Source organism: Vigna unguiculata, chromosome 5 (genome assembly GCF_037176805.1).
Source record: "Vigna unguiculata cultivar grain cowpea cultivar isolate G323 ecotype 2 chromosome 5, ASM3717680v1, whole genome shotgun sequence".
Classification (NCBI taxonomy): domain Eukaryota; kingdom Viridiplantae; phylum Streptophyta; class Magnoliopsida; order Fabales; family Fabaceae; genus Vigna; species Vigna unguiculata.
In genome coordinates, this window is record NC_140796.1 from 42360676 (window position 1) to 42426146 (window position 65471).

The following is a 65471-nucleotide window of genomic DNA, read 5'->3' on the forward strand; positions in this document are numbered from 1 at the left end:
ATCAGGTAATTTGATTCTCAATGTGTGTTCTTTAGTTGGTAAGAGTTTGTAAGTATTGTTTGATTCTAGAGCGACACACTCCTTTGTGTCAAGTGCTTGTGTTGAAGAGTTGAGTTTACTAGTCATGGAGTTATAGTTTGATCTGTAGTGATGAGTCTGACCTCTGGTCAAATGTCTTCCATGAGAACCTATAAAATTGTATTTTAAGAGTAGTAGTGTTTTAAAATAATGAGGCCATATTATTTTAATAATAAAATGCTTAACTATAAATAGAAATTTCATAAAGGGATCTCATTACTTAAAAATACTTTGTCTCTCTAAAAACTCTTATCTAAGAGTCCTTTACCTCTCTCTAATATATCTTACCCCTAGTCATCTGTTTGAAGATCGAAGTTCTTCACGTTCAACCGATCAATTTCTCTATTTGAGTAACTTCATTTTCAACTCTTCTTTAGGTTGATTTTTGTTATCCTTTGCATTTGTCTCCTTTTGAGGTCGCATGTGTCCTTGTAGTCTTCTTTTTGGTTCTTAGTTGATTAATAATCATAGGGGTTTCATTTGATCCTTTGTGTCGTATTTCAATGTGTAGATATAGTACCTTATAGCATGGGAGAGGTTTTGGTGTTTTTAGAGCAAGTCAAGCAATTTCTTCAAGTTTTGGTACCTGATGGAATGTTGCAATTGCCTGATGAATCTGAACTGAGATGTATATATGTTGTATGTTATACTTGATGCTTGTTAGATTTGGTTGAATTTTAGGTTGATTGGGAAACTTAGAAATTGATAAATTGAACAAATTGATACTCCTTTCATGTGCTAAAATTATTTTGAACCAAATCACTAAGAAAGGAATACCAATTTGGGCACTTAATTAGGTTTGAGATCACCCAATTGTAGAAAATTTATCTGTTGTGGACCAATATGGCGTCGAGCGGTAGCCCCCACCGTTGTGCGCCACTTTTTGCCCATTAATTGGTGTTGAGCGACATCCAAGTGGCGTTGAGGGCCAATGACCACTATAAGTCTGGGAACATTTTGGCTTTATGGCGTTGAGCGGTGGCATGTTAGCATCGAGCTCCAGTTTTTGCAAGGCAAATGGTGTTGAACGCCATATGCCATATTTTACCTATTTTTCCTGTTTGGCTATTTTTGGATGTTTAGTGGTTGATGTGAAGCACATTTTATGGTTTTCATTATTATAAATTGAAGAGAATATGTTGTTGTGAACATGTATGATGATGTTTAAAGAGTTTCAAGGAAAATTCTTGGTGATGGTATTGTTAATGTATGTCTTGATATAGGAGATGTCAAGAAGGAGATATCTTGAACTCTAATAATCATTCAAGCTCAAATAGAGTAGAATGAGTTATGTGGTGAGAGTCACAGGAGAACTTAGTCTTTGGATTTGTTCTTTAGTCCTAGGCATGAAGGGGATTAACCTTGTGTGTGGTTGGGTGATAACCCGTAAAGGCTAAACTCTACAAAGTCTATGAACCATCACAGGTGCACACCTCTAGTGAATTTTATATCAAAGACATGTATCTGAGTATTAAGTTTAACATCAATTGTTATGCCTGTATAAACATATATTATATTTATGTTTGAGTGAAAGTGATATGACTTACTTGCTTTTGAATAACGTTATTTGTAAATTAGCTTACCTTGTTGTTTAGTTTTGTTTTTCTTATGCAATGATCACCTAATAGTGTGAGCAGAGGAGGACTCAAGTGAGGATGCTCCTTTGGTGGACAACAGTAAGGCTACTGAGTAATGTTTAGGGTCCTTGAAGTTGTATAGAAATAGTTTCTTCTCGAAAAACTTTGAGTTGTTCTTGGCTTAGTTTGTTTATATTATATTTTTATAGTTATTTCTTTTGGATAACTATATTAATATTTTATACTCTCATAATTATTTGTTTTGCTTTATCAGAATATCTAATGTTTTATTTAGTAGTTTATACTATTAAATAAGATGTTAAATCTTCCTCAAAGGTTTGCTCTGAGTGTCCTATAGTGGTAGAGGGATGTAGTTTCAAAGTTAACTTAATCTACCTACGCCCACATGAGCTAAATGTAATCCTAGGGATGGATTAGTTATCTGTCAATTATATTTTTATTGATTGCTATCATAAGCGGGTAGTGTTTCTTGAGGAGCCAAGGTTGCGTTTAGTGTCAGCGCAACAAGTTGTTAGTGAGTTAAGGGGAGGAACTTAGTTTTTTGTTATACTCACTCATATGAAGAAAAAGGAGGGAGATCAGAAGGAAATGATACTAGTAGTAAAGGAGTTTATAGATGTATACCCAAAAGAGATACTTGGGTTACCTTGTACCAGAGACCACTACTCGCCTAAGCGAGACCACTCCTCGCCTAAGCGAGACCACTCCTCGCCCAAAGGGGAGGTCCCTCGCCTGAGCTAAAACCAAGCGAAACACGATCAGGCTCTCATGAGTTCTCACTTAGGTGAGCCCCTCTCGCTTGAGCGAGATGACATCTCGTTCAAAACGAAAGCTCTCTGCCTGAGTAAGAGCTCGAGCAAGAACTTGGGCCAGCTTCTGCTATTCTCGCATAAGCGAGACTAGCTCGCTTGAGCGAGAATATCAGTTCTTGCCACTGTTTCACGCATACAAGTCAGATTCAAACCCAGGAGCATACACCATACATGCTTTACACCATCAATAACACCGTATAAGCATTTAAGCACACAAAACAATCCAACCTTAGGGAAAAATAGCATAAAAACATGAAACCCTAACTTCCCTTACCTGGAGTGGGGCTAAACGTAAGCGCAATGGTCCTAGGGGAAGAGGGGAGCACTGTAACTCCAACCAGTGCAGTAAACCGGAGAAGACGTTCAAGTGAAATAATGGGTGCTCTAATTGTGCCCTAGCAGAGCTCTTTGCTCCAGTAATGGAAGGGGGAAGGGTTCTTGTTTTTTAAGAACGGGGCAGAGTAAAGGAGATTAAGACTAGAAAAAAGGTTTTGGACACCCTATGAGTTGGCCCTTAAGCCCAATAGTTAAGATCAAACCCTTAAACATAAAAACCCTTAAACATAAGAGCAGAAAAAATGAATCTTAGAATGAATATGAGAATGAAAACAAAATACAAACATACAAATAAATAAATATATATATATATATATATATATATATATATATATAACCTATCTTTTTTATTATTAATAATAAAAATTTATTATCGAGTCACTAATTGATTTTAATTATATATAAGTGAATAATTCAAAATATAATTAGAAAGTAAAATAAAAAATCTGAAATCTTCCCTCTAAATCCATTCTTAAGTTATTGTTTTAAAATTTTCTTATAATTTTCAATAAGTATTTTTTTTTTAATTTTCCCTTTGCATTGCATTTTTAACATAATATTCTTAATTATTTTGGTTCATAAATAATAAACGTTAATAATTATCACATCTTTTTTTCTTCTTAAGAAATTTAAACTTAATTACTTTTATTATCTTTTAATATAAAGTTTATCGAAGAGATATTATAAATTATAATAATTAATAATTACAACACACTTTTTGTAACTATTATACATATCTATTATTATATTATTTTACTATGATGACTATTTTCTAATACCATAATATTTAAAATATATTATTTTCTTCATTATGTGAATAGATAGATGTGACAAGGCATATATATATATATATATATATATATATATATATAATTTAATGTTTCTCATTAATTTGAGTAGCTTCATTAATAAATGTCAAATTGTTTCAACGGAAGATAATTTTGACAGTCAGAAAATTTATTGTTTAAAAGATATTTTTAATTGCCAGTATAAATAAAAAGGAACAAAACTAATAAAATAATGTATTCACATTAATTTCCTCGTCAGATGTAATTCTGGCCAAGCTTAACTTCAAACGTTAGAAGCAAACTAATAGATAAACCAGATATACCTATTCTCAAATTTAATAAGACTAATTTCATGCCATTAAAAAACATTTCTTAGTCTCTGCAAAATAATTTTAAAGATATATAAAAATTTGAAATAAATCATATTCTTACAAATATTCATTTATGTGTTTCCAAGATTTTGAATGATGTCAAGAATATTTTAACTGTAACTAATTTCGAACTAATATAATAAATAAAAATGTTGTAATAAAATTTGAAAAAGGTATATATTATTACATAAAAAATGATTAAAATAGTGTAACTGCACCTATGTGGCGTTCTAAATTCGCAAAAGTCAGGTTGAGACCTGAAACAGTGTCCCTTTTATTTTTTTCTTTTCTGTCACTCCTTATATCTTCTCTCTCTTCCTTCTGTGCTCTGTTTTTCTTCTTCCTCTGTTCTTCGCTCTGCATTTTCTTCTCTTTCTTTCTCTCTCTCTCATTAAATTCTCTCTCTAGAATTTTCTGTCCTTTAGCTGTGGTTTTTCTTTCCCTTCTCAAAGGCCCACTACTAACCTCTTCCCAGAGTCTAGTAAAAGACGCTTACTTTTCTTCCAATTTCAAACCCAACTCCTCCATTTTTTCCGCTCATTGAGGAAGTGTTTCTTTATATTAAGGTAAACGTTGAAATAACGTATCCCTTTTGTTTTTTGTCTATCTTTTTATGCACTTTTACCATTGAAACCGAACCAGGGATTTCTGGGGTTTGCCAAAAAGGGTGTTTTTATTGTTTTACGGGGGAAAGTTTTCGTCTTTGAACGTTTTTTTCTTGTTGGGTCTGGTGTTTTTGCCGATGACACGTTTTTAATGATCCTGTTTTATTTTTGTTTGGTTGTGTTGGTTGTTGTCAGTGGTGCTCATCGTTTTTCCTCATTCGGGTGTGTTGTTGCTTTTCGAGTTTGGAGAAAAGTCCCTTTGATTTTTGTTGTATTTGCTTTTGATTTTTGATGGTTTCTGGTTACAGGGTGTTTCTCTCAGGGTCGCGCCTGGAGTTACAGAACAACACCAAATAATTATAAACAAATAAATAATAAATAATAATAACATGTTTAATTGTTCTGTCTGTTTTCTTGAGATTTACGTTTCGCAATGACGAGAAGTTGACACCTTCGTTCACCATTATTTTCTCCCGATATTTCTGAAGGTACGCGTAATTTCTCACTGCTTTCTACCTTTTTACACCATCTACCTGTTTCACGCTTTTATATATTACTCCAAAACTGCTTCTTGTTGAGTGAACTTTCGTTATTATTTTGAAAGAAAACACTAAAAAAGTTGGTGAAAATGTGTAAGCATAAGTGAAAAAAAATAGCCTTGACTAAGGAAAAGCAAGGGTGTTAAGAAAATGCTTCATTTATGCATGCCTATTAGTTGTTTCTTGTCTGTAACCAACCATTGATTGCTCTCAAGTTAACGCATGATTTCTGGCAGCGTTTACTATGACTTCTGGGGTGTTCAAATGGGTATGGAGGAGTTTGGTACTTGTGAAGTTCCAACTTCAATTTCAAAATTTGAGTCACCAATTGTTGTTTTGTGTGTTTTTTTTTTGGACGCTAAAATATGGATTTTTTAGAGCACGAAGAATCTCATGTTGTAATATTTTGACCTTTTTTAATGATAGGCATGTGAACTTCTGACATAATGGATGTTGAAATGACATTAACTTTGGAAAGATATCAGTATGTGTCACAGTAACTTCTCTGTCCCAAAAATATTTTCCTCATCATTTTTTCTTCTCAACTCCATTATTTTGGTTCACCTTTATCTCCTCCTTTTTGCTTTTCAATTATAATACCTTCTTTTGTCTGAGAAACGTTACGGATTATTTATTTCATGATATAAAAGAACAATTAAGCAGTAATTAAGTGGTGCTAATGCTGTTCAACAGCTCTTTAAGTTTTGCCGTTATGGTACAATTGTACTCAGTGCAAGTTCTCAGAGACCGTGATTTTAGTCACGGGAAATGTAAATTATCTCTCCTAACTATTACGTACAATCATCACATTGTCTTTTTTCTATATAATAATATATATGTGCAATAATACTTTGAATATGAAAGCAAAAAATTAGTTGAATCTTTTCCTCATTTGGGTAAAAGAAAATGGTCTTATGTGAACACATTCCATTTTCATGGTTTCTTTTTCTCCTAAACTTTTGCCAGCCCACAAAACACGCGTACTGTAGAGGGATATAAATGTCTTATCTACCATATGTTATTTAAGTTAGGTTATGTTATTTTACATGGACCCAGTTTTAGAGAAGCAACTATAAGTTGAAAAATTTAGTGTCTGAATTTAGCTACAAGATGTTACTTTCCTTCACCAATTCTTGGTGTTTTAGTTTTAAGGGTAAAAAATGTAATTTTTCTTTTTCCCTGTGACACCCCTTTTGTAAGCAAACATTTTTCTTTTGTCATGATGGTAAAGTTAGATTTACCATATCAGACATGTTCACTTTCATATGGGTTCTGCTGATAACACTGTTGGCCAAGTACTATCTCACTACAGGTCTAAATAAAGGTGTTAGCTATGCATAACACAGGGAATCCTAAGGATTATGAATCAGGCCAACACACATTTTTATAAAAAACAATATTTGTCAGGTTTTTTTATGCATTGGGAGTCACAATTCAACCGTGATCTACCCATGTCCAATGATTACCCTACAAAAGCTGTAATTTAGCTGAATTTTGTGAATTGATTTTACCATTTCTATGCAAAACATGGGAAGTGAATGAAATATGGGTTGATAAATAATTCATGCTAAAGAAACTGATAAAGAGGGTGTGCTTAATTGAGTGATGGGCCTATTGCTCTAACGCTCCTTGAAGAGAAGTTGGGATAAACTATAAAGTGTTTGTAGAAATGATGAGCTTGTTTTCTTGGTGGGAGATGGTGGTGTTAAATCAGAGCTTAAAGTTTTTTCCTTTTCATGGTATAATAAAGCATGGTGTTTTTGTTTTCTTTCTTTATTTTTAGTTATTATTATTAATTATTAGTCACTGGATCTTGTTACGTAAGACCTTGGTTTTGTGTTAAGAATCCTGCTGCAATTTGCCATGATGGACAAGATGCCTTGTATTACGTGGATAAACTACAATTTTGACCTTTTTAATGTAACTTTAGATCTTGTCCTTCGATTGGTTTCTATTCTCTCGAATCGGTGTGTGTTAGAAACTGCTTTTTGACACTGTTTAAATTGTGCATACAATGAAATTTTAGTAGTAGATGGAGTAGTACAAAAAGAAAAATTCCCTCTCTAGTAAAGGTCCTCGATCTATGTGTTAAAGCATTGCTCTATTTCTTTATGTTTTGTCAAAAGCTTTTGCTTGAACATGCCCATCATCATCACCATCGTGTTATAATATAAGACTTTATTTTATTGTCCTCGTGAGACCCTTTAAAGATATTGCTGCTCCTTGCTGCATACATTTAACTAATCACAGTTCTGATCTGCGTTTGTGATTTTTGGTGGCTGATTCTGCAGATGGAATCGGTGAAGCCATTGGCCGTGACCCCGAGAAAGAAGCTGGCACGGAGTTTTGCGAAGGTTCTTCATGTGAAAGCACTGATTGGGATTGCCTCTGTTGATGGGTTGAAGAATGTTATATCTGATGCAAATCTCAAGGATGAAGGGAACATGGGAAAGAGTAATAAGAGTTCACTGAATTGGTCCGAGTCTTTCGTTGAAGATGATGATGAAGAGGTTCAGGAGAGAAAGGCCAATGAAGCTCTTCTAGCAAAGCTTTTTGCTAGCATTTCAGTTGTTAAAGGTGCATACGCTGAGCTGCAATATTCTCAGTCACCTTTTGACCCTGATGGGATCGAAGCTGCTGATCAATTGCTAGTGTCTGAGTTGAAGAACTTGTCTGAGCTGAAACAATGTTTCCTGAAGAAACAGTTTGACCCTTCGCCCGAGCGAGCTATTCTCGAGGCTGAATCCAAGGAGCTGCAGGGTGTGATCAAAACATATGAGATCACGGGGAAGAAGCTAGAGTCACAGGTGCGGCTCAAGGATTCTGAGGTTATTTTTCTTAGGGAAAAGTTAGAGGAAGCCAATAAGCGTAACAAGGCAATTGAGAAGAGATTGAATCAAAGTGGCCAACTAGCAGTGCTTGATAATGTTCACATATCAGGGTTAAGTCCTAACCATTTTATCACAGTTCTTCGGCATGCGGTTAGGTCTATCCGCAACTTCGTGAGGGTGATTGTGGATGAGATGAGATCTGCAGATTGGGATGTTGATGCTGCAGTGAATGCCATTGAGCAGGACGTGGTTTATATAGCAGAAGATCACAAGTGTTTTGCAATTGAGGCATTTGTTTGCAGAGAGATGTTCGATGCTTTCCACTTCCCCAACTTTTCTCTGTCAAAAGAGTCTCTCCCTGATAGAAGCAGGAGGCAACAGTGGTTCTTTGGGAGGTTCAATGAGATGAAATCCATGAAAGCAAAGGAGTTCCTCGCAGAGAAGCCAAGATCATCATTTGCAAAGTTTTGCAGGGTGAAGTACTTGAAACTGGTTCATCCCAAGATGGAGTCATCATTTTTTGGCAACATGAATCAGAGAAACCTTGTGAATGCTGGAGGGTTTCCAGACACTGCATTCTTCACATCATTTGCTGAGATGGCCAAGAGGGTGTGGCTTCTACACTGCTTGGCCTTCTCTTTGGAGCCACAAGCTTCAATCTTTCAAGTGGGGAAAGGGTGTAGATTCTCTGATGTGTACATGGAAAGTGTGAATGATGAAATCTTCCTCTATTCAGAAGTGGAATCAGATCCACAAGTTGCTTTCACAGTAGTTCCGGGGTTTAGGATTGGTAAAACTGTTATACAGTGTCAAGTGTACCTCTCACAGCACCAAAGCAAGGCAAAAAAAATCAGTTCCACAAAGCAAAGGTGAGGTAGCACTAGGGGACCCCACAACACAGGTTATTGAACTGGAAGGCATTCTTTTTATTTTGTGAGTGAAGTTTTTGGAGGGAAATGAAGAACTTGTGGGGACTGAACTCTGGCTAGGATCACTCACTGGGACATCTTTGTCCATTTTGAAAAGAAAAGCCATTGGACCGTTGCATTGGGAACAACCCTTTCTTTAGAATCTTTTTTTTTTTTTTAATTTATGCCAGATTTATCAAAGACATCCTCCAAAATTTTCTTATCAGTCCAGTGACAGGGATTGTCTAGCTGTTATGCATCTTTACTAGACACTGCATCTTATAATATGTACATAATGATATATAGGTGGGAATTTTATAATCCTCTTTTTCCTTTCTTTATTAATCTTTCTTCTGCTCTATTCCTCTTAACTTTATTTTCTAATTCCACTTGTTGTGGCTCTACATGCCTCCAAATCTATGTGTTATTAATTATTCTTCATTCCTCCTACCAAATGCTGCATAAACATGAACAGAAACAAATAAACAAATAGCAGAATCCCAATTCTGCCCCTTGCAGCTGTGTAAATGTTATTGAAGGCAAATGGGGGACCCCCAAGATGCCAACTTTATTCAACTAAGTCGGTGTTGAAGAGGCATGTGAAGACAATATTTGCAAACCTTTCTCTATGTCTCAATAAAGGAGATTTGAGATGTGATTCTTGCTGATGGGTTTGTATGTATGTATGCATGCATCTTCGTGTCATGTTTCCCAACTGTTACAAATATCTATCTATGCCATGCTAATGCAAGTGGTTCTGTGTGTATATTGGGCTATGATTCACATGGTGTAGCAGAAGTGGAAAGTGGGTAAGGACCATATGGATCTTTAAGGGCTATTCATGTTCTTAAAATCTTACAAAGGTGTCATCTTTTACCCCTTAAATAATTGAGGGTCAAACTTTTTCTCTCATAATTTCATGATGTTTGGTACAGGTGGCAAGGGTACAAGGGTAGGTTTAGGTCAGTTACATTTTCAACGTAACTTCAAAAAAAAAGCTTATATATCTCTCTACTCTGTAAGTAAATCCTATGTTTTTCTGCTTCATTGTGTTTGTAAGTTTAGGATTCTTGTTTTTTCTCAAATTTTCAGCTCTGATTTGTTGATCTATTGAAGAAAAAGAGTTACATTCTGTTTTGGTAGTTTGAGTTACTTTTTCTACATGTTAGGGTCTTGTATTTTTTTTTCTCCTATATGAAAAGTAGAATAAAAATATTTGATTCTTTGCTTATTTTCTTATATTATCTCTTTAATGCACTTTTAAAATATATTAATAAATATTAAACCTAATGTTTTAAAATATATCAAAACTTTGTTAATATTTTAATATTAATATATTTTGAAGATTTAAAAGAATAACAACACTAAAAAATTATCAGAAAATCATTTTCCAATTTTGATCACAGCATTGAATAGAGGTTTTACTTTAGTGTGACAGGACAGCCTCTCTGTAACAACACAACTGACAAAATAAAAAGTTTGGCAGATATCAAGTTTATATATATATATATATATATATATATATATATATATATATATATATATATATATATATATATGGGTACACATGATTTGTAACTTCATAATTGGATATTGTTGTGTTTAAGGTCAATAAAAAGTGACATCATTTGGCATTTCCAAGTGAAAGAATGTGGAATCGAGACAATTATTGATGAGAGGAACAATGAGTTCCGTATTGATTATGGGCCTTGTGGCTTTCTGAAATAAGGTATGGGCTTTCCCTTAAAAGCTACAGGATTGGAGGAACCTTATGCAATCCCTTTTATATTATTTTAAAATTGAAAAGAATTATGTTTATTTTATAATTGTTGTAAAAATATAACTGAGAAAGATCGGTATTAATGTTGTTTTAAAATTTGGAAATACAACATATGGAAAGAAGAGAACAGACAGGTAAAGAAAATATGATGAGGGTGAAAATGAATGGTGGTTTTTGATAATATAAATACTAAAGGGCCCAAACAGATAGGCCTAGTGGATTTTTAATCTGGACCACTTAAACATTATTAGGGTATTCATTGTAGGAAGCTACTGTTTAGATTTTTTTTTTTCATCTTTTTATATTCCAACAATTAGTTTTTAGAATGTATACAAGAATTTCGGAAAGTAATTTGTGAAAAATAAGAGAAGTGTGAAAGGGTAAAATAAAAGAGAGGATTGAAATGCATTTATACTTGACTTTATGGTGTCATGTCATCATTACTTTCACTTCCCTTTATGGTTTGGTTATCAAGTAATGGGTTTCGAATTTGTTTGAAAAATGAGATTTCTAGGCATAATTTCATTCAACATACATCCTCATTCTCTAATACATGTGAGATAATTTGATTCAATTGGTGGAAAACAAGTTAAAAGTGTTTCAGAATTTTCAACAATGTTTTTGAAGGAGGGATTTCAATAATTCTAAGAAATTAAAATATTTTATAATTAATTTTTTTAAAATAATTTATTTAGATGAAATAATTGAAATATCTTACATTTTAATATTTTATTTAAATTAATTAATTGAATTTTTTTTCGTAAGATAAAATTTTATTTTAAAAATATTTATTTTAATATATAGAATTTTAAAATTAATTTAAAAAAATACTGATTAACTTAAAATATTTAAATAATATTTAATAATTTAACTTTAAAAATATTAGTCAAATTTACATTTTTGAAATTAATTAATATTGAATAACTAAAAAGAATATAAGTAATAATATATTTTTATATTAATATTATTGATTGCATAAAAGAAATATAATAATATTAGTTACTGATCACTTCATTTACCACCAACAAAATCATTAATTATAAAAGTTACAAGTTTAATATATAACATAACCTACAATTATAACGTAATAATGTAAATTGATATAAAATTATATCACTTCATTTGTAAAAGATTTTTTCAATCATAATTCAAAGTTAAGATGTCAAACATTTTACTATTAAAAAGGAAAATTAAATAATTTGTTCAAACAACTGTTTTCTTATTTAATGTGTGTTTTATAATTTTTCATCATCCAACTTGCAAGTCTTTCAACATCCTATTTCAATTCCCTTTAAAAACATTTGTTTGACTTACAAAAGTTCAACAAAATTGATCAATCATAGTGTTCAACTAATACAAATATGTAGAAGATTTAACCAAATACCATGAAAGTAATCAAACACAAGAAAACATACATTACTTACCATGATTTAAGTTGTAGAGACATTAATCAAAACGTAATCTTCTTTCTAATGAATTGGAAGGACTTTTACGATAACTAATTTTTTTGACATAAACTAACTATTTAACAACTTTAGCCCATCGTTCCTTACTAAGATTTAGCATTTAACACACCTTATCTAGCATTTCTTTGATTTCATTTTTATCAGCCTTTTCACCATATACATGTGTTAGTTGCATAAAAGACTCAACCACATCTTTTATTGAAGCAACCATTAACTCTTTTTCCTTAACTTTTTGAGATTGTGTAGTAGTAGAACTTGAAAATTGTGTTTTATTTTTTAAGTTAGAGTTTGGTTCCTCCAAATCTATAGTAGCATTGAAATCCTCCAAACCCACAAAAGCTACTTCATTTACCTCTCTACTCATGACCTCATCAACATCCACAGTAGTTTATGCTCCATGATCGATTACTCTATCTTTAGCACATAATTCTACTATATCATCCTAATTTGGAATTGCTTTGAATAAAAAATATCTATCCTCCTTATGCGACTTGAAAAAGAAAAAGAAGTAAATAATAACACAACTATAATTTTATTTTGAATAATGATAATATAAAAGAGTACTTACATTTCCATACATTTTCATCGCTAACTATAATCATGTGTTTGGTTCCATCCCAATCAAATCCACTTTGACAAAGGATGTCACTAACAACTTTGTACCATGACCTCCAAAGTTTGATTCAATTTTTAACATTCTCCCAAGTAGAGCTGTCAAAATGGGCCACCCGATCCGGCCCGACCCGACCCACCACGAGTTGGCCACTTAGTGAACCAACCCAACCCGACTCACTTATAAGTGAGCCGAAAAACTTTGAACCCGCTTCAACCCACCACGGGTTTGTGGGTTAAACAGGTTGACTCACTAGCTCACTTAATTAAAAAAAAATATTTTTTTTCTCAACTCATAAATTATAATTCGGATTAAAATTTAAATAAACTTCAATACAATCTAAGTACAATCCAAAATGATGTTAAACTCCAAAACAAACTAAAATTAAAAAAAAAAACAAATTACTATCTAAGATCAAAGCATTCTATCACTTATCCAACTAATATTAGAGTCTTGAATGGATAAATTCACAACATTTTCATCTCTTGAAGCATCTTCTTATGCCCATCTATTTGGAGTTGAAGCTAGGTTTCCATTTGCCAACCCACTAATGTGTTTGGTTAAAAAAGCAGTCCAACATTGCAAAGCCCAACATAATGTTTGTGACCATACGGGTTGGTGGACCAACCTGGCTCACCACGGGTTCAACTCGGGTGAGTCGAGTTCTTGGTGGGTAGAATCAAAAATTGACCAGTACTGACATTTGTAAAAAAATTTCAACCAAACCCGGCCCAAACCCGTGGTAGGCCGGGTTAGCCCACGAGTTCTGACCCACTTTGACAACTCTACTTCCAAGTGATCTAAACTTTGAAGTTATTGGATAACACTACAGTTGTAGAATATATGCAACCCTTTTCCAAGCTCGATTGCTTTTTATTGCCCTAGTTTCTTTGATCTCTTAATACTTCAGCTAACACACGTCCTATCTCTAGATTCTATGAAAAATAACTTCTTGTTTCCTCATTGCTTCTTTTTGTCATGTTTTTTTTTACCCTTCATGTTTTCTCAACATACACATACTACAAAAATAATTGTTTTTAGTGGAGGTTATATTTGACGTTTCTAAGGGTTTTAACCCCCTACTAAGGGCTTTACCCGCGGTTTATAATTCCCTTGGAAGAACTAGTGTCGGTAACACATTATCGGGGGGTTTTAATGTAACACCCCAATTTTGGGATGTCACGGAAAGTTAGAAAATTATCGCGTTTAGCGAAAAAGAATTATCATTGAAAATATTATAATAAAAAAAATTTCATTTGATTTAAATTACATAGTTCAAAACGACACTTTGTCAAAAAAATTCAAATAACAATTGCGAACAAAAAAAAATTACATAGTTTTTAGTATCTGATTTAAAACAACTAAATGTTGTTAAAATTCCACTTAATCTTCTCTTATGCACCATCCATTTTCTCATATGTGAAACCCATTGTAAGTTCTATATCTAAGTCCACCAATCTTAGGACCATCATTAGAGAAACAACAACTTTGAGGTAGGGGAGACATTCTTCCAAAACTGACTTTTTAATACCATATTTTAAACTTTTTTCCCCTCCTATGAAGTTTTGAACTTGATTTTTTTCCACTATTTAGAGTCATTGTTTAAATTCTTCTTGTTAAAATAAAGTATTGTTTGGGTAGCAACCACATTTGGTTAAGATTAAAAGGTTAATAAAGAAAGTGTTGTAATAGATTACATGATTGCTCACTAGAAAAAGAGTAACCTCTTATGATAGATACAAGATAAACACATTTTTATGACGTGCATGAACATAAACAATGTTCTTTTTAACACATACAAGGCTACAAATTGCTTAAAAGAATAAAAGTTTGTGCACAGTTTGTTGTAAGGGTTTCTTCAATATTCCTTCTTTACATGAATTTTCTTTATATGGAACTTGAGAATAAAAGATTTGTTGTAAAATCTTTATAGTCATTATGCTCTTACTTCTTCTAGCATTTGATCATGCTTATAACTCGAACACATTAAATGTTATTGACATAACATTAAATATATGTGACTTCTTTGACAACAACCATGGAACTCAACCTAGGTAAGTAGCTTCCTTCCACCTTTTGAGCAAAACAAAGAGGTTGATACAACTAGTTGACTCTTGAAATACTAATATCCTACTTTTTGTAGAAAATCTATTTGCATGAATTAACTTTTGGTATATTTTCAAGAGATCTTGATGTTGACAAAATCTTACAACATTATCTTCATACATTTCTTGAAAATATAAAATAAACACTTATAAATTTGCATGTACTATAACATGCTTAAGGCTTGAGTTTGTAAGACAAAATATACTCATTGATTGAGAAAACAATTATTGGACAAATTATACTATTTTGGGTTTATTTAAGCAAAAACTTATTAGACCAAAATCAAATGAACATTGATTGTGTATGTTAGACAAAACAAACAATACTATATCTTGTTCAGCCACACAACCTATGTATAACATATATGATACTCATAAAAATATGGTTCATAATTATTTGTTTAAATATAAAATTTAAATCATGAACTTGAAATGTATCCCGATTAATAAAAATATGGGTGCCAATTTGTGACGAAACATGTTATCTAGATTATCATTTCCCATGTAATATAAGTAAAGCTAACTAAACGAAAAAATGGACAAAATTTTTGTTATTACATTCAATTAAACTAAAAATTAAAATTGATTTAATTTAGACGGTTTGGGTTGATTGGATTGAAATTAAATGGTTAAATTTGAAACTTAAATAAAATAAATGAAGATTTAAGATTTTCTTTCGCAACTAAGGTGAGATATTTGGGCGAAACTTGAAGTGTCATAGCAGGATAGAAACAAAATGAACATAATTCACTTATAAGTGTAAAAAACTGTTCGACTCAAAAACTAAAATGGTTTAAAAAATACGATTATATATATATATATATATATATATATATATATATATATATATATATAAAGAAAGAAAATATAGAAAATCAAACCCAATGTTTATTATTTCTATTATTTATTTTATATGTTATTAAGTGCAAGATAATAATTAATATTATATTAATATAATTTATTTCGATCTAATATTTTAGATATATATTATTAAATTGATTATATATATATTTGACTAAAATTATACTAATTAATTGGAATATTAGTTTATTGAATTATTTTGTCTTCTTGTTAAAAGTCATAGGCTAGTTTATTTTGCTTTCGGCCATACATATTTTTTTAAATGTTTTAATTTTATGAAACATCTTCACTTTTTAACTCGATTGTTAGTAACCTAAACCTGAGTTTGAACCAAAAAAATTTGAACAATATATGTTTTTGAATTGCAAACACACGTCATATCATAGTAATCTCATTTTTTTTCATCCACAGAGCATTCTTTTTACTAAGACAAACTTTAACCAAATCACATATACTTATGAATTTGTTTCGATGTGTTCATGCTACCATCAGACAACATAAAAACAGATATGTGACCTTTAATAAAGACGGATTCTTAAGCCTGCTACAGAAAAAGGATACCTTGATTGAGATGCAGAGAAGACAAAGCTTTCTGCATAATATTAACCATGCACTATGTAACAATATTAATGAGAACACTGTTATATTATTTTCATTACACAGGAAAATGCAAGATATATGGAGAAGAAGAGCAACACGATAAGACTTTTTTCTTTTATGGACTATTTGATCCGGTTAAGGAGTAGACTTTAAATTTAATTCAACCTTATGATAAGAATTCCATCCACTTATATATTATAATTTTTTTTTGTCTCTACTCGACATTTTGTCTTATCTCTACTCGACGGAGATATGGATGCAGGATCCAGTATTGGAGTTGCATAGTGATGGGGTATGAACAAGACTAAGATATCATGAATTCAGTTGATGATCGAGTTAGTGTCCTTCACCAGGGCTGGGATTAGAAACCACTTCTTCATTGGAAAAATGATGAAGTACCTTTGTTGCAGCACTCTTAACATAACTAGTGGCCTTAGTTGAAGGAGGGGTACCCTTGAAAGAGAGAAGTTGTGGTGTGTGAATTTTGAGAATGTTTCGCGCATCCAAGAGTGGTGAATGAGATAGCAAAAGTAGAAGAGTGATGAGTATAAGAGGGTTGAAGCGAGCCATTTGGAGCACTGATATGATATGATATGTAAGGAAATGTTTATACCAAAGTGTTTGTGACTTTGTGGCTTTGTGTTTTGTTGTTGAAAGAATGGCATGTGCATGCTATTTATATGGTTTGGATCTTCCTACTATCATCTTTTGTGCATGCCAGAAGGGAAAGACACGAAAACAACTTTGACAATTGTAGTCATGTGTGTGTGGTTTCATTCAACTTTGTTTTTGTTAAATTATCCTTTGACATATCACATCAATAAGTTGATTTTTAAGAGAAATATATTTATTAAAAAGATGAAAGTTTGTACTTGTACAGGAAATAAAAGATGAATATAAACTATGTGGAACTTCACCCAAAATTTATTCAAAGGAATGTTTCTATATTTCCTTAACCTGAAAAGCAACATGATGAGAGGAAAAAAGCTTGATGTGACACTAATTAATTCTTATTTTGTGGTTTAAATATTTGAAAAGGAGAATGAGTGAGACGTGAGGGGTACGCCAGGAGTTGAGAATGACATGAGTGTGGAACATTTTTCTGATTTCTAAAATATACAAAAATAATGTGTGGAAATAATGTATTGCAAAAAAAAAATGGATTGAATTTATTTATTTATTCATTTGGAAAATGGGTGGATCAGCTTATTGTTTGGTTTGTTCAAATCGCACAATCCGTTTAAAGTTAATTAAGTCCAGAAATATAATTTCGATTTTTTAAAAATATAAAATGATAATGTAAAGCATTTGTTTTCTCTTTTTTATTCTAAATTTAAGCATGTCATAATTAAGAAAAAAAAATTATTGTCAAAAATAAGATATAATTGATTTGATTTTTATGCTTTATCCTTGGTACCTAATATTGTTTGATTATAATACTATACTATTTCTAATGGTATTCAATGCATTATTCAATTAATACGGATTTAACTACTCAACCTTATATTAATATTTTTTATTGTCCTAATGACTTCAAAAATTTATACAATATAGTCAAAGAAAAGTACATTTTAGTACTTTATATACGACATATTATGAGTTAAAATTGATTGAAGACTAAAGTGTCTTAAAACTTGTTCATTAGATGAATAGTGAGATCCATAAATTATTAACATTTTCGACAAATTTAAGGTTTAATGTGATATATTAATTTCTGTATGACTAAATAAATAAATAGTAGTTAAATGATAGTAAATATTAATGGGACACGTGATAATGGTAGAAAAGAATGATAAACGTTGTAAAGTTTCCTTGTAGAAGAATGATATTGAGACATCCATTTTTGTTGCTTGTTTGCTCCAAACACATTGGTGAGTTGCTTGTGAAGTTCAAATATCTTCTTCTCCACAAGGCATTGTGATTTTGATCCAAAATAAATAAGAGTGCACTCTTTCACACTTCATTGGCTAAAACCTCATATTATGGCAGCCACTTTGACATTCCATTGTGCTCTTATTCTCAAGCACCCATCAATAACATTAATTCCGTGCATGAATTATGTGTGTCAACGTTTTTTGACTCGAAACAATGGATATGGCTAAATTAGTAGTTCCACCATATATAAATACTGTGCAAACTGGTAGAAATTATTGTCACCCTTTTACTATAAATGTTCTTCTGCTTCATTCTCGTCAAATGCTCAATAATAAGTTCACAAGACTAGGTTTACCAAACATTTTCAAGATTTTGGACAATGTTTATCTACTTCCAAAGCTTCTGTAACCATACATAATTGTATTAGGCTTAATTATTAATTTGTTCTCTATATTTCAGTTTTTAAAAAAGAAAATCAATTGAGTCTTTGTTTTTGTAAAAAAGACTTAATGTGTAACCATTTCCATTAAATTTGCATTAACGATGTTTGGAAATGTCACGTGTTAAAATCTAGATTTGTTACATGTTAAAATTTGGATTATCTTCTATTTGAAAGTGTCACATGTTAAAATAAATGGAGTTTCAAGATAGAAGATGATTCAGATTTTGATACATTATAAGATCTAGATTTTGACACGTGACACTTTTAAATAATATTAACTCCAACTTAATAGAAAGAGTCACATTGAATCTTTTTACAAATATAAAGGTTCAAATGAGTTGAAAACAAATATATAACGAAACAAATCAAAAACCTAAATGTAGATACCAAATTACTAATTAAGTCTTATCTTAATTTATAAGTATTAAGATTTTAAGTGTGAGTTTGACCCCACATTAAGTGTAAATTAGTCTGAAGAACAATATATAACAAAGAAAATTCACATCAATATTGTTTTAAAGTTTTAGATCGGAGATAATATCTTAACTCTTTTATATATAAATAATGTTTGTATAGTTCATTAATGTCTAATTTATCAAATATTTTTCTCAAATGAAAAACCTAAGATTGTGAGTATGTATTCTTACAAGGTAGGGGTCAGAACACATTAAAAATGGGGAAGTGGCTAAAGTCAGCGACAGTTGTGAAGTGGGAATGAAACATTATTGGTGAGTTGTGTGATGAAATTCCTTGTTGAATGATTGTGAAGGAGAAGACGAGAAAAAAAAAAAAAAGTTAAGACTTTTGTAACATGATGCATTGTGGAAGTTGTGGAAGTTTACTTGCATCTGAGAAAAGTGAATGAAGAAAAAGAAAAGTACATGACAGTGAGACATATATCTTGTTGTTAATGGGGTACATGTACCTAACCTATCAAAACACACAAAAATGGTAATGTGACTTGTGACAATTGAGATTTAGTTCATTAAGTAACCAAATAGAAAGCCTCACGTTTTTAGCCCCTACCTGCTCGTCAACATCAGCTTTTCGATATTTAATATTTTATCAATTAAACACCTTTTTCTTTCAACAAAATCAATACATAAATTAATTAAATGCCCCACCTGGTGGACAACCCTTACTTTAAAATTCTGACTAAAATATCAAAAAATAACACCAACCCATATTCATCAATGTATAACAATTGCTAACCACTAAAAAGGTTGTGTATAATATAAACATTCAAATTTTATATGTATTCAATATATTTTTTTTATAACTTTTAATATTTTATGTATCGGTTTATGTGATTTAATTATTAAAAAATATACTATGACTCTATTTGTTGATTTTCATCATTTATTTTCTGACGTGATTTAATGTGGATTATTAATTAATGTACTACTATCTTTTTTTTTAAAGAATTAATGACACATACTAAATCACACCAAATAAAAGATGAGAGGAAAAAAAAAAAGCGAGTCAATGTTATTTTTTCTTTAATTATTAACCTAGTAGTTTAACCAGTGATTCAACAATGTAATATCTTCAAATTTAATAACCGATTGGACTTTTAAAATTATTGACTTTCTTGTTTAGAAAATGATTCAACAAATCCTTACAATTTCAATAACCTATTCGGTTTTTGAAAATCTGATAAATAAAAGTGAGTGAAATTTTCAAAATTTGATTATGTTGTTCCAACTGATTTCTCTTAATTTGGAGCTACTCAATCTTTAATGGCTGCGTATGGATGTTTCTTTCTCTTTCCACATTTGTCAACCAGATCTTGTGGAATTGGATTATCCACTATATTTTGCATAACGTAGTAGCAGAGTTGTTTTCAAAATATATCACAAATGGAGGATCATGTCCTTTTATAAATATGTAATACATTTCTATCGCTGCAAAAAGAATGAGTTAAGAAGTCTATTAAAAAACTGGGAAATATCAATTCAAATTAATTTTGTGATACGTAATCAATTCTTATTGGTATTTTTATAAAAAAGAAGTTCGGATTCATATTATGTAAACATGAGTTAATATCATAGACAAAATGTGTTTTTGAACCATCAAATAAGTTCCTTAAAAGAGTATTACTATCATTTCTTTTAATCACATATATTATGTCTCTTAACTTATTATTATTTAGTGTATTGTGTTTGAGGTATAGTTGTCAAAATGAGTTGGAACCTGCGAGCTAACCCGGTTCACCACGGGTTTGGGTCAGGTTGGTTTGAAAATTTTTCATAAATTTCAATACGGGTTGATTTTTTACCCGGCTCATGTAGAACCCGGCTCGGCTCACCCTGGTTGAACCCGTGGTGAGCCGGATTGACTCACCAACCCGCAAATAAAGGGTCACACAAATATTTTTTGTTAAGTTGGGCTTTGTATTTGGGCCAACGCATAGATAATTTGTATTTTTTGTGATTTTAGTTTGTATTTGGATTATATTGAAGTTTATTAAGATTTTAATTAAAATTATAATTTAGTTCTGACTGAAAAAAAACTAAGAAACTTGTATTTTTTTTTTAATTAAACGAGCCCGTGAGCCAACCCGTTTAACCCACCAACCCATGTTGGACCGGGCCGGGTTCGAATTTTTTTGGCTCGTTAATAAGTGAGCCAGGTTGAGTTAATTCACTAAGTAATCAACCTGTGGTGGGTCAAGTCGGGTCGGACTGGGATGACCCGTTTTGACAACTCTAGTATGAGGTTTGAATGTTCAACAATGGATTGTCTTAATTAAAGGTAAATATATTTAATCTTCATGATTATATTTCTTCACAAATTTTATTTTGTCCATCAATGGGATCTTAAAAAAAGATTTTGATGTAGTGAAAATAGATATATAAAAATTTTGAAAATATAAAATATAAAAGATCTTTTAAACTTAAAAATATTAATTTATATATATTATTTATATAATTGAACAAGTCCAAATTCTCCTAAGAACTAAAAAAGTTATACCACTACTCCTCACATGTCCAAATAAAGTAAATATCATGGTTTTGTATTTAATTCGTTTTGGTCCTATAATTGTTTTTTTATTGAATTGAGTCTCTAATTTTTTTTTAAAAGAATTCAATTAAGTACTTATTTTTATATACATATAACAAAAGAGTCAATATAACTATATTATTAAATTGGCCTTAGCATTAAATAGAAGTGTCATATATCAAAATTTGGATTTGTCACGTGTCAAAATTTAGATCATATTTTACTTTGAAAATGTCACTGTCAAGGTTAGAGACGCTAAGATGGCTTGGATTTTGACCCATAGTAAATTTAAATTTTGACACGTAATAGATTTAAATTTTAACATGTGACACTTTCAAATAGTGTTAACGTCAATTTAACGAAAAATACCATATTGAGTCCTTTTATAAAAACTAGAACTCAATTGAATGCAAAATAAGTATAAAAACCAAAAGAAATCAAATGTCTAAATATATGAATCAAATTACTAATTAAACCTAAATATCATAGAGATGCTTTTAAGTCAAACACTAACTCAAAACTTATTAGACCCAAAACTCACTACCTTCACCTCAATTTTATTTTCCTTTTTCTTATATAAAAATAATTAAATTATAATATATATATATATATATATATATATATATATATATAAATAAGTAAATGCAAATTTTACCTTATAAATAATTTTGAAAAATTCAATCAAATTTAAAATATATCTTCAAAGATGATATATATTAAAATTTATGCTAATAAAATTTATTAACCTATCATTTCACATTTTATCATATCCCTTTCAATTTTGCATATTTAAGTTCGATCTAAATATAAAAAAGTATGCTAGGAATTCGGTTATGAATTATCAAATTATTACCATAAATCATTGTTGACAAAAAAAATATAAATAAAATTATTTTATATTCTTATATTTTTTTGTAAAAAAATTCTTTTCTAGACAAGACTCTCATAAAAAATGTAAAAGTTAGACTAATTTTTATATGGCTAAATTATTGTTTTAGTCCTCTAATTTGTTAGCTATTTTCAAAAATGGTCCTTCAATTATTTAGTGTCTCAATTTAATCCTCAAGTTTTCAAAAGTTACCCAATTTAGTCATCAAAGTTAACAGCGTTAAAATCAGTAACGAAACAGTGACATGGCTCTTTAACTCTGTCTCACTTGGAATTACGTGGCACATAACAATGCACTTATGTGGAAGATGAATTGGTTGAAATCGAATTAGGGTTATTGAGGGTGGAATTGGGATCAGGTGCAAAAACAATTCTCGAGGCATTGCGTTCGTTGGTGTGATTAATTGGGAGCAGCACGCATTTCATTCGTGTGGTTGTCGTCTGTAATCGAACTCGTTAAGCATTCCAGGTGAGTTTTGCTTCGAATTTTATAGCTTTGCGTTTTAGGGTTTTATGGATGTTATGTTTAATTACTGAAATTGGGGGGTTTTGGGTATAGGGTTTTGATTCGAACGCTTGAGCGTCGTTTTCAGTTTAATATTTGTTTAGTTTTTTCGATGCTTATGTGTTGTCCCACCATTTTCACATTCGTGTGTAGTTTGTGGTCCCCCTTTAATGGGGTTAGTGTATCTTGTCGGTTTGTCGGTGATATTGGTTGTAATAAAAGTATATTGTTGTGGGTATGTGGTCATTTCATAGGTTTACAACCAGTACTCACCATATTTGATGGAAGATAACAAGTTTGAAGTGGTTATTCACCATGGAAGACATTTCGTGAATGAGGGGGAATTAAGTATGTTGATGGCCAAAGAAGTTAGTTGTCGTGTGATCAAGACAAATGGTCTTACTTCGAGGTGCTATCTATATTGAGAGAAATGGGTTATATTAATGTGAATGACCTTTGCTATTCAGTAGGATGTTGTCTAGTGTTGGAGGAAAGGTTGCAGCATTTCGTTGATGATGTTGGTGCACTGCATATGGTCCAAATTGCGAAGCAACATGGTGAAGTCAATATGTATGTCATTCACTCAATTTGTGTAGTAGAGGAGGTATATATGTTGGAATATTATCAAGCTGAGGATAATGGTGAAGAAAATACTTGTGTAGAGAATGAAACTGAGGTTGAAGTTGAAGAGGAGTTAGGAAATGAGGTTGAGGTGGAGAGTGAGGCAAATGTGTGAAGAAATGAGGTTAAGGTGCAGGGTGAGGCAGAAGAGTTAGAACAGGTGCAGTATAATGGTGCAGAACAGGTCCTGCTCGAAAGTGGTTAGGTTGAGGTGCATTGTGAGACAAAAGAGTTAGAACAGGTGCAGTGTAATGTTGCAGAACAGGTCTAGCCCGAAAGTGGTGAGGTTGAGGTGCAGTGTGAGGCAAAACAGTTAGTAAATGAGGCTCATGTGCACTATGAGGCAGAAGTGTTAGAACAGGTGCAGTTTAATGGTGCAGAACAGGTCTAACCTGAAACTGTTGAGGTTGAGGTTGAGGTTGAGGTTCAGAATGTGGGTGAATCACAAGTACAGCCTGATGCATAGAATGAGGTGGGTAAAGACCAAAATGTTGAAGAGGTTCAGATTGAGGATGGTTACTCCATTGATTCCATAATGAAGAAAGTGGTGGTTTATTTGATGTGGATATAGATTGTGACCCTGGGATGGGTGGGTCAGGTTGGACTTCCTCTGGAAAGAGGAAAAAATTAATGAGACTGAGAATAATGTACAAATCAACAAACATGCCAAGGGAATTTCTGATTATGAATGGGAATATGATGAATTGTTGAGTTTGGTAGGCATTGATTCTAATAGTGATGAGGAAGACACATGTGGAAAGTTTCCCACATTTTCTATGCCCAAAAGTATGGCTGACTATGAATGGGAAGTTGGGACATATTTCGTAAGTAAAGAAGAATTTATAGAAGCCATTAGAACATAAGGGTTGCAAAACGAGAGGAACTTGAAAATTGTTAAGAATGACAAAAAAAGAGTAAAGGTGGCATGTTTGGGTTCAAAAGGAAAATGTGGTTGGATTGCATATTGTGCATATGTACCTATTATGCAAACTTGGCAATTAAAAAAGATAGTTGATAAACATTCCTGTTGTAGAGAGTTTAACAATAGGCTAATGAATGCAAAGTGGTTAAGTGGAAGAATAGAAAACATAGTGAGAGAAAATCTTACTGTGAAAGTCATGCACATTCGTGAAAAAGGCTTAAGAAAGTGGAACATTTCTATATCTCGCGCAATGTCTTTTCGAGCAAGATCAATGGCTACAAACAAGATTGATGGCTCCTTTACAGAGCAATGCAAACGTATATATGATTATGCTCATGAGCTACGTAGATCAAACCCGAGTTCAACAATAAAAATAAAGTTTAAAGATCATGATGGTGCAAAGATATTCCAAAGATTTTATGTTTGTTTAAAAGCATGCAAGGACAGCTTTGTATCATGTAGGTCTATGATAGGATTAGATGGATGTTTCTTAAAGGGGAGGTTTGGTGGTGAGTTATTGACAGTTGTGGCACGAGATGCAAATGATCAGATGTTGCCATTAGCATACGCAGTTGTGGAGGTAGAAAATAAGGACACGTGGTCTTGGTTCTTAAACCTTTTAACTGATGATCTTGGTGGGGTTGAATGTTATGCCTCATGCACCTTTGTATCAGACTAGCAAAAGGTAAACTTTTTTATTAGGTTCTTTGAAATGTGTGTAATTTAGTTAACTTTTTACAACAACATTTAATATAATTTTTTTGTTAGTGTCTCCTGTCAGCTTTGAATGAACTCATTCCAAAAGTTGATCAAAGGTTTTGTATGCACCACCTGTATGAGAATTTCAAGAAGAAATTTTCAGGGAAAATTTGGAAACGCTTAATGTGGAGGGCTGCTTACTGAACATATCCACGAGCATGGGAAAAGGTTATGTTAGAGATTAAAGAAGTTAACGAGGATGCATTCAAACATTTAATAGTTATTCCTCCAAGGCAAGTTCCTCCACTTATTCCTTAGCTTTTTATATATTGTAATAGCTATTAATATCAATATGCTTATATGCTGCAAAGTGAATAGGTATTGGTCAAGATCAAGGTTCAATACCAATGTCAAGTGTGATACACTAGTTAACAACATGTCAGAGGCCTTCAACAGCGTGTTTGTGGATGCAAGGAGTAAGCCAATAATTACCATGCTTGAAGACATAAGGTTATACATGATGAATAGATCAAGTAATATGTTGAAGGTAAGTTCCTTTGAAGGTTCAATATGCCCTAGGATTCGTGACAGACTAGATAAAGAGTTGCAGTTAACAAAATATTGGGTTCCTAGGTACTGCTCACCCTTCATTGTATTGTTTTATATATTCAATTTGTGACTGGTTTAATAATTTGTGTCCTTTTTTAATGAATATAGTTGGTCAGCGGGCAAGCTTTTTGAGGTCAGACATGTATCTACTATTGGTGAAAAGTTTGTGATGAATGTGGATAGCATGGAATGCACCTACAGGAAATGGGGTATTACTGGCATCCCATGCTCGCACTCCATGGCTACAATGAAATTCTTAAATATGAATGTAGATCAATATGTAGCACACTGGTTTACCAAGTCCTCATATGAAGAAATATATTTCTCAATAATATATCATGTAAACGGCCAACATGTGTGGGAGATCATTCCCTTCCCTGATGTGCTGCCTCCACTAAAGCGTATATTGTCTGGAAGACCTAAAAAGAAAAGAAGACTACAAGCATCTGAGATGAAGAAAGATGACACCCAGGTTAAAAGATGGGGGATAAGGAAGAAATGTGCAATATGTAAGCAACTTGGACACAATAGAACCACTTGCCCACAAGCTCCACCATCTCCACAATCATCAGTTACTTCTGATCAAGCCCAAAATCAGCCACATGAACAACTTGTGCCTCCAACCCAGGCACCAACTTTTGATGAAGGGCAAAATCTGTCAACTCAACAATTTGTACCTCCAACCCATCCGTCAACTTCTAATTAATCTGTGTCTCCAACCCAACAATCCAATTCTGATGTAGGTTCAAATGTGCCAACAATCTTGATTTGTGCACAAGCTTCAACTTCAACTGAACCAAGGACTACCCAAGAGTCAATTCCACTAGTGCTAGCACATCCCACTACAACACCAATTCCACCATTACGTCCCCCATCACATGGCAGACCCAATATAAGGCCAAAACTTCAACATAGGTGGGGTCGTGTTTGGAAACCATGAAAATCTGATTTTTTTGTATTTTGTTAGTGGACAAGAGATAATCTGAATCTGAAAATTCTGATGTATTTGGTTTATATAGAACTTATTGTGGTTGTATTTTTGGATTGATGTAGTATTTTAGAGCAAAACTTATTGTGGTATTCTGATGTTCTATTTTGTAGTATTTTGGGAGCAAAACTTATTATGGTTGATATAAATATATATCACAAGTTTTCTTGTTTAGTTACAATCCTTTTCTGTGTGATTCATGTGCATTATGTAATAGCCAAAATCATATAAATGAACTAGCTTATATAAAAAAAAGCAAATACATAGTTCACTAATTTTGGAACTTTATATATCATATGAAAACCAAATACAACTTTGGTGCAGTATACCAGATCACACCGTACTAGAATAGAACATACTACAAACAACCCCTTCACAACAATTTAGGGGCTTTTGATCACTACTGAAACTAAGAATACTTTGACTACAACAAGAACACAAACAATTTCTATTAACCTCTTTACCCATTTCTCATACAACTTTTTACTTTTCTCTAAACTAACAATCTTCCTCCTCTTTCTGATGATAACACCATCTATGTCATCAAACAATACTTTAATTATTTATTAACAATTTTTTACTTTTCAATCTTTTATTAATGACCTTCAATGATGATTCAGTTTGGAGTGACTTTTAAAAATTTGGATTATTTAAACAAACTTCATACTCTATCTAAAAGAAAAAAAAAACTCTTTCACACTTAAGCATCATTCTCCTTCCCTTAGTGTTTTTAAAGTACAAATCAAGAAGATTTGGAAAATATATATTTAGATTTAGCACTCTTTTTCTAGTACTCAATATGATTTTGTTGGTTTTATAAAGATCACCCTTCCTCTTAACTCCATTAAAGTGTAATATTAGACACTCATTGAGTATGTTTAGCCAAACTATTGTAAGCCCATGTATACTTCACTCTCCACAAAGTTGTTGATATAATGCACTCGTTGAGGTTTGGTGATAATCTTTCGGTCCCAATTTGGTTTATTCAATTTTGGCTCTCCTTTATCGCTTAGAAGAAGATTTGACCTTCAAATAAGAAAATTTTCTCCTACCTTCTTTGACGTGCAACACTTCACTACTACCCTTAAGAGTCAAACCACTCAAGCTTTTTTTTAAAGAAAACTATTTGAAAATTATGTTGGATTATAAACCGATGAGTCTATTGAGAGACATAATTTATTGGAGAGACATAACAATAATGAGTTATTAAGCTCGGACATGCCACATAAATGGTGTGTCTCCATGTTTGACACGTACCCGACATTGACATACGTATCACACTCGTACAACACGTATCAATGAAGTGTTCAATTAGAAAGACATTTTTTTGTCTCTGACATGGCTCCAACACAATTTTAATAAAGCTAAGTATAATGATTTTCTAAAAATCCATAAATTTCTGTTATGATTATAGAAATAAAGAACAAATTTTAATATCACTTCATTTTACCTTTTGGATAATAGATAGATGGATTAGATTCATTTTTATATTGGATGATAATATGTTTAGATTATTATATTTGTATGACCTTGTTTATGGATGATTTTGAGTATATAAATATTGGTTGGCAAATTAAATAATTCATAATTATGTAATATATATACTCGTGTCCATGTGTCCTACATTTTGAAGACTACATGTGTCGAAGTGTTCATGTATGTGTCGTGTCTAATGTCCGTGTCAATATTAGTGCTACATAGTTGATTAGACTTGAATTCAATCCACATAAATTATTGACACCACTTCCAACATATAACCTTAAGGAAATAGGTTTATGGGTTTTGTACGAGAGGCTAAGGATGAATAGACTTCAACCTAAGTATAGGACACAACGAGATGACCTCAGTCGTCCATGTTGGCAATAATTTCCTAACAAATATAATAATGGATAACTAATAGAGGATTAAGAAGACTAATCATAGATAAGGAAACCCTAAGACAAGAAACACTTGTGAATTATATGCCCATAAAATACAAAAGTCCATCTAGTTATTATAATACCCATTATTCACAGCTATGACATCTATTTAATTATTACAACATTTATTGTTTGGGACGTATTGCTAACTTCAGCATCAAGATCATAACTTGTAGAAGTACTTAGACACACACATATGAAGACACCTTGGTCTAAAAGGAGGTGAACGTACAAGGCAGTGGACACGTAAAGAGTACAAGTATATCTTGGTCCTATGTGAACAAGTTTTGATTCTTATATTATGCTCAACTTTCTTATTTCTACCTAATATGAGACTTAATCTCACACTTAAATTCTCAACATAAAGATTCCATGAAGACTTAACTCTATTCTCAAACCCTACCATTTAAGATATAACATGATTTAACATTTGTTTGTAGATTACTTCTCATTTGTTTATGTATATTTTAGAAATTAAATCATGAGAAAATACTTTAATTATTAAAATAGTTGAATTACAGGAAAAGTTTTTCACGTTTTTGTATTATTATGGGAATAATAGTGTAACTGTAGGGAGCTCAGGTTTGAGTGAACTAGTATAAAAATCTTGTGCTCCAATCTTTCCTCTAACTCTTTTCTCTTGGATTATAAATTAAAATTTAAAGAATTTTGATTTAAACCATCTTTTCATATTCTTGAGTGTTTTGGTGGCATCTGCAGCATTGAGCATGTTTGTATAATCAATTAGAACCTATCTTGATTGATCTTTTACATTGTTCTTGCTCTAAATCGTAAATCTGCATTGTTGTATTTTTCCTAGTATTTTAGTCGACTGTTTTTCTAATTCAATCGATTGGTTATACCAGTACAATATCTATCTAGTAAAATCAATCGACTAACTTTGTTTTTGATCGGTTGAAAGTATATTGTCCATAGGTTTTTGCATCCAAACTTGGTGATCAAATTGATTCAATTTAAAACAGTTTTAAACCTTCAGAAGACATCCTATTTTTAACTAGCCAATTCAACCCCCCCCCCCCCCCCCGTCTTAGCATTTCAACCATTTGAAAACTTACAATATTCTATGAAACTACTCATGAAGTTTGAGAAGATCTTCAAAATCGTTTCTCTCAAAGTCATGCACCATGGATTTTTCAGATTGAGAGAGACATTGCTTGCTTGACTTAAGATCAAATGACAGTCACAACCTATTACATGAAGTTAAAGAAATTATGGGATGAGTTAGGCTCCTATAGTAATACAACCTATAGTTGTGGAGCAGACAATAAAAGGTGCAAATTCATGCAGTTTCTTATAGGGTTCAATGACTCTTATAGTGTTATTCGTGGTCAGCTTCTCTTAATGAATTCATTGTCTGATGTTACATAGGCTAATTCTCCCATCATTCAAGAAGAAAAACAACGACATTTGGACACCACACGTGACACAATAGAAGCTTCAACCATGGTTGTTCAAAAGAATGAACCAAAAGCCCTTGCTGTTCGCCACAAACAAGATCCTCCTTCTCATTTTAATTCATCTAATCAAAATTCGTTGCATTATTCTCATTGTGATAGAGATCACCATACAAAAGAAACATGTTGGAAGCTACACGGTTATCCTCCTAAACACCCAAGGCATGGAGTCACCCAGAATGCTTTTTCTGAGCCCAATGGGAATTGTCAATTTTCATCAAATAATGTCACCTCGAATCTAGTGATGCAACAGTTGCAGTCCACAATGAATGGAATAACTAAACTACAACTTCAATAAATGTTGTCTATTATGCAGGGTAATGCATCATCTTCGTAAGCTAATCCTAAGGTCAATAACACCAATGTTCCTTCAGGTTTGTCACCACCCAAACTTATAATTGATAGTGAGGTCACTGATCACATTATTTCTTCACCAACCTTGCTTGTCAATAGTAAAGAAAACAATTATTTACCACCAGCTGTTATGTCAAATGGTAATCAGGCCCTTATTATCTTTATTGGAACTTTACCTTTAAGTCTAATTGTTTCTTTAACAAATGTGCTTGGGGTACCATCTTGCAAAGTAGTTTTCATGTTAGTAAGTTGGGTCACAAGAGATTTAAATTGTTTAGTAACTTTTTTTTCCTTTTGGGTGTATTTTACAAGAATTGATGACAAGGATGACAATTGGTTTGGGTAAACAACAAGGTAGACTCTATTACTTGGTTGCAATGACATCAAATAAGTCAAACACTCCCATTCCATCACTCGCAGCCCATGTCACCAACTCGTCTCCTCCTTCAAACACTTCTACTACTTTGTGGCATCGACGACTAGGACATCCATCTCCATACGGATTATATTTCATGGCTAAAACTTTTTTAAACTTCTCTTTAAAGTCAAATAAAATTTGTGATGTTTGTTCTCTTGCAAAACAGACACACCTTCCTTTTCCAAATAGCTCAATTTCTTCCATTAAACCTTTTGAATTACTTCATTGTGATATTTGGGGACCAAATAAAGTTCCTTCTCTTTCAGGTGCATGGTATTCTTTTACTGTTGTGGATGATTTTTCTCACTTCACTTAGATTTTTTTCATGCATCATAAAAGTGAAACCCAACATCTCCTTACTAATTTCTTCTCTTTTTGTCAAAATCCATTTTAATACCAATATAGCCAATATTGGGATTAACAATGGGAAGGAATTTTTTTTATGCAAGATTTTTTTACACAACAAGGAACAATTTACCAACATTCTTGCACTTACACACCATAACAAAATGGAGTTGTCGAGTGTAAGCATAGAATACCCTTGAGTCAGGACGCACTCTTCATTTTCAAGCTCATCTTCCCTTAAACTTTTGGGCAGAATGTGTTTCAACTACTGTTCATATTATTAATAGGTTGCCTATGTCTCTTCTATCATGTCAAACACCTTTTGAGTGCCTATATGGTAAACTCCCTTCTTATTCACACATTCGAGTTTTTGGATGTCTTGCTTATGCTACTAATGTTCATGTTTCTCATAAGTTTGCTCCTCGTGACCAAAAATGTGCTTTTCTTGGTTATCCTCTTCGTCAAAAGGCTTACAAGTTATATGATCTTGAAACTCATCAAGTCTTCACTAGTTGTGATGTTGTCTTCCATGAGGATATTTTTCTGTATGAATCCATTGACACTTATTTCACCACCGTAGACCATGTCATACCTAATGTTGCTCCAGATAATTCTCCGTCTACGGCTCTTTCATACACTCCACCACCTACAGAAAATACAATTGTGCCTTCCATTAATTCCCCACCTATGGTTCCCTTGCGTCGTTCTCAACGATCTCATGGTCCTCTCGCAACTTTACCAGATTATATTTGAAATCAGATAGTGTCCCCTGGCCTTTGTCATCCTTCTCATCTTTTCTAAATAAAGGTACACGATATCCTCTCTACAATTTTATCTCTTATGATCGTTATACCCCTCAACATCGGTCCTTTATTGCTACTATTACTAATGATGTTGAACCTACATGTTATGAACAAGTTGTTTCTCACACTCATTGTCAAGAGGCAATGCAATTTGAATTGGCTACTTTGGAAGCCAATAATACTTGGTTTATTACAACTCTTCCTCCTAGAAAGAAGGCTATTGGTTGTTATTGGGTCCATAAAATCAAGCACAAATCTGATGGTTCTTTTGAATAGTATAAGGCATGTCTTGTTGCAAAGGGATATACACAACTAGAAGGTATTGATTATCATGAAACTTTTTCACCTACTGCTAAAATGGTCATAGTCCGTTGTTTATTAGCTTTGGTTGCTGCTCAACATTGGTCTCTTAATCAACTTGATGTCCATAATTATTTTCTTCATGGTGATCTTTCCGAAGAAATCTATATGTCCCTTCCTCCAAGTTTTCAGCGACAGGGGGAGAATTTTGTGTGTCGCCTCAACAAGTTGTTGTATCGATTAAAACAAGCTTCTCGTCAATGGTTTGCCAAATTTTCTCCAACTATTTAGGTTGTTGGTTTTATTCAATCTAAAGCAGATTACTCATTGTTTACATGTACAAAAGGCAAGTCATTTACAATTTTGTTGATTTATGTCGATGATATTCTCATAATTGGTAATGACACTATTGCAATATCTAGTCTTAAACAATTCGTACACAATCATTTTCTGATAAAAAAGATTTGGGTGATCTTAAGTTTTTCCTGGGTATTGTGGTCTCTCTTTCTAAAACGTTATTTTCATATCACAAAGAAAATACACTTTGAAAATTATCAAAGATTGTAGGTATCTTGGAGTTAAGCTTTTGGATTTTTCCATGGAACAAAATACAAAACTTTCCGATGAAGGGAAATTATTAAAGGACCCGTCAATGTATAGGCGAGTTATTGGTCGCTTAATTTATTTGACAATTACTCGTCCTGATATCACCTATGCAATACACATACTAAGCATATTGATGCACGCTCCATGCAAGCCTCATATCAAAGTTGCAATGTGTGTGCTACGATGTTTAAAGAATAATTCAGGTCAAGGTCTATTTTTTCCTTCATAAAATGATTTATCTTTGCGCGCTTTTTGTGATTCAGATTAGGGAGGTTTCCCTGTGTCCCAAAAATCAACTACAGGTTAGTGTGTTTTTTTGGGATTCTCCCTCATCTCTTGGCGAACAAAGAGGCAGTAGACAGCTTCTCTATCCTAAGTAGAAGTTGAATATAAAGCATTGATGGGTACTTGTTGTGAGTTGACTTGGTTACGATCATTGTTGAAAGATTTACGGATATTGCATCATAAACCATCATTGTTGTATTGTGACAATAAAGTCGCCTTACACATTGTGGCTATCTCAGTATTTCATGAAAGAACTAGACACATAGAGATGGATTGTCACTTCATTTGTGATAAGATTCAAGATGGTTCATTTGCAATAAAATATGTACCTTTCGCTGATCAACTTGCTGATGTATTCACTAAACCACTGAAAAAAAAAGTTTTCTCTACCATAAAGCGCAAGTTGAAAGTTCTTGATATTCACTCTCCAACTTGAGGGAGAGTGTTAGAATTTAAATCATGAGAAAATATTTTAATTATTAAAATAGCTGAATTAGAAGAATAGTATTGCAAGCCTTTATATTATTACAAGAATAATAGTATAACTGTAGGGATTATATATATTAATTATAAATACTCTCTTATATATTTCAGTTATTTCTTTCAATCAAATACAACACAAAATTCCTTCTTTTATTGATTTCATTTCGTTTACATGGTTAAAAGCTAAGTATAACTTAAATTTGTATGTGTTTTTTTTTCTTTAGCAATTTTTTTTAAGTTATATTATATTATATTATATATATATATATATATATATATATATATATATATATATATATATAAGTATATATAAACGCTGAAGGAATTGCGCATAGCTTCAACAATTGATTTTATTTTTATTTCCATTAAAGATTTTAATATTTTTATATATTATTATTATTATTATTATTTTTTGAGACCATGTTTATTGATAAGGTTCAATCACAACAATCATTCAACGTCTTTTTCTACCATTCCAACTTTTTATTAAAGGTAAAACCTTCTAGATATTTTTTTCATTTATTTTATCTTTCTTCTATCATATGTTTGAAGAAATTTTGAAGGCACGAAATGAGAACTACAATATGAAAATTCCAAAATGTTGAAATACTGAAATTTCATATGCTTATTTGGGTTGGACATATATTGGTATTATATGCAAATTAAGAACTAATAGAAACCTTTTACATACGGTACACAGATGACATCCTATATAAAAAATAAGAAATATATTTAAACAAATTTTTACCATTAAAAGAAACGATGACTTGCACAACCTCCTCTTCTATGAACCAAAACTTATGACTCACAAAACTTTCCACATCATTCTCTTCTATTACTCACCCAAACTCTAAAAAACCTTCTCTTCTTTCTACCGAAACATCACAACACCTGTAGCACAATCACAAAACCTTCTCTTCTCTAAACCCAAATAGATGAGTGACAAAACTTTTTACAATCTTATCTTCTACTACTTTTCCAAACTCTCAAAACCCTTCTCTTTTGTCAATCGAAACAGATGATCACAACATATATTGCACAAAATTTCCTCTTTTTTGTTCTTATTTTTGTATTGTTCTTCTTTCATTTGTTCTTTGACATTTGGAGTTGTACACAAGTTTCAATTGTATAATTTTGTTCTAACTATTTTCCTCTATTTGCATGAACTGAATCAACTTCTTATTTTTTTTATTGTTTAACCCTTTATACATGATCATGTTGTCTGAAGAATTAATTTTTATGCAAAAAGGAACTCTTGATGTTTAATTTTTTATTTTATAAAAATAAAGTTTGGATTTTTCGGTTCATGCATTCCACTAATTAATGACGGGAGGGATAGCCAATGACGACGGAACTTATGTTGGGACATAGGCGCCATGACTCCCAAAAACTTTTTATATATAAAAATTAATATATAAATAAAATATTTTTCTTAAATTTTAATATATTTTATATATTTTTATACATTTATCATTACAAAAAGTCTCTCAACAACTAATTTTAGTGACGGAAGATCGTTAATCACAATAGTGAACAATTTAGATAGTAATTTACAAAGTAAAAAATTGTTGGTTATCAAAATAATCATTATTATAAATAAAACAGATTATAATTAGTCTCCAAAATTTAGATATCAAGGTTTTGGCTACCAAAAAAATTAGTTTATAAATTGATCACTAAATATTAGCTACCAAGGTTTTGGCTACCAAAGAAATTATTTTCAAAATTAGTCTCTAATTATTTAGTGACCAATCTAGAGACCAATTATAATTTTTTATTCATAATAATGATTATTTTAGTAATCGATAATTTTTTATTTTGTAAATTGGTATTTAAATTGATCACTATAGTGGCTATTACTAAAATTTATTATTATTTAAGAGTTTTCTTATAGTGTATGTAAATATTTTGGCACCCCTCAAAATATTTGTTGAAGATTCGTCACTTATGATAGCTTCATCCGAAAACGATTGTAGTGATGGTTCAAAATGACTACGATGAATAAAAGAAATTACATGTCCTTAACATTTATTTTAAAACTGCAAACTGCTTAATTAAAAGGAAAAAAAAAACAAAATTCACCACATCCTCTCGTCACATCCACCTAAAATACTTAAACATAGTAATCACAACCAAGATTTGGTTTTTCGCCACCTTTTACCCCACCACTGTTAGGAATCCAAGTGTGAGTCTAAGTCCCACATTGGCTAGAAATGAGAAAGTGGAGCACTATATAAAGATAAAGACCCATAAACCCATTGTCTTAAGGTTTTGGGTTGAGAGTGGTGTCAATTCTTGATGTTCTTGGGCTCAAGTCTCATTGGTGTTTGTTCTTCCTAGTGAAACCCCCTATGTAAACCTAACAAGTGGTATCAGAGCTGATGGTTAAAACCGACTCAGATGAGCACAGTATGGTCCTAGTATCGAAAGTCTTCCTGGCAAGGATTCCAGGTAAGCGTGTCCCGTTAAGAAGAATGGCGGTACAGAAAAAGGCAGAAAAAGAGTACTCGTGGTTGAGAATGCTTCCGTTGGAGAGGAAGTAAAAGAGTTCAGTACTCAAACCAATCCTTTTCAACTGCTTCACACAGGCAAAGAGAACCCTTTTTCACTACTTCACACAAGCAAAAGAGTCATCACTAGGTCTCTAGGTACGAAAAACCTCACACAACACTTAACTCCTCCAAGAGTCTTCAAGCAAGTCAAACACTCCCAACATGCAACACATCAGAGTTACAGATTATCAACACATGAAAAGGAGTGCAGCAGAGATGCAGTCAACCATGGCCTCTACGAGCTATTTTTTGTGTTATTGAATTTTTGTATACTTGTGTTCAAAATCTTTGTTAATGTTACTCTTCTTCTTCATGTTATTCGTCTTCCTCAACTTTTTTTTTCTCTTTTATCTGGATAACCCATTATCCATCCGGATGTAACCATACTCGAATGACCCAAATCCAACTAATCTGAATCATTAAACAGTCGGATGTAGTTTTAAAATTTTCAATTCGAATTGGATCGTATTGGAATTATTGGACCCGAATCGACCCTTGCTCACCCCTGATAAATTGCACACCAAACCTTGATATGCTCTACACATCAAAATCTTTCTATTAATACACAAATATTTTATTTTATTATAATTTTAATATATAATTACATAATTATTTTAAACTCTTCGTCCAGATCATGTTTTTATGATTTTTAAGTGAAATATCATTTCTTAAACATCATTTAAATATATCTTTTTGAATTTTATTTAACTTTTTAGTGGTCTGATTTTTTTATAAATTATATTTGTTTTCAATATCATTTAAGTTAATTATTTTTTTTATATTTAACATAGTTTTCTTAACTCATAAGATATTTGGACTCTATCAGGTTAAAACAGTACGAATTGCATCTCCGCAAAAAGTAATCAGTAAAATGTATACTGACTTCATACTTATTATTACCGATATTTTCTTCTTTTCAGTAAACAAATCTTGTTTTTGTTTTAGGGTAACATCTGATCTTCAATGTCATTTCTTTTATCGTTATGAAACCACAAATTATAACATTTCTAACACTTTCATAGAACCACCATGCTTTTCACTCGAGTATTTGCAGTTTTGCCAAATCGATGTTACTACGAATGTTTACTAGGTCAATTATTGTTATATTTAGAATTTATCAGGACCTAAAAAGGTAAAAATTGCAACGCTGCACAAAGAGAGTTTATGTGTATGTGTAATCATAAAAAATAATTGTTTTAGGGTTTATTTTTCACCATTACTATTTAAAAAAAAAAATCAATTTCTTTCTCCATTTGTTAAAAATATGATGTTTTGGTTTCATGTGTTTTATTCACCATTACCACTTATAGCCATTTGTTGATCTTAGCTGTTATTAATTTTGTGGCTACAAAACCCCAAACACTAACCTTTCTAACACTTTCATAGCACCACCATAATGACTTTTTACCTAAGTATTTGTAGCTTTTCCTAATTGGTGTTACTACAAATGCTTAAGTGATAGGTCAACGTTTGCCATATTTAGACTTTATCAATACCCAAAAAGGTGAAAACTGCATCTCTATACAAAGAGAGTGTATATGTATGTGTAATTATACAATATATCATTTTAGGATTCATTTTCACCATTAAAGTTTTAAAAAAATCAATTTCTTTCTCCTTTTTTCTAAAACATGATGTTTTAGGTTCTAGGGTTTTATTCAGTTTTACTGTTTTTAATCATTTTTAAATTTCTTCCTAATTTTTTGTAACATCTGATTTTAATTATCATTACTTTTATAGCTACGAAACCATAAACGAAACCATAAACGGGAACCTTTCTGACACTTTCATAGCACCACCATAAAATATATATATATATATATATATATATATATATATATATATATATATATATATATATATATATATGTTTGTGTGCGCGTGTGTGTCATATTTACACATGTCTTAATTTATTTATTGATTTATTATTCATTTATTTATATTTATTTCTTTATACATGTTTAATTCATTTGTTCTCTTCTTCAATTTCATATACGATTATTGCGAGTTCAATATGTCTCTTGTGTCAAATCCAAAAGAAAATCCACAACATAACCCAAGTTATTCCAGAGAGGAAGAACTAGTGTAACGTCCCATTTAATTTATAAACGCAATTAAAGGAAACGCCACACATAAGGTAGTATAACCACGCAGTCCTGGGGTTTCCAACATCACCCCTACAAAACTAGGCACACCACGATGCCAACAAAAGCAGGATAGCTGTTTAACTAAAAGTTTACAATCTAATGACCACGAGTACAGGGGCCATAGCCCTAAAGAAACATGACAGAAAAAAGTATAAGGTACAGCCCAGATGACTAGGTAGCGGAATCGCCGTTCCCTTGTTGACCATGAGAACCTCGCCCATCTGCTCCCATCAACCAAGTTGATGATCATTGCAAGGAAGAACAGCCACATACAACACAACCATGCAACAAAACGGGTAAGCTAGAGCCAACACATATTCATCATACAGTTAAAGATATTTTCATCATCTCATATCCATATAACAACCAAACATGTTATCACTCTTCATTCAATACACTACGACTCGACTCATCCGGATACGTATAACTTAGTCGGATTCAGCGGATGCTTGCACTTGTGGTGGATACCTCTGCTCGAACCTGAGCTACTCATCCCTGAGCTATGTGTTTCAAATGTTACGATGAATCAAATCTCCCTCACCACAAGGTTAGCCCTTAATGAATTTCGGGCCTCCTGCTACTCTCACCACAGGAGTCAGTCCGCTCTAAGTGAGACTAACTGGCCCCTTAGAGTGTCAGGATACAGTCCTTACCTTGAATCCTTACTTGGTTAAACAGATGGGGCACCACCATGGACACCCACTAACAGGGGCTATGGGATTACGTCCCGACCACTGAAGCGTAACCCCGGAAGTCTCACCTAGAGACCCCAAGGATTTACACGCTGACACGGACCAACATTCATAAAACAGCAGTAGGAGAGCATCAAAGATCATGTTTGCAATTCCATACCCTTCCCTGAGATTTATTCCTCATACACATTACATTTCGAATCCATACCTCTGATCATCACCACCCCATGAATCTAGGGCCTCATCTCATATTAAACACGTGCCCCTTTAGTTCCAAACCACTCATTCATTTCACATGCCAATATCATACCCAACCCGTCATACGCAATTTATGAATCATGCCAAACATACCTCATATTCCATTATATACATATCACTCATCATACAATCATACTCAACCAAAACAGATCATTCAGGAACAAACAGACATCCAATCGCAGCACTGTCTCGCCCAGCACCTCGCTCAGGCTGAGGGGTCTCGCTCAAGCGAGCCACCCCCTCCGCCTAGGCGAGGGCACAAGAATAAGAGCATGAGCAATGCGGGATCTCGCTTAAGCGAGATCCCTCTCGCCTGAGCGAGTTGCTTGCTCGCTCAAAAGTCACCGCGGGTCGCCTGGGCGACCATTCGTGGAAAAAGGCTTAGGCGAGCCTCTGTTAATCTCGCCTGGGCGAGTTTATCAGTGTCCGCCACTGTTTTCACCTGCAACAGACGCAAAGACATACCACAAGCAACAATCCCACCGTATCATACATCCAAATCAACAGGTAAACGCAAAAGAGAATCACCAAGCACACAAAACAGCATACTCGCACTAAACGAACGGAGGATTCTAACTTCCCGTACCTGGAATAAGCTAGCAAACGACCCAACACTCCCTCGACACCGAACGCACGAGCACAACAGCTCAAGGAGCGAATGGAAGAAATGGAGTAGGAGACAACTTCGAACTAGCTCGACAACGGCAAGTGCCTAACCCTAGCAGAACGTACTTTTGGCGCACTAAGGAAGGTGATGGCTACGATTCTGAAAGAGTGAAAGTGAGTGTGGGATTAGGGCAACATAGTAGGATCTTATATGCTGGGCCAGCCCCTAGGCCCACTTACAAGGGCAGCCCACTAACTTTAGGGCAGAAATAAAAAGGGGCCTTACATTCTCCCCAACAAGAAAATTTTCGACCTCGAAAATAAAGACTCACCAAACAAACAGATGTGGATGTGATTTTCTCATGTTCTCCTCTAACTCCCACGTCGAGTCACCCGTCCTCCGATCCCAGATAACTTTAACAAGGCTAACGGTCTTCCCACGCCGTTCCTCAACCTTGCTATCCTCAAGAGCTATAGGTGGTACTTCCACTGTGAGGTCCTCCCTGATCTGTATATCCTCAACCTCCAACACGTGGACCGGATCAAATACATACTTCCTCAGTTGTGAGACATGAAACACTGGATGTAGGTTTGCCAACTGCGGGGGTAAAGCTATCTCATAAGCTACTGGCCCAATCCTCCTCGTGATCTGATACGGGCCAAGGAACTTGGGCGAAAGCTTCCTTGAGCGGAGAGCCCTTCCCACGCCCGTGGTTCGGGTCACCCTCAAGAATACATGACCTCCTGTCGTAAACTCCAAAGGTCTCCTCCTACGATCAGCATAGGCCTTCTGCCTACTCTGAGAAGCCAGCATCCTATCTCTCACCATCCTCACCTTCTCGGTGGTCTGCTCCAACAACTCTGGTCCAACTAATACTGCCTCCTCATCCTGATACCAGCAGAGAGGAGTCTTACACCTCCTGCCATAAAGAGCCTCGTATGGCGCCATGCCAATGCTCGCATGAAAACTGTTGTTGTAGGTGAACTCAATCAAAGGCAATACTTCATCCCAAGCTCCCAGGTGGTCCAATATGCATGTCCTCAACAAGTCTTCTAATGACTGGATCGTCCTCTCAGACTGACCATCGGTCTGAGGGTGGTAAGCTGAACTCATGGTGAGCTTGCTACCCATAGCACTCTGTAACGTCTGCCAAAACCGGGACGTGAACCGTGGGTCTCTGTCGGAAACTATGCTCGAGGGCACCCCATGAAGTCTTACTATCTCTAATGTACAGCTGAGCCAACTTGGCCATGGACATCCTCAAGTTCATCGCCAAGAAATGAGCACTCTTGGTCAACCGATCCACTATCACCCAGATGGTGTCATGTCCCCTGAAAGTCCGTGGAAGATGAGTCACAAAGTCCATGGAGATGCAGTCTCATTTCCACACCGGTACCTCCAACGACTGTAGAACGCCACCGGGTATCTGATGCTCCACCTTCGCCTTCTGACACGTCAGACCGGCGGATACAAACTGAGCCACATCCTTCTTCATCCCCTGCCACCAGAAAGTTTCCTTGAGGTCCTGGTACATCTTAGTCATGCCAGGATGCAAGCTAAGACGACTCTTGTGTCCTTCCTCAAGGATCAACTTTCTCACCTCAGCATCATCAGGTATACATACTCTGCCTTGAAACCTCAGTATGCCATCATCACTCACGGCAAAGTCTCTGGCTTCCTCTGATCCAAGTTGTTCCCTAACTCTGTTCAGACTAGCATCCAACAATTGCCTCTCTCTGATCGAGCCCAAGAAGTCACTAGATATAGTAAGAGTACTACACCTAATGGACTCGGACCCCAACTCCACCTGTATCCTCATGTCTCTGAACTTCTCTAGTAGCTCTACCTCTTTCATCATGAGATGTGTCGTATGTACCGTCTTTCTGCTCAGAGCATCTGCCACCACATTTGCCTTCCCCGGATGATATAGAAGTTCGAAGTCATAGTCCTTCAGGAATTCCATCCACCTCCTCTACCTCATGTTCAACTCCTTCTGATCAAACAAGTACTTTAAACTTTTGTGGTCGCTGAACACCCGAAACTGAGCACCATACAAATAGTGCCTCCAGATCTTCAAGGCAAAAACTATAGCCGCCAATTCCAAGTCATGAGTGGGATAGTTACGCTCATGTATCTTAAGCTGCCTCGAAGCATACGCCACCGCCTTCTTTTCTTGCATCAAAACACAACCAAGTCCAAGATGAGACGCGTCGTAGTAGACTTCAAACTGTTTCCCCACATCCGGAATTACCAATATAGGAGCACTCGTCAATCTCCTCTTTAACTCTTGAAAGCTCTCCTCACACTTGTCCGTCCAAATGAAGGGTTGGTCTTTCCGGGTAAGCAAAGTCAGAGGCGCCACTATCTTGTAGAATTCCTCTATGAATCTCCTATAGTAGCCCGCTAACCCCACAAAGCTCCTGATCTCTGTGGCTGATTTAGGACTTTCCCACTTTACTACTGCCTCGACCTTTGTCGGGTCCACTGCAATCCCCTGGGCTGATATCACATGTCCTAAGAACTGAACTTCATCCATCCAGAACTCGCACTTGGATAACTTGGCATACAGCTGTTTCTCTCTCAAAACACCAAGCACCAACCTCAGGTGTTCTGCATGCTCCTCCTGAGTCCTGGAGTAGATAAGGATGTCGTCTATGAAGACCACTACAAACTTATCTAGGAAGGGTCGAAAGATCCTGTTCATGTAGTCCATGAACACTGTCGGGGCGTTGGTCACACCGAACGGCATAACCACATATTCATAGTGGCCATACCTCGACCTGAAGGCTGTCTTCTGTACATCATCAGCCTTTACCAAAATCTGATGATAACCCGATCGCAGATCTATCTTCGAGAACACTGATGACCCATGCAACTGATCCATCAAGTCATCAATTCTCGGGAGCGGATACTTATTCTTGATCGTCATCTTGTTCAGCTGCCTGTAGTCCACACATAGACGCGAACTCCCGTCCTTCTTCTTTACCAACAACACTGGTGCTCCCCAAGGCGAAGTACTGGGCCGTATGAACTGTTTCTCCATTAGATCTTCTATTTGTTTCTTGAGCTCTACCAACTCTGCCGGAGCCATGCGATACGGGGCCATGGACACCGGGCCCGTCCCTGGTATTAGATCTATAGAGAACTCCACTTCTCTACTGGGAGGTAATCCTGGAACCTCCTCCGGGAATACATCCCCAAAATCCTGGACGACTGGTATCACAGACGTCAGCTCTCCTCTCTCCACCTCCATATGTGTGAAGATCATGTAGCACTGCGCACCGTCCTGTAGTTCCCTCATAACACCTTGGGAGGACACCAACTCATGCTCCTCTGAGTCGGGAAACAACAACTTCTTCTCCCGACAATCTATTAGAATGCGATTGGCAGAGAGCCAATCCATCCCTAAGATCACCTCCAACTCCTGTAGAGGTAGGCAGATTAAGTTCACCCTGTACCTGCGCCCCTCTATCTCCACTGGAAGCCTAGCACACAAGGACGACGTCCTGACCAAATCCGACGCCGGAGTAGACACCGCAAGCTCACACTGCAGCTCGCGCACCGGCAAACCCAACCGTTCCACACAAGCAAAAGACACAAAAGAGTGTGTCGCTCCAGAATCATACAACACACAACACCTCATCCCAGAAATCACACAATAACCCATAACAAGGTTACCTGAACCTGCAGCCTCAGCTCCGGTCATGGCATAGACTCTGCCCGTCGCCTGAGGCCTGTTGCCTTTGTCCCTCCCCTGATGCTGCTGGGGTGCCTGAACTGGAGGGCGTGTCACTGCCCTAGAAAGGTTGGGACAATCTCTCCCAAAGTGGCCTTCCTTGCCACAATTGTTGCACCTGCGGTAACCCTCCTTACGTGGACAAGCATACCTCGGGTGGGGTCCTCCACATGTGTAACACTACACTCGACCCTGCTGAGGAGGAAGACCCCTAGACCACTGAGGCTGATGGTGTGGTCTATCATACGGTCTCCTCCTCTCCTCATGTCTGGGCCTGGACCCAGATGGTCCACCTATCCTCTGCGACGGCTGTGGCTGCTGTGGGCGCTGACCTTCCACCTCACGCTTCATCTTCTCCATCACTCTGGCCTTCTCTACCAGAGCAGCAAAGTCCTTGATGGACAAGGGTGTCATCATCAAGCGAATATCTCCTCTAAGGCCGTTCTCAAACTTACGGCATCTCCACTCCTCATCCAGTGGCAGTGTATAGAAGCGGCTGAGATGTTTGAACCTCTCAGCGTACTCAGTCACGGTCTTCCCTCCCTGGGTCAACTGGAGGAATTCCACCTCCTTGGCGTACCGGATGCTGTCAGGAAAGTACTCTGATAGGAATCTCTCCCTGAAAGTCTCCCATGACACGGGCTCATCCCTCTCCTCCAGGATGGATCTGGTGCTGCTCCACCAATGCTCCGCCTCCCCCGTGAGCATGTACACAGAGAACGCCAACCTGTTCTCTGCAGGGCACATCTTCGCATCATAGATGCGCTCCAGGTCCTTCAGCCATTGGTCTGCGGCGTCAGGACTAGTCTTCCCGTCAAACTTCGCCGGGTGGTGCTTCAGAAAATCCTCTAGGCTCCACTCCCTGATTGCAGGTCGTGGTTCAGGACCAAACACAGGGGCAGCCGCCCTGTTCTCCTCCAACTGGCGGAGGGCCTCTATGTGCTACCGATGAGCATCCTCAGCAGCTACTCTCGCAGCCTCCATCTGCTACATCACAGCCTGCTGCTGCTCAAGCGACGCCGCCTATCGCTGCATGGATGCCTCATGCTGCTGCATCATCGCAGCACTCTGCTGCGCCATCGCTGCTACTATCGCCTCTATGGCTCTGGCGATATCGGGTGCGTCCCCCTGGGATGATTGAGAAGCTCGACGAGGAGGTGCCATAGTCCACTGGCACACAGAAAATCACTTGGTTAGACTTGATAAAGGCAAGAATTTTAATGGAATACTCAGAGACACACAGAGAAAGCTAAGCGGACAACCCAAGTCGACAGACCTAAGGAATGACCGCTCTGATACCATAAATGTAACGTCCCATTTAATTTATAAACGCAATTAAAGGAAACGCCACAAATAAGGTAGTATAACCACGCAGTCCTGGGGTTTCCAACATCACCCCTACAAAACTAGGCACACCACGATGCCAACAAAAGCAGGATAGTTGTTTAACTAAAAGTTTACAATCTAATGACCACGAGTACAGGGGCCATAGCCCTAAAGAAACATGACAGAAAAAAGTATAAGGTACAACCCATATGACTAGGTAGCGGAATCGCTGTTCCCTTGTTGACCACGAGAACCTCGCCCATCTGCTCCCATCAACCAAGTTGATGATCATTGCAAGGAAGAACAGCCACATACAACACAACCATGCAACAAAACGGGTAAGCTAGAGCCAACACATATTCATCATACAGTTAAAGATATTTTCATCATCTCATATCCATATAACAACCAAACATGTTATGACTCTTCATTCAATACACTACGACTCGACTCGACTCATCCGGATACGTATAACTTAGTCGGATTCAGCGGATGCTTGCACTTGTGGTGGATACCTCTGCTCGAACCTGAGCTGCTCATCCCCGAGCTATGTGTTACAAATGTTACGATGAATCAAATCTCCCTCACCACAAGGTTAGCCCTTAATGAATTTCGGGCCTCCTGCTACTCTCACCACAGGAGTCAGTCCGCTCTAAGTGAGACTAACTGGCCCCTTAGAGTGTCAGGATACAGTCCTTACCTTGAATCCTTACTTGGTTAAACAGATGGGGCACCACCATGGACACCCACTAACAGGGGCTATGGGATTACGTCCCGACCACTGAAGCGTAACCCCGGAAGTCTCACCTAGAGACCCCAAGGATTTACACGCTGACACGGACCAACATTCATAAAACAGCAGTAGGAGAGCATCAAAGATCATGTTTGCAATTCCATACCCTTCCCTGAGATTTATTCCTCATACACATTACATTTCGAATCCATACCTCTGATCATCACCACCCCATGAATCTAGGGCCTCATCTCATATTAAACACGTGCCCCTTTAGTTCCAAACCACTCATTCATTTCACATGCCAATATCATACCCAACCCGTCATACGCAATTTATGAATCATGCCAAACATACCTCATATTCCATTATATACATATCACTCATCATACAATCATACTCAACCAAAACAGATCATTCAGGAACAAACAGACATCCAATCGCAACACTGTCTCGTCCAGCACCTCGCTCAGGCTGAGGGGTCTCGCTCAATTATTTAAAGTGTTAACTAAATGATTTTAACAAAAAAAAAATGAAATCAAAATCGAAAGACCAGACTAATCAAAGACAACAAAAAAAAATGATTTGATGAGTGAGTGAGTGGCGCTTTTTTAAGCGTTTTCTTTTCACATACTCTGCTTTTTCTTCTTCTACTCTTTTCATTTCTCTCCTCTTTCTTCGCTTCGCTTCGCTTTTTATTTTCCATTCAAAGCACATAACAGAGCACGCAGCAGCACCAACAATGGCGGGTTACAGAGCCGACGACGATTACGACTACCTCTTCAAGGTTGTCCTCATCGGGGACTCCGGCGTCGGCAAGTCCAACCTCCTTTCTCGCTTCACCAAGAACGAGTTCAACTTGGAGTCCAAGTCCACCATTGGGGTCGAGTTCGCTACTCGCACCTTGAACGTCGATTCCAAAGTCATCAAGGCCCAGATCTGGGACACCGCAGGCCAAGAAAGGTTTTGCCCCTTCTATATCTCCTTTTCCAGAAGATCATGCTTAACACACTAAAGGGTATACCAGTTTCAAGTCAAAAACCCTACTTTTTCGTGGTCAACAATTACGGGGAAAAAAGTGATTTTTCAAGGGTTGGTTCTAATTTTTTAACGGGTAGATCTAATTTTCCGCATGCTCAACTGGGTTTTTGTTGGGTCGTTTATTTTTACTTAGCTGAGTTTAATGTTGTTGTGTGATCCCGGATGTAGTGGGACCAAGGTGTGTTGTTGTATAATTGGGTGGATCGTGATCTAGTGTGGAAGCTCGCTCTAACTTTAGTAATGTGAATGAGTTGTTAATTGGTGTTAGAAAGGGGTCAGTGAAGTGTGTGTTTGAGGAATCGGCCAATTCGGTTAGTGAGTGTTGTTGCTTGTCTTGTGCTAGATTTGGTTTGTGGAGTCGGTAAGACTTTGTGTTTTTGAGATCGGCGTGGAGATGTGGTGTTTAGAAAGTGGAATGAACCGGATGTTGTTGATGTCATTCTTTGATGTGCTGATGTTGTGAAATGAGAATAGATTATTGCTTGATGATGTGTTGCCGTGTTATTTTATGAGTTTGGCATCTTGTGTGTGAGTGTTGACATGGTCAAATTTGTTAAATGGGGTTTCAACATTGAATCGTATGATGGTGTGGGATTGAAACTCGTGATTTGTATGGTCTCTAAATAGAAATTATTGTAACACTTGAATTTGAGATGCATTGAATAGGAAGGTCACTGAATTCAGTTGAACTTGACTAATAACTAATTGATATCTGACTGGATAGTAGTTTGTTGTTTGTACTACGTTTCGATCTTGTAATGGCTCATAAACAATCAATGCCTCATTGCATGGTTTTTTCCTTCTTGAGAAAAGGCTATCTACTGTTGTGTATCAGTGATTTCTCTTTTCACTATTTGGTTAAATATCGTATTGTCTTTGTCTGGTAGGTGTTGCTATTGAAAATAAAATATTGATAACTTAAACTATTTATACTCTTTTTGTCTGTAAGTGGATATTCCCAATGTGCAAAATTTAAAATTTCCTCTGATTTTATTTTTAGAATTATTCTCTTCATGATCTGACCTTGGAATTATTGTGCAAATTTCTTCATTTTAGATCTTACTTCTATGGGTAAATATGCTGAACTCTAGCTTTTTCATTTCTACCTTATAGCTTGGGAAGGGTTTGAAATATGTATATATGTGTGAATTTTTTATCATATGTAATCTCAGATGAACTTTGGCCTGGTTTTGCAAATAAAACCAAGCATGCCTTGATTAAGCATATGCCAATAGAAATTGAGTATATAGTTTTCATTTGATACATGTTGTATGATCTGAAAAATCCCTTGAAAAGTTAATTTTTGACTTTTTTCTTGGGCTACTTAAGTAATTAATCATACTCCTTGTTGTCATCATTGCATTTTGTGGAAACTCTGGTGAGGTTATTGAGCCTTATAGAATAAACAAGTTCTGTTTTATACTAAAGGAGAATTGTATCTGTAAGCTTTTAGGCTGACACACCAATGATATTTTAATCACTCATCGTCATCCTTGCTGTACGCCTTACAAACTATTCCAGTTTGAACAACCAACATGATTGTGAAAATTTGGTTGAATTACTGAGTAGGCCCCTTAACCCTGGAAAATTTCAAGCAGGCCCTTAACTAATTTTTTTTAATTAGGTTCCTTGATCATGCATTTTTTTAATTGAGTCCCCAGGGTTTTTAAACTGCCATAAATTGTGATTTTCTAGCAGTTTCAAGCTTCTAAAAACTAACCTAGGGACTTGCTTTTTTTGGTTTAGGGGTCCAATTAAAATAAAAGTTTAGGGACCTATTTGAGATTTTCCAACTAATAGTTTGGCCCATAGTTCTATTTACTGTCAATTATTCCCTTCAACAGTTCAACAAACTGTAGCTCTTCCTTCATCAACATTTCCTTGTAAAAATTCTGCATTTCTTCCCTTCCTCCCAACCAAAACCCTTATATAGCACAAACTATACTGGTAAGAATGAACTGTTGTTGAATTTTTACTGCATGCATCACTGCAGACCTTGTAATTGACATAAAGTGTGTAGTGGAAACTTGATTGTTGCATGTGAAAGGCTGGAATGATATTGCTATGTGAAACCGTGGATAGGTGGAAGAGATCAACAGTACTACTATTAGAAATCCCTTAATCTTTTGATGAGTACTTGTTTGAAATATTATGACATACAAATTAAATTATTAGTAGTGAACATTAAGATATGCTCTTTTCAGTCTTTTTTATATGCATCATTGACTTTGTATTGACCCTCTTATCTAATATGGATTATCCTACTTTCAAGTACTGGATATGGTCTTGCAGTCTTATTCAAGTTCAAAACCAATGTCACAAATGTGTCCTCTTGGTTTCTGTTCTCTTGCCTCATCATCACCTTAATGAACGTGATTCTACATGGTTGCTTAAGAAGCCATTTTTTTGGTTAATCACATGTATCAACTTTCCACAAACTTGCATTGCATCTTGTTGATTCACAGTGTTTGTCTTTGCAGGTATCGTGCAATCACCAGTGCTTACTACCGCGGCGCAGTGGGTGCGCTTCTGGTGTACGATGTGACTCGCCATGCAACATTTGAGAATGTTGACAGATGGCTGAAAGAACTGAGAAACCACACAGATGCGAACATTGTGGTGATGCTTGTTGGAAACAAATCAGACCTTCGGCACCTGGTAGCAGTTACAACAGAAGATGGAAAGTCATATGCTGAGAAAGAATCACTTTACTTCATGGAAACCTCAGCTCTTGAGGCCACCAATGTAGAGAATGCATTTGCTGAAGTTCTGACTCAAATCTACCGCATTGTTAGCAAGAAAGCAGTAGAGGGTGCCGAGAATGGAACTGCATCTGTGCCTGCAAAAGGGGAGAAAATTGACCTCAAAAATGATGTCTCTGCTTTGAAGAGAGTTGGATGCTGCTCAAGCTGAGCTTCTGAGATTGGAAAACATAGCTCATCCATTGGTTGGTATCGGCTCTGTTGTACGTGTAATATTCTGAGAAATACGAACTAGAAGAAAAGTCAAATTTAATGTCATAGCATGTTAGACTCTTTCTGTAACCTTAAAAAAACTAAGTTTGGTGTTTCAATAGGAGCTGCTGGGAAGAAAGTTGATTGCTAGTCTTGTTGTAGTGGTGCTGTTATTATTATTGTTTTTCAAATCTTTTCATATCCAAAGAGGTTCAAGCTTGGAATTAATTGAAGCTATTATTTCATTTAAGGTTTTCTGTAGTAATTATTATGTGGTTATGCTTCAACTATTTAGACTCTAGGTGGAATCACGCACGTCTAATCATGAAAATAAGCTTCAAACACCTTGTTTGTTCGGCCACAAATACAGTGGACATAAACAGGAAAACAAGTATATATAACTTTTTAAACTAATAAATAATATATAATTTTCTGACAGTATTAGACTAAAAAGATATAAGGTATTTAATTTCTGTATTTCATGGAAGTCATTTAAAATATTTTTTCAAACAAATAGCATGTGAAGTCTTTCTCATATAACAAACGGAATTTCACAGTACACCTTAATATAATCTCTACATGTTGTTTATTGATGGTATATTTTGCATGATTTTTATAAAGTATAGAGATAAAATATTTTATAATTTAATTTAAAAAGAGAACAATTTTTTATAGCAAAAAATATATTTAACTCAAGTATTATTATTTTATATAATTTATTTTTGTTTACTCTTTTTCTGCTCATTAAAGAGAGTGAAAACAAGTTCTTTCACTCCATTCTTTTTTTTTTATGTATCTAAAAAGTATATATATTTTATTTTTATCATTGTTATATCCGTTCCTTTCTATTATTATTTTTTTCTGTGATCCAAAAGAAATCATTATAAATGAGAAACACGATTATATAGTTCATAAGCTCCACTTTGGTATTAAGAGATTTGGACATCTCAGAAGAACTTTAGAAACATTATTCTACGAAATATTTAGAAAAAAATATGCAGGGTAGAGTCACTTGGAATCATTAGCAAAACATGTGCAAATATTGGAGGATGTCTCTTTCTGTACCCTCATATTTTTCTCATACACCCCCAATTTTTAAAAGTGCTTATCCTCCATTCTATTATTGGCTTTTATTTTGGACATTAAATTGACAAAGTGCATTGTTCGAGGTGAAGAATTTGTAGGTATTGAAGTAAATTAACTTTTTTTGGGTAGAAAAAATTTCATTTCTGTTTTCAAAGGATTTGAACAAATGAGAAGGTGACACTCATTTTCAAATTATTTTAGAATTATATAATCTGTAAATCTTTTAAATTGAACAATCCGGATAATAATTACTGTCAACAATCTAAGATAATAATTTCATATTCAGTAAAATTATGAGTAATATAAAATTTGTAATAATTAAAAGTATTTAAGATTGTATAATCTTCATAATAGATTGATTTTCAGATTGCACTATTTAAAAAACAAAAAAAAAAATGTCTCATTCAAGTAGTTATAAATTATATTTCACTGTAATTTGACCTTTTGCATAACTCATGTAGAAGCATGAAGGAGAACTATCATAGTTTAGTGGTTTAAAGCAATTTTAGAAAATATATCATTTTTGAGAAATAATTCAATTTAAAAACATAGAAATTTCCGTTGCCGGGATTTGAACCCGGGTCTTTCGGGTGAGAGCTGAATACTCTGACCAACTAGACTACAACAGATTGGTTGATATCAAAACGGAATTAATTTATTTAATATTTAAAATAATAAATCAGATTTCAGAATAGACAGAATTATGGAGGGCAAGACAGGGACCCTTGGGGGAGTTATGACCTTGCATGATCCACATCTTTGTCCTCAAAAATGCTTTTCCTTTTCTTTTTCTTTTTATGTATTTCAATCTTCAAATCATTTTAAGAGGATTGGGAAACTGATAGGTACACAGTGTAATTTATATATTGATTTTCTATGGCTAATGAGGAGTACAATCAATAATTTATGCTTGCATGAAGAGTTCAATTGAATGCAGTTTGTGGTAGAAAAAATCTGTTTAAGTGCAAAACTGCTATAAGAGCTGCTCCTTCACACTATGAGGTATGTGCTAATATTCTCCCAACTTTTCTGTATCTTTAAATTGTTAATTTATATGAATTAGTAAATAGATTTCATGGAGTTTTAGACTACTCCAGTACACACACATTTCCATGAATCATTTTTCATCAATAAAATATGGAGCAATAATTTATGATTTGAAATACTGTTCTTGGTTAATCAGGCTCCTTTCTCATATACTTTTCTGCATATTCTGATATTTCTTTCATTGATGAATTGTTCCACTGTTTGAAACAGTTTTCATTTTATGAGAAAAATGCCTACATTGTAACCACAAAGTTGAAGAACTTTTCTGGCTTTTTATGTTTCTCTGTAGAACATAATTTATGTAATCTATGTAGTCAATATCATCCACCAAGACAAAACTTTATTTGCTGTTATTTTACCCATTTATGAGATAATTTTGTTCTGGGACTTGGTCAGAATTAATAAGCGTGTCTTTTTTATAATACGAAGAAAAAATATATTTTACTTTTTTAACATTTTTACATTATCAACTAGTGTCATCAACCGAGTTAAAATTATCATAACAGCAATAAAGAAATAAATTTATGCTCTGAATAGTAGGTATTGTCTAAGCAACTGGTAAATAACTACTGCACTGTACAACAACTTCTAATGCTTTCATTCAACAATAATGCTGACACAGTGGCTCTCCCTTTGTTCTTTTTTTAAATATCATATATTTTTAAAATTCTTTACAATATTAATTACTCTTTCATCATTTGAACTTTTACTCTTTTTTACCTAATTTTTAATTATTTACACATTTACTGTAATGTGAACAACATAAAAATAGTAAAGTGGAAAATATTTTCAAAGTGCAACAGTCATGTCAAACAGACACATTACTTCCAACATAGCACATGTATTTGCCATAAATATCCATAAAAGGTGGAAAATTTAGTTCACTTTTTTCAATTTTATTCATTGGACCATTATCACAGAAAGTACTAATAGTTTTCTTCAAATCTCAGCTACATTAACTGATATAAGAAACATAGCTGGATCAAAGAACATTATTCACTTAAAAGCATGATTGCAACTAGTTGGAGAAAGGACATTGTGAAGTTGGTGAAGCTTTGTTGCCATCATCCTCTATGGGGTTATTTGGGTTCTTCCCTGATAGAAGGCCTCCGAATAACTCAGCTGGGTCATAGAAAAATTCCACCTCTTCAACTTTCAAAGAGTCATCCACCTGTATAGATTCATGAGTCATGATTGTGATAGAGCCTTAAGTAAAATGTTTTTTATGACCATTACTGAAAAAATCACATCATTAACTGTCAATACTAGGTGGGATATTTTGTTTGTCTCAGAAATTTTGGTCTTCATCACAGATGATGGAACATTTTGATACTTGTTTTAACTTCAAGTTTTGCTCACAGGTACTTACTTCAGAATTCGGTATAGTTCTTCTATCAGAGTTCTGTGTGTATTTTAATATTCATTAGTTTCATTACAAGTTTTGTCCTAAAAGCTAATCTAACTCTAGAAGAATAGTATAAGCCTTTATGAAATGTCAAAAAGTCTTGCATGATGAAAGCTAGCTCATAAAAACTTATTTTTCTCTAAACCGAATTCTGTCAGAACAAGACCTTAACCGAATCATTGAACACAAAAAACATTCTGGTTTTTGTTTTGCTTACATACATTTGATTTTTGATATGAAAATAGAAATATAGTCTTTGATCTTTCGAGACACAGTAGACATGAGTAGGATTAACATTGCCTTTAACCCAAAATTTTAAACAATAAATTTATGGTACATGAACCCATCTCATGTATAAAATATTATCATCATCTCTGACCCAAAATCTTATATAATAAATTTATGAATTTTCATTTTTATATAATGTTTAATTTTTTTATTTTATTCAATATGAAAGTCAGACCCCCCATTCTCAAACTATATTATGTTGAGATAGCACACAGTGGTACAAAAGTGACCTCAAGAATCATCTATTTTGTGAATGTAAAGACATAGTGAAAGTAATACCTTAAGAGTTCCGATGCCATAGAATTGGACCATCTTCCCAGTAGGGGCATGTCCCTTATAAGGGCCTTCAAAGAACCCCCAGTGCCTAAACTTGAAGGAAATTTCAGGAGGTCCACTGTAAACTTTTATCACCTCCCAAGCAAAACCTCTAGGAAAAGCTGATCTGAAGATTTCATGAGATGATTCAAAACTCTCTTTATCAGCTTTGTAAGGCTGCAGATCTTCTGGCAGAGAACTTTGCAACAAAGCATTATAACTTCCCAGCTTCAGAGTTTCCTCTCCAGATAATCCCTCCCTCCCTGCAAATCAAACATCATATGACACTGATTCTGAACACATACAATTAATTTTCACCAACAGAAAAACCAGAACATGGTTGATGTTTGATGTGGTACAACTATCATAATCCCTTCAAAAACTTGTCTCCTACAACAAAATACTTACACAAGGAATGAAAATGTCACAAGATCTGTGGATTCTTATCCATACAAGATGAAAAAAACACAGGAAATTTTGATCATGTGAATAGCAGTTATACAAAAAATAACAGTGGAAAAAAGTTGGAGAGGAAATAAATATGAGAAACATTAAGTGCATACCATTGACAAATAGCTTGAACTTCTGAGGGTTTATTGTCTTGAAATCCAGCAAACGGGTCTTGTGTGAGAGCTCCATCTCATATGATTTGATAGCATTTTGCACTGTCTCTTCCAATGATCCTTCTGGCCATTCCTGCAAACATGCAAACACAGATTGAAGATTCAATCTTTAGAGAGAGAAGGAAAAAGGGTAAGAGGGTATGGTGGTGGTTGTTGCACCTTGGTTCTTCCTTCTTCAAAAAGCTTGTTAACAACATCATAAGTGGGAGGACCACCATGTCTCCACTCTATGTTATCAGGTTCATCATGCAAGAAAGATCTGTACCTGTCTTTGGCCATCACAAATTAATATGATAGCACATATACACAAGCATAGTTATTATATATGAGAGGGCTTGGTCCCAATTTCTTTTTTTTTTCACATATAAATATAAAAATATTTTCTTTAATTTTTGTATATTTTATATATTTATCCCTTTGGCCAATAGCAAAATTTTAGCATCCCAAAATATTTTCAGACCACTCTGCACCTACAGTTGTAGCAGCTATGCTTGTATCACAGGTTGACGGTGATCATGGTGAACATAGTGAGTTGTTACATAGCTTTTCATTGGCCTCTTTTGTATCATCAAGATAAGGTTTTTGTTTCCTTTTATTTTTCTCTGCCAACTTTTAAGATGTAACTGAACAATTCAATTTCGGAAGTAAAGATATATTTGACTTTTAATGTTGGATAATTAATTGCTTTCGCATATTTCCGTGACTAATTAATGAATTTTAGAACATTAGAGCAAATTAGTTTAATTTTTATACAAGTTATTAATGAAAACAATTAATGCAGTTTAACTACTGACAATAACGTATGTTATTGATTGCATGATTAAAGAGATGAATCAGGATTCACTAAAAATAAGTTCGTGATATACAATTAGGATTTATCATTATGTAGGACAACAAATGCCTTGTTAAAAGAAAATTAAGAATTCAAAATGAATCTTCCTTATCTATATCTATTACTAAAAGAAAATTGATTTTTCAACAGTCTTTCAATTATTTTTTTATAACTTATTTTATATATACATTTTATATAGATTACTTTATTATTTTATCATTTAAAATTTATATTTTTAATTTAATTAAATATCTATAATAAAGTTATAAAATTATTTATTTTATATCCCACTTTTTAAATAATTATAATAAGCCTTATTTCTTTTTATTTTTAATACAATAAAATAAAGAATGTATACATGTGCTAAACACGTGCAATAATAAATTATTTGTGTTTATTTTTATCTATAAATACATTTATATTTGTCAATGTCTGTTGATTATATGAATATTCTAAATAAAATTTATATATAAATTCTAATGGTATATAATCCAAGTATATTTTAAAGGATTAAATATGTTTTTTATTTCTTAATTTTCAGTAAAAATTGGAATTAGTTATTTTTTGAAATTTTAATCCAATTTAGTCAAGTTCAAAATGTGTCATTTTAATAAAATTTTGTTAAGTTTATTTGACATTTTGAATGTAACGTTCCATTTAATTAATGAGCGTAATTAAAAGAAGCGTCACACAATTATAATATAACAGCACAGTCCTAGATTTTAATCACAATGCCTTACAACCCAAGGCACACCACGATGCCACAAAAAATAAAGGAAACATGTTAAACAATTTACTAGAATCATAGAGAAATATAAAGACGAACAAGTACATGGGTCGTAGCCCTAAAGATAGCCCAAGAAGACTAAGCAGTGGAATCGTCTCTCCAATGTTGACCACGGTTACCTCTCGTATATGCTCTCATCAATAAATTGATGATCATCGCAAAGGTAGAAGAACAACATACAAAGCAACCAACAAGAAAAGGGTAAACTAGAGCCAACAATATTTTTATCATGCAATCAAATGTACCTTCATAGTTCAATATACATATACAATATACATCTACCACCCAAGCATGTTATGACCTTTCAAGCAATACACTAAGACTCGACTCATCCGGATACATATAGCCTGGTCGGATTCAGCGGATGCTTGCACTTGTGATGGATACCTCTGCTCACCCCTGAGCTAAGTATTACAAGTGTTACAATGAATCAATTTCCCTCACACACAAGGTTAGCCCTTAATGAGTTTCAGGCCTCCTGCTACTCTCACCATAGGAGTCAGTCCGCTCTAAGTGAGACTAACTGACTCCTTAGAGCGTCAGGATGCAACCTTACCTTGAATTCTTACCAGACCATATAGATGGGGCACCACCATGGACACCCACTAACAGGGGCCATGGGATTACGTCCCGACCACTGAAGCGCGACCCTGAAAGTCCCACCTAGAGACTCCAAGAAATTACGCACTAACACAGACCAATCATTCTTAATCAATCAAACGCATTTAGCATGCATACACACATATATACATATACATCACATACAAGTTTCTCATAATTCACCTCTTTCCCAGCCAAACCATACCAACTCATTATTCTCGAACCACGAATATGGAACTCCATCTCATATCATTACCATGCCACATTGATACCAACACTTTCATGTCTCATGTCGAACTCATACCAAACTCATCATTACAATTCCATGAATCATCTCATACAAACATCATACTCACATCATGTTAAAACTCATGAATCACAACTCATACACCATCCCATTCATAAAGGTCATTCAGTTCATATTTTTAAAGATAATACTCATACAAACATATTGTCAACATTTGAGATCAAGGAAAACATTAGGGCCAGCCACATTCTCGTCCAGCTTCTCGCTCAGGCAGAAAGGTCTCGCTCAGGCGAGACGGACTCTCGCTCAGGCGAGCTCCCTTCGCCTAGGCGAGAGCTCAACTTCCAGTACAGTGGCCTTGCACGTATTCTTGCTTAGGCGAGACTCTCCTCGCCTAAGCGAGACGTTCGCTCACTCAAAAACGTAGTGGGTCGCCTGGGTGACCATTCGTGGAAAATAACTTAGGTGAGCCCCTGTTAATCTCACCTAGGCGAGACATGCTCGCTTGGGCGAGTTTATCAATTCTCGCCACTGTTTTCACCTGCAGCAGACATATTGGCATACCCAAACAATGATCCAACCATTTCATACATCCATAACAGCATGCAAAACTCAATCAATCGCGAGACCAACCCAAATAACCACAATCACCCCAAACAATTAGGAGGGTTCTAGCTTCCCTTACCTGGAAAGGTTTAGTAGAAGACTCCTAGACCAAACTGATTTAGCACACAGCTCTGATGCTAGCTCGGGGAAGACTTAAGGAGTTGGAAAAGGGAAAGGCAGCAGAGACATAAGCTACTCAGATTAATAGTAGCAAAAAAATAACAAGCACAGTGGGGGGAAAGATACTTACGTGAAGAGGAAATACTGGTTCGACTCGCTTGACCAAGGTGACACCAAACCCTAACTGAGCGGGAGACAGTTGTGGCTCAAGGTTCTCTGAAGTGAGGGGAAAAATGAGAGTTAGGGCAGACTTAGGTTGGTTTTATCTGTTAGGCCAACCCTTAGGCTCACTCACAAGGGACATCCCTTTAATTTAGGACAAGAAGGAATAAAACAATTTTAATGGGCCTTACATTGAACACGTTTCATCATGATATTTGAGTTATTTACACAGTTTAATACATTTTTATTTCAATGTTAGTTGAAAATATGTTTGAAGTGTCGAATAAATTTAACCAATTTTGATTAAAAGAACTAAATTCATCCCTTCCTAATGGGAAACTAAATTGATAAAAATAAACTAATTCCAATTTAAAAAAATGTTAAGGAAAAAAAATATTTAATCCTAATTTAAAAGCAAGAGATCCAGCTAGATCTTAAAAGATAAAAAGAAAGATATATAATTGACATCAAATTTAATGTAAAATATTAAAAATATTCTAAAATATTAAAAAAAATATAAACATCAATCATCAATTTTATATATTATCAACAAATGTAATAATTATGCTTTTTGGTAAAGTAAATATAAATCCATAACAATTTGTTATATGTACTTTAATTATCTTCTTTAAAATTTATTGTTACGTATAGTGTACTTGAATATATGATGACACTAGAATCTCCTACAAAATGTCTAAATAAACCAATACTAAAATAAAAGAGAATAAACAAATTATGTTTGAAATTTTAAGTTATCAATATTTATTTTAGTTAAGGGGAAAACATCATGAAAAATAAAACTGTTTGAAATCGAAGAAAATAAGTGATTTATTTATTTATATGCAGTTTCCTTAACTCAAACAATTTAATTTTCCACTTTTCCTTTCTTTTATTTACTTTTTCAGTACCAGATTCATTATAAAGAATTCTCTCATAGTTTTAAAACAAAATTTTTATAATTTAAATAAATAAATAAATATATATATATATATATATATAATTTAAGAAACTTGTTCACCAATAAAATAATTCTTAAACGTTTTATTCTTTGATCTACGAAGTTTTCTGTATACATAAGGATGTTTTCAACGATTCTGATTCATTCTAGATTTTACATAAAGATGTTGTATTAACATAAAAGTGTTTTACATCTCTCTCCATGTAATACTCACTAAGATCCATATTTATGCTTTCTTAATAACTATTATTATTGAGAAAATCTACTAAGACTAGAATTTCTATTCCAGTTAATCAAATTGATCCAACAAATAAGTTCTAAACTAGTCTCTTAAAACTTAAAACTTAGATAGTTCTCTTTCATTTCCCATCAACTTAAGGGTAAGGTAAATAAAGTTACTCACTTTAGGCATTCAGTAAAAGAAGGTCTAAAAAAACTGAAAGGTACCTAATTGAAACATTTTTTCAAAAGTTGGAATGCAACTGACATTTTTATAAAAGCATAAAAGGGGACACCAGATTGACACACACCTCTACTAAAGTGGGTACCATCCGAATAATTAAACCTTCTTTTTTTTTATCTTTCTCTCATTGTGACTTCGTTTGTCTCTCCTTACTTTCTCCTTTTTTAAGAGTCATTTTCTAGGCTCTTGACAGATTACATTTCTTCAATCTCATATTGATCGTGTGTACCAAGTTTTCATCCTCATTTCTGGTTAGTATGTTTTTTTTCTTTTTATTTGTGTTATTGTAGTTTTTATTATGTTTTGGACTTGTACTAAAATTAGAAATGTGTTTCTTTTGTCCAATTTTTTATTTTTAGTACTTTTCGATTTACGAGTTTCAAGAGTTTTTTTTTTTTGCATATATTTTAATGAGGAACTGAATTTTTTTTACAAAACTATTAATTAAACTAGAAGTTAGTCTTTTGGTGGATAATAGATTAATTAGAGCATAATTCAAAGTTGAGTTTTCTATATAAAGATAATTCAAGTTTAAGGAAAAAAACTTACAATCGAGTTGAGAAGAACCCAGTGGCGGATCTTGAACCAAAATTTTGGGGGTGCCAAAATATTGATTAAATTACTCTTTTGGTTCATTTTTTTTAAATGTCAAATTGGTCCTCTATTTTTTTTAGTCTCAATTTGGTCCCGAATTTTTAAAAATTGATGTAATTTGATAATTTCGTTAAATTTCGTAAAGTGGAGTAAATATTTTTCATCAAAATTGACATTATGATTATGTCAATTACACCAACAAAACAAACCATCTTTAGTTTTGATGAAAAAATCTTGATTTGATTCAAAAAATTTGACGAAAAAAGAATCAAATTGCATCATTTTTTCAAAATTCACGACCAAATTCAAATAAAAAAAAACTCGTGACAACCTTGATATTTTTTAATGAAAATATGAACTAAAAAAGTAATTCCAAAAATTTTATATAAACTAGTAAAAAATTGTATTTAATTTTTTTTATGATAATAAAAAATAATAAAATTATAATAATAATTATTATTACAATTATAAAATTAAATACAAATATTTTTTATAATTTTACTATAATTAATTTTTATCAATAATGATTAAGTTTAAAAAAAAACAATCAAATACAGACAATAGTTAAATTGAACAAATAATCACTTAAAAGATAATATTAATAAAATAATTATTTTATTTTAAAAATATGTAAAATGTTAGATTGAAAAGTATATATATATATATATATATATATATATATATATATATATATATATATATATATATATATATATATATATATATATATATATATATATATATATATCAAATGTCAAATTATATTAAATATTAAATTTTTAAAAAATATATTTAAATTACATAAAATATAAAAAAAGTTTGGTCATGTGTCCCATAAAAGGTTCGCCGTTGGAATAACCTAAGTTATGTGAAAAACGTATTAGACGCAAAAATAAATAATTTGATGAAAGTAGTGAGAATGAAATTGTAAAATCTCTTTAAGAATGTTTAGAATTGATTCCTTTTTGTAAATTATAGATAAAGAAATTACCACACTCCAGAGTAGATTTGGACAATTTAAAATATATGAAGATATTTTTTATTTTTTATGTAGTGTTAAAAAATTAAAGTTACTAGATTGTACATTTTTTTTAAAAAAAAAACTTTAACCTTGAAAAATCTTTAAAACATATTAATTTGTTGCATAATGATGGATTTGATTTATTTTCATAATTAAATATCTTAAAAGAAATTATAGGTTTTGAAAATGATAAACTAATTGACATTCTTAATTATATAAAAATATTAGGTTCTTTTCCAAATACATATGTAACTTATAGAATAATATTAGCAATTTCAGTAGTGCCAACCATGTCTAAAAAAATATTAAATAAATTAGCCTTATTATTTATCAAAGAAGAAATTTTAAATTAAATTAATTATGACAGTTTAATAAATAATTTTGCATCAAAAAAAGATCAAAAATAAAATTTAAATAAAAGATATCATTTTTAAAGATTGCTTCAGGCCTCTCAAACTCTTAAACCGTCCTTATCCATGTATGATAGACTATATTAAATCCCATTCTTCTTCATAGTGAGGAGTGATGAAAATATTATCTCAACATAAATATCTAGCTATATTAACTTAATTCCTACCATATGACATTCCACCTTTGATTTCTGTCATTATATATGATTATGACTTCTAAATGAAATGATATCAATTATCAATGTCAATACCAAAATTAAATACACACTGTGAACAAACACTTAGGGATGGCAACGGGGCGGGGACGGGTTTCGCTATCCCATACCCATCCTCGCAGAAAAAATTCATCCCCATTCCCATCCCCATCCCCATACCCAAACCCAACTGGTATCAAACTTTTGTCTCATCCTCATCCCCATCGGGTAACGGGTATAATCTCGTACCCATACCCGTACTCGTGTTCTAATTACTTCAATATTATTTTTTATAAAAGAAAAAAAAATTACGGTAAAAAACATAATATTATCAAATATTCAATATTAGGAGGATGAGCTGTCAAAATGGGTAACCCGATGCGACCCGGTTCGACCCACCACGGGTTGATGATTTAGTGAGCCAACCCAACTCGGCTCACTTTTTAGCGAGCCAAAAGTGTTAGTAATTTTGGGTCATGCATATATATGATACATAATTAAATGTGTTAGGGCCATTATTTATAAAGCCAAATAATAAAGTGATCTGACTAAATTAAAGATTTGGCTAAAGGCATATGTCATGAAAATAAATACTATGTAGAGACTATAAGACCCGAAAAATTTAAATAATTAATTAAATAATTATTTAATAAATGCGGGTAGAAGAAGCCTTTAAGACATTTAATGCGGAGTGCTATGACGTGGAAAAGTAGTAGCTCAAGTGGTTGAGAGTACTCGGTTTGTGTGAGAGGACTTAGGTTCAAGTCTTATGTATGCCAATTGTGTGTTATTTTAATCTGTGCATTATTTTGTTAATATATTTGAGGGTGAGACGTGATAATATAATCCTAAAATTTTAGGAATTATCATGAAACATGATTTGGTTGATTTGGTTATACATTGGTGTTGTAATTGGAAGGTTGTGGGTTCAATCCTTGCTTCTTGCTGAGAACTAATTAACTCTCTTTTTCATTAACTTCCATTAGTGATATTATCATTGTGAGGAAGGCTCTTGGACATCATCAAAAAAGGGTCCATATTGTATGAAAATTCATGTTTCTGGGATTTTTCCAGAAACCGCCTGGCGGGTGAAGAAATGCCAGGCGACGCATGGCTTTGTACCAAGTTTCTGGGTTTTCTAGATGAAGCGCCTGGCGGTGTTGATTGACCTGCCAGGCGACGCAAGCCTTTTGATTCGATTTTGATGTTCTTTGCGTTCTGGGAGGTTTCTGATCGGGGAGAAATCGCGTTCTAATCTTTAAGAATGATTAAACATCGTATTTCATTAAAAATTCGTGGAATTGGGGTTTAATTGAGAAGAAAATTGCATGAAGGTTATCTTAGGGTTGATGAATTGGGGATTTCAAAATCGACACTAATCTAAATGGAAAATGTTAATAAATTCGTGAATGGGAAGCGTTAGGGATGAACCATAATCCCAATAACTAGGATGTATCCTATGGAGTCAGAAATTGATGGAAATCAGAGTTGTTGTAAAGGGGGTAAGGTTCGCAGGTGCAGGAACCGCCTGGCGGCACCCCTTTGGCCACCAGGCTCCATACAAGTGATGCGTGGTGTTCTGATTCACGAAAAACGTTGTTTTTTGTATTTTTGCGGAACAGGAACCGCCCGGCGGTAGTTTTGTACCGCCAGGCGCTGGGCTACTGATTCTGGCGCTAGGCGCCACCAATTTTCCTAGTCTACGCAATTTTCGTAAAACTGCATTTCCCGATTCGTTAACCGTCCGATTTAGGTGAAATTTTGGAAGGTTTTTCACAACATGTTGTTCTTCACTTTGAACGGTGGAGATTTGAATTGGATGCCTGCAGAGGGAGATATACGTCATTCATGATTGGGTGTTTGAATTCCCTAATAGTATGATTACTAATAGGTGATTAAGTGTGCTCAAGTGCTGATATGGCCTTGATTGGTGAATGTATATATATAAACATATAGATGTGTGATTGATGAGTATGTTTATGGTAGTGCTTGTTGAAACATGTTGAATATATGAACCTATATATGTTAGCTCGAATGTATGATGTTATAAGTGTGTGAATAAAGCCACTATTGATGATATCACTATGATCGAGTGGTGCATGATCATGACGGGTTTTGGGAAAGTATGGGAACATTATAATCATACTTTAAAAGTAGTGGAATGGCAAGGAGTCATGTTTATATGTGTTGTTTGTACTGTTACTTGTTATTTCCTAAAGTATAGGAATTATGTGCATGTGTTTGTGGTGTTGGCTTGAAGGACTAAGTCAAATAGGGGTCTGGGATTGCTTGATGGTGGGACGCATGATGGGCATGGAACTGTGTAGTTCCCGTCGGTTGCTAAGTGGTGAGGAGTCCTTAGTGTGGTGATTACATGCGTCGGACGCACGATGGGCAAGGAACTGTTATGTTCATGTCGGCTGCTATTGGACGAGGAGTCCATAGTATGGTGATTGCATGCGTGCCAGGGTCTGAACGAGGAAGGCTTGGATGTTTTACTACAGACGAGGAGTCTGTAGGGCAGGATTATGAGCAGGATAGGCTCATAGGGTTAGACCACGAATGGGTTAGTTTCGTGGAAGCACAGTGAAGTCCCAAGACCTAGTTCATGCATATGACTCACGAAGGACTTTGAGATTAGGGATGGGTAATTTAAAAATAATGAAATATTTTAGTGGTGTTATTTTCATTGGGATGGGGGCATATTTATTTTATGTTTATATGTCTATCTGTGCATAGCTCACCCTATCTGTGTGTGTGGCGATGATCGGGTAATTTATTATCCGGGAACAGATGATGTTTCAGGTGAGCCAGGAGCTGTATAGAAGCGGAGAGTGGGAACAGAGATCTTGGGATTGTTTATAAAGCATTTTTAAATAACTTTTTGTAATTTCATTATGGTTTTGAACAATAAATTTGTAATAGGAGGATTTGAGTATATTATTAATACTTTATTTATTTATGTTGGAAATTAAATTTAAAGGATTTGAATTTTCCCGTGTTTTTTGGGAAATGCTTTATTTAATAAATTATGTATCTATTTCTGCCTGTTTATTTTATTTTATTTTTATTTTATTTTAAGTAATATCCTACCGGGATGTTATAGAGACCAGTTAGTAATTTCTAATATGATGAGGGGCCAAATTAGAAATACTAAAACTTAAGTAATTCAGTTTATAAATGGTCGTGGTCCCCTTCTGAGAGCACACACAGAGTCATAACGTACTCTTCCTGTTCCTTTCTCCCTATCCCTATCAAGAGAGAAAACCAAAGGAAAATAAAGGTGCTCTACAGGAGGAAGATCACTGTATCATTAGTGCTCTCTAATATTATCGTTATGGCCAATTCAGGTACGCTTCTGTTTACTTTTTACAACATGGTTATCAGTATGGGGTATTGTTTATGATTGATTGTTAGAATCAATAATAGGATCATATTCTATGTTTATGCTTACATGTGGTATCAGAGCCACCCATACTTGATTCATATTTGTCTTTGGTTAATTTAATTAATTTCTATTTAGAACCCTAAATCCCTAATTCTGAAACCCTTAATCCCAATTTTGTTTTTGGGAGAAAAACCCCAAATTGAGAATCCTAGGGTTTCTTAAAACCCTAATTGAAGTAAATTATTTTAATTAATTTTGAATTTTGGGTTCAAGACATTTGAACATAAGGATTTATATTTTAGAATATAAATAATTTTATATATTTTTTTGGTTGTTTAATATATAAAATAAATATATTTGGTTTTGGAATAAATATATAATCAAATTTTGGTTTTGTTTAATATTTTAAATGAATTAATTGAATCAAGAAGTCACCAAAGTGACCTCT

The 65471-nt window shown here is 34.0% G+C and overlaps 4 protein-coding genes, 1 long non-coding RNA gene, 1 other non-coding gene and 1 pseudogene across 7 annotated transcripts; 4 read left to right on the forward strand and 3 right to left on the reverse strand.

Annotated features, from left to right (window-relative positions):
• The first annotated feature begins 4266 nt into the window (after positions 1–4266).
• LOC114185361 (protein GRAVITROPIC IN THE LIGHT 1-like) lies at positions 4267–9225 on the forward strand. Of its 2 annotated transcripts, XM_028073037.2 has the most exons (3): positions 4267–4549; positions 4897–5076; positions 7419–9225. In XM_028073037.2, exon 3 carries the CDS (start codon positions 7419–7421, stop codon positions 8829–8831), a length of 1413 nt encoding a protein of 470 aa, XP_027928838.1. In that variant the 5' UTR covers positions 4267–4549; positions 4897–5076; the 3' UTR covers positions 8832–9225. The 2 variants fall into 2 exon arrangements, with proteins under 2 accessions (XP_027928838.1, XP_027928839.1); XM_028073038.2 differs by lacking the exons at positions 4267–4549; positions 4897–5076 and adding an exon at positions 6887–7199.
• A 2987-nt stretch (positions 9226–12212) lies between these two features.
• Positions 12213–16861, reverse strand: LOC146886459 (uncharacterized; annotated as a pseudogene).
• An 8821-nt stretch (positions 16862–25682) lies between these two features.
• On the forward strand, positions 25683–26561 carry LOC146886460 (uncharacterized). The gene is made up of 2 exons (XM_085673458.1): positions 25683–25879; positions 25964–26561. Exons 1-2 carry the CDS (start codon positions 25683–25685, stop codon positions 26559–26561), a joined length of 795 nt encoding a protein of 264 aa, XP_085529584.1.
• Positions 26562–46488: 19927 nt separating this feature from the next.
• RABA1B (RAB GTPase homolog A1B) lies at positions 46489–50127 on the forward strand. Its single transcript, XM_028073012.2, has 2 exons — positions 46489–46845; positions 49404–50127. Exons 1-2 carry the CDS (start codon positions 46625–46627, stop codon positions 49834–49836), a joined length of 654 nt encoding a protein of 217 aa, XP_027928813.1. The 5' UTR covers positions 46489–46624; the 3' UTR covers positions 49837–50127.
• A 1392-nt stretch (positions 50128–51519) lies between these two features.
• On the reverse strand, positions 51520–51592 carry TRNAE-CUC (transfer RNA glutamic acid (anticodon CUC)). The gene has a single exon. It is a non-coding gene; the product is annotated as a tRNA-Glu (tRNA).
• A 128-nt stretch (positions 51593–51720) lies between these two features.
• Positions 51721–53448, forward strand: LOC146886461 (uncharacterized). Its single transcript, XR_014995422.1, has 2 exons — positions 51721–51965; positions 52221–53448. It is a non-coding gene; the product is annotated as an uncharacterized LOC146886461 (long non-coding RNA).
• Positions 52838–55147, reverse strand: LOC114183844 (pathogenesis-related family protein). Its single transcript, XM_028070998.2, has 4 exons — positions 54801–55147; positions 54582–54714; positions 53983–54281; positions 52838–53181 (listed from the first exon to the last, which is right to left on the reverse strand). The coding sequence occupies exons 1-4, from the start codon at positions 54918–54920 to the stop codon at positions 53029–53031; spliced, it is 705 nt and encodes a 234-aa protein (XP_027926799.1). The 5' UTR covers positions 54921–55147; the 3' UTR covers positions 52838–53028.
• Between the last annotated feature and the right edge of the window lie 10324 nt (positions 55148–65471).

Excerpts from the sequence above, each read along its gene's own strand:
- LOC114185361 (XM_028073037.2), top strand. The coding sequence starts at position 7,419 with ATGGAATCGGTGAAGCCATTGGCCGTGACCCCGAGAAAGAAGCTGGCA.
- LOC146886460 (XM_085673458.1), top strand. The coding sequence starts at position 25,683 with ATGTCAGAGGCCTTCAACAGCGTGTTTGTGGATGCAAGGAGTAAGCCA. Across the intron at positions 25,880-25,963 it reads ACAAAATATTGGGTTCCTAG|TTGGTCAGCGGGCAAGCTTT; the intron begins GTACTGCTCACC and ends TAATGAATATAG.
- RABA1B (XM_028073012.2), top strand. The coding sequence starts at position 46,625 with ATGGCGGGTTACAGAGCCGACGACGATTACGACTACCTCTTCAAGGTT. Across the intron at positions 46,846-49,403 it reads GACACCGCAGGCCAAGAAAG|GTATCGTGCAATCACCAGTG; the intron begins GTTTTGCCCCTT and ends TTGTCTTTGCAG.
- LOC114183844 (XM_028070998.2), bottom strand. The coding sequence starts at position 54,920 with ATGGCCAAAGACAGGTACAGATCTTTCTTGCATGATGAACCTGATAAC. Across the intron at positions 54,282-54,581 it reads GTTCAAGCTATTTGTCAATG|GGAGGGAGGGATTATCTGGA; the intron begins GTATGCACTTAA and ends TTTGATTTGCAG. Across the intron at positions 53,182-53,982 it reads ATGGCATCGGAACTCTTAAG|GTGGATGACTCTTTGAAAGT; the intron begins GTATTACTTTCA and ends GAATCTATACAG.